At 39.3% G+C, this 60,512-nt stretch overlaps 1 protein-coding gene and 2 long non-coding RNA genes across 6 annotated transcripts; 2 read left to right on the top strand and 1 right to left on the bottom strand.

Moving 5' to 3' along the window:
- The first annotated feature begins 2,484 nt into the window (after positions 1-2,484).
- LOC128700501 (uncharacterized) lies at positions 2,485-14,161 on the top strand. The gene is made up of 3 exons (XR_008408771.2): positions 2,485-2,541; positions 12,731-12,898; positions 13,360-14,161. It is a non-coding gene; the product is annotated as an uncharacterized lncRNA (long non-coding RNA).
- Dpit47 (DNA polymerase interacting tpr containing protein of 47kD) lies at positions 8,632-42,178 on the bottom strand. Of its 4 annotated transcripts, none has more exons than XM_070098937.1 (9): positions 42,158-42,178; positions 31,354-31,552; positions 24,653-24,785; positions 22,360-22,521; positions 17,939-18,141; positions 16,840-17,016; positions 15,218-15,327; positions 14,731-14,904; positions 8,632-12,880 (listed from the first exon to the last, which is right to left on the bottom strand). In XM_070098937.1, exons 2-9 carry the CDS (start codon positions 31,528-31,530, stop codon positions 12,790-12,792), a joined length of 1,227 nt encoding a protein of 408 aa, XP_069955038.1. In that variant the 5' UTR covers positions 31,531-31,552; positions 42,158-42,178; the 3' UTR covers positions 8,632-12,789. The 4 variants fall into 4 exon arrangements, with proteins under 4 accessions (XP_069955038.1, XP_069955039.1, XP_053649717.2 ...); XM_070098938.1 differs by lacking the exon at positions 42,158-42,178 and adding an exon at positions 36,958-37,028; XM_053793742.2 differs by lacking the exon at positions 42,158-42,178 and adding an exon at positions 36,476-36,640.
- On the top strand, positions 36,732-38,756 carry LOC128700500 (uncharacterized). Its single transcript, XR_008408770.2, has 3 exons — positions 36,732-37,037; positions 38,020-38,176; positions 38,482-38,756. It is a non-coding gene; the product is annotated as an uncharacterized lncRNA (long non-coding RNA).
- Positions 42,179-60,512: the final 18,334 nt, after the last annotated feature.

The following is a 60,512-nucleotide window of genomic DNA, read 5'->3' as shown; positions in this document are numbered from 1 at the left end:
AAAAGGTTCTGTGTTACTTTTGTTAAGGTGAAGCAACCAGGTTCCAGATTTTATATTTACTTGACTTAAATATGTACAGCAAAATATCTGGGATACCTGGAATGTACCTGGAGAGGGTTTCGGGGGTCAACGCCCCCGTGGCCCGGTCTGTGGCCAGGCCTCACGGTGAATCAGGGCCTAATTAACTAGGTTGTTACTGCTGGCCACAATATAGCTAGATGTATTTTTGAGACTATATTCATTATTATACAAAAAATCATTATGTTCCATTCCTTTATACTATATAAAAAAAATCCATATTTTAGGACACTGAGATCCGGGGTCAATCCCCAGTACGGGTGGAATCATTAGGACGTGTTTCCTTAAGACACCTGCTGTCTATGTTCACCTAGCAGTAAAATAGGTACCTGAGAGTGGGTCGAATCCTGGGACAAAATTAACCTAATTTCCCGAAATATCAAGTTTATCTGTGCATTGTTGTCTATAGTGAAAAACACGAAGAAATAACATTAAAGCTTTTGTTATTTTTTCTCCCTAATGTTAATAAATTAGTTTATTTCCCTCTTCAAAATGCATTTTATTTGTAACAGCTTTTTTTTTCTATCACTTAGAGAATTCATCTATTACTTTATTTAAAGCAGCTCTGGAAATATGCCTTGTTTTTATTTGGTTCTGCAAGATTGAGGGACTGATTACCTCATCTACTGTTTTCGTTTATCATCTCTGGATTGAACTGAAGAAGTCACTAATTTGTGAAACGTCTTAAAATAAAGATACCCAGGTGTTGCTGGTGTGTGTATAATTCCTCATTTATGCATCAAAACTTTGGAGTCCAGTCCCTGGACCAATTATGTACCTGGAGTTTACCTGGAGAGAGTTCCGGGGGTCAACGCCCCCGCGGCCCGGTCTGTGACCAGGCCTCCTGGTGGATCAGAGCCTGATCAACCAGGCTGTTACTGCTGGCTGCACGCAAACCAACGTACGAGCCACAGCCCGGCTGGTCAGGAACCGACTTTAGGTGCTTGTCCAGTGCCAGCTTGAAGACTGCCAGGGGTCTGTTGGTAATCCCCCTTATGTATGCTGGGAGGCAGTTGAACAGTCTCGGGCCCCTGACACTTATTGTATGGTCTCTTAACGTGCTAGTGACACCCCTGCTTTTCATTGGGGGGATGTTGCATCGTCTGCCAAGTCTTTTGCTTTCGTAGTGAGTGATTTTCGTGTGCAAGTTCGGTACTAGTCCCTCTAGGATTTTCCAGGTGTATATAATCATGTATCTCTCCCGCCTGCATTCCAGGGAATACAGGTTCAGGAACCTCAAGCACTCCCAGTAATTGAGGTGTTTTATCTCCGTTATGCGCGCCGTGAAGGTTCTCTGTACATTTTCTAGGTCAGCAATTTCACCTGCCTTGAAAGGTGCTGTCAGTGTGCAGCAATATTCCAGCCTAGATAGAACAAGTGACCTGAAGAGTGTCATCATGGGCTTGGCATCCCTAGTTTTGAAGGTTCTCATTATCCATCCTGTCATTTTTCTAGCAGATGCGATCAATACAATGTTATGGTCCTTGAAGGTGAGATCCTCAGACATGATCACTCCCAGGTCTTTGACGTTGGTGTTTCGCTCTATTTTGTGGCCAGAATTTGTTTTGTACTCTGATGAAGATTTAATTTCCTCGTGTTTACCATATCGGAGTAATTGAAATTTCTCATCGTTGAACTTCATATTGTTTTCTGCAGCCCACTGAAAGATTTGGTTGATGTCCGCCTGGAGCCTTGCAGTGTCTGCAATGGAAGACACTGTCATGCAGATTCGGGTGTCATCTGCAAAGGAAGACACGGTGCTGTGGCTGACATCCTTGTCTATGTCAGATATGAGGATGAGGAACAAGATGGGAGCGAGTACTGTGCCTTGTGGAACAGAGCTTTTCACCGTGCCTACCTCTGTAATCTTTTGACTACCGCCCACAGGATGGGTATGGGGTGCATAATAATAAACATATTAAACTAACTATGCATTGCTGAGAACAGAAAACAGTTTTCACTCCGGCCGGCAGATAGCAGCAGCTACTGGAGTGAAAATTGAATCTCCTTGGTCTTTAGAGTCATGAAAGAACTGATAAACTGGCCTTCAAAGAGGGAGTAAATTACAGTCTTGGGCTGTCATTTAGCAATTTGAGAACAATAACACTTCAACTGAACTTCACTGACTTGAGAGGGAGAGGGAGAATGACAGCAGTCAGTCCATCTATTATCATTCCATCATGCAGGAGGAGCCACATGTCTATGGTGAAGCCATAGACATGTGGATGTCATTATTGCCAAAGTCCGGCTGGGTTACCAGTATCTTTGGCTGGGTTACAGATTTAAAAGGCACTAATAGAAAAGAACTAGGATGTCTGCGCCATCTATTATTCAGGTTCCTAGTCTCACTGGTGTAACCCGCCTGGTGACGTGGCTAATTTAACTTTCCTTCTGTTGCAGTCATTCTTGTGATTTGGTCGAAGATCGGTCATTACCTCACTCCTCCTCCTAGTTGTCCGAAGCGTGAGTTTCTTGTTTTCTGGGTTATGGCTTTACTGAATTATATCTTGTGGACAAGATTCTATTACACAGAGAGGTATATGTCTCTCAGTGTATATATGCCAAGACGAGAGGTATATGTACACTGTGTACCCTCAGTGTCTCTGTGGCCTGGCTGGCAAAGCTCTCGCTTCACACGCGAAGGGCCCGGGTTCGATTCCTGTTGTCCTGTTCACCTAGCAGCAAATAGGTACCTGGATGTTAGTCGATTGGTATGGGTCGCATCCTGGGGGGCAAGATTGAGGGTCCTAATGGAAATAAAACACAGTCCTTGATGACACACTGCCTTTCTTGGATTATCCTGGGTGGCTAACCCTCCGGGGTTAAAAATCCGAACGAAATCTTATCTTAGACGAGAGGTGTGTGTACACTCTCATTGTATATATACTTAGAAGAAAGGCATATGTACACTCAGAGTATGTCTTTCAGTGTATATATGCTATGACTTTAATCCCCGTTTTAGGGATTAAAATGATGAACAGGTTACGTGCAGATTTAATGACCCTCGTATAGCACTTTGCAAATGTCCACACCTTGTACATTAAAGCTAGCATCTCTCTCTTTGCAGGATTTGAGGCATTACCGATTTGCCATCAGAATTTTATCCACGTCAGTCTCTTATAGGCATACAATAATCAGAGCTTAGTAAATAAAAATTCCCACTTCCATCATTGTAGGACTTGGGAAACCTCACAAGTTTCAGTATCGACAAAAACCCGTATGGATACCATATGGGAAGATGCCGAAGACTTCTCTGTGAGGACTGGTGGGTGCCTTTTTACATTTAATCATATATTAGGAATTGTCCTCTCAGAGAGCAAGTAGAATTAACTTCTAACATCTACAATGCCCTGGCACACATTTTGACCTCTTCGCTGAAGTTTTACCTTTAATGAACAATCGTAATTTGTCTAACGCTAGCCATGGCGCCAACTTTCACATGAGTTATGCACCCACGCTAACTCTCACTAATAATAAATATCTCCACTATCCACCTTAACTATCCCCTCCTTGGATTATTTGGTCTTCAACATTACAGCAAGTTTCGCCCTCCTGAGTGTCACTCACCCATGTGTCATTTTCTGGGATGCCAGTCTCTTAATAATACAATAATATATAATATCTTTATTTTTACAAGTACATGTACAAGGTAAATAGATCTAGCTGACATAAATGATATACTACAATATAGAAGGCCGCTTGTCATGCAGAGCGTTGTGAGCAAATTAAGTCAGTTTTGTCCCAGGATGTGACCCACACCAGTCAACTAACATCCAGGTACCCATTTTACTGATGGGTGAATAAGGACAATGAGTGTAAGGAAACATGTCCAGTGTTTCCATCCCTTCGCTGGGAATCGAATCCAGACCCTTGCCATGCGAAGCGAGAGCTTTACCACCAGGTTATATATTAAAAAAACTTCTCCAGCACATTATTGTTTCTTGATTCCAGTGAGGGACATTCAACACAAGGAATTAAATCTATTTCCTCTTCCTGGGATTGAACCAGATTGTCTATTCTTCCTCCAGTCACTGTATGACCCCAAGGATTTAGTGCTCACAGGTTCAAATTGAGCTCGTCAGAGACAGTAGAAGAATTCTTTTGTGTTCATTGAAATCTGGCATACCTGCTTCAAACTGGCAGACGCTCATTTACTTCTGCATGGTAGTGTATGCAATGGTTCCAGATCATCATGTGATGCAGGCTATGTAGCAGTCTTTCCAGATAGAAATTCAAGAATTTTCAGTTTTATACCATACTCCTTGCTGTCATACAACCATGCCAACCTCTGCATTCCTATTTCAGATTCTCGAAGTACATTGCAGACTGTCCAGAAATAGTTCCCCATTTCTCATCATACTTCATATACAACAATTATGCCGAATTTCCAGCAAGCATAAGTCTTTCTGCTGGTTCCTGGACATTAGTGTTCAGGGTAACAAACACACAGACTTGCTGTTGACAATCTACTAATATAACTCGTGTGCCCAACACCCATCTGCAAGGACTGTCAAGTAGGTTTAACAGTTAATCAAGGTTCCACTGTACATGGGTTTCGTATGATTCAGTTTTTGACGACTTTTTTTTTTTGTTGAAATTTTGTCCCAGTGTTTGTACATCCGCTCAGTTTTTGTACAGTTGAAAATGGTCTGTATTTTTTCTATTTTTTAGCTAAAATACGTGTAAATTTTACCTTATTCCTAGTAATGACCCTCGTATTGTAGATAGTCTTAATGACCCTCGTGTAGTAGATAGTCTTTTTAGTATGATAATAAGATGTTATCTTCATTGTAGAATAATAAGAAAATATTATAACCTTTATATTATAATAATAAGGTAAAAGGACCCCAATGGAAATAAGTCACTCTGTCTGACTTTTTTGGGTTATCCTAGGTTCTCTACACATATGCTGCTATGTATGATAATTCTATGTAACTGTATTTGTGTATACCTGAATAAATTTACTTACTTACCAAACTCTTCCGCCTGCCCGCGTGACTCAGCCACTCATTTCCCAGAATCAAGTACCCAACACAAAGCATCCCATGCATTCGTGATTTTGAAGGGTTTGAGGCTGACCCTGACAACTCTACGCCTGTTGTGGAATCTATTTTGTCTTTGGGGAAGTCCATGGGTTGGATGTGAGTGGCCAGGATGTGGAAGAGTTGGTGGCTGACCACAGGGGAGCTAACCACTGAAGAGCTGCAAGACCTTCAACTGGAACAGTAGCAGACTGCAGCTGAGGAAATTGCTTCAGAGGAGAAGAAAGAGAGAGGAGAGAATGTGCCTTTAGTGATTAAGGACATGCGTGCAAAGTGGAATGAGTTGCAAAGTTTGGTGAAGAAATATCACCCTAACAAAGCTGTTGCAAACCGTGTCTGCAGCATGTTCAGTGACAATGGTTTGCTCCATTTTAGGCAAATCTTAGAGATGCCAGAAACAGACCTCTCTGGACTGATTTTTTGTGCGACAGGGGTCCAGTGACTCTCAAGCTGGCCCTAGTGCCAGTAAAAGAGAGAGAAGGGAAATAGCCCCAGATAGGGCCTTGTTACCTGAATTTCTTATGGATGCGGATTCCCCTTCCAAACAATAACCTCTCCTCCTCCCTTTCCCCTCCTCGCCATCTTCCATACGCCAACACGAGTCTTCAATCAAGGTAAAAGTGATGTTAAATGTTCATTTATCCATTTCTTTAGTCACTTATATTTAATTCTCATTGTTTTCTGTATGTAAAACTATAGTTATTCTCTATAAAATGTATTTTTTGTTAAGAATTTTGGGCGTCTGAAATGAATTAATTGGATTTACATTATTTCTTGTGGGAAATATTGCTTCAGTTTTTGTACAATTCAGTTTTCGTCAGACTTTTTCAAACAGATTTCTCACGAACACCTAGGTTCCACTATTAATAGACTTGTATCTATTTCAGACTCAACATAATTCAATTCCAACATTTCCATTGTACTGTGACGCACTGACCACCTCGCTAAAAGGTCCTTTATGTAGAGTAACTCTTGAGTTTTTAACTAACTACACCTGCTTCGATTTCAATTTTGCACCCTCAGTGGTCCTGTATAACCCACATGAAGTTACATAGTAGTTTGCTAGACTTGTATTTCTAGGTGAAAGTAATGTCACGATTAGTCTGTAAATATGTACCTACATTTGTGGTTACATTGGGACGCATGCTAACATTCCTGTGATGTGTAGAAATATACTTAGTTGGATAAATCTTATTACGCTGGCATGGACTAGTGGTTCAACACACTGGCCTGTGAGTTTGTAGCCGGAAGATAAATTCTTGGATACCTACTCTTTTCTCCTCTAAGGAGATGTAACCTTTGTGGTATTTATTAGACAACTACTCTAATCTTACTAATCTGATCCATTTGATGGTATACAAGGAGAAAGGCATCAGTGGGTAGGAGAGAACTGAAAATAAATGAACTAAAGGATGGTGTCAAAAAGATATAGGCAACTATTTTTGGTTAGGTGGGGGTTAGAGAGATCAGGAAATGAAGTTGAGGGTGTGGAGTTAACTTAATGCAACTCCAGGGTGCACAGCAAACGTTTGTGGGTAAAGGTATGATTAGTGGAATGATCAGGTAAAGAGTGGTAATATATATTTTTTAAAGGGAAGGAGTGTAAGTACTAAACAGTAAATATCATAATAGCCTCTGAGGATATGGGAGACAAACAGATTAGATTCAGCTGAGCTAAGTAAAAGTGCCACGGTTGAAAGATAGTTAAGGGAAGAATAACGTTAGCACATGAGAGGGTTTTAAAATGTGAAAACAATGTACAGAAGGCACAAAATAAGACATTTAACCCTTAAACTGTCCAACCAGATCTACATTCGCATGCGTAGTGCTCCAAAAGTAGATCTACGTTTTTTTACATATTTTCGAATACGTATAACCAAAAAAAAATGTAGATCAAAGTTTTTTCACGTTTTCAAAAGTAAAAAACAAAAGAAGATTACGGTTTTTTACATACTTTCAAATGTTGATAAAACGTAGATCTACGTTTGGACAGTTTAAGGGTTAAGGAATTGTGAGGAAGTGCTACAGAAGAGTAAGTGAGAAAATAAGCAAGTTTTCATCAGCAAATTTTACTGAGAATAGGAAATGGTTTTGGAGAGAGATATCCAAGGTTAGGAAGCCTGAGAAGTAAATAGAAACTGCAGTCAACAATGAAAAAGAAGAGATGTTAGGCAGGGAGGTGGTGGTACTGGAAGGATGGAGAGGAATATTGTGAAGATTTGTTGAATGTTAATGATGAAGGGGAGGCATTAGTCTGGGCAGGGTAGGATAATGTACAGGTGGATGTGGCAAAAGCACACTGAGGAATCACCAATAGTATGAGTCAGAGAGTCGAGGAGGGGTTAAGGTGGTTTGGGTATGCAGACAGGATGGAGATGGATAGGATGAAGAGGGTGTATAAATCTGGGGTGGAAGACAGGAAGGTGGGAGGGGGGAAGAGGTTATATCTGCAATGATTGTAAGGAGGGGACAAAGGAGGCTTTGAGTTTCAGGGACTTTAGCACCTAGCAGACTTTTGTGTGTTAAATAGCAGTGTATGGGAAAAAAGTGATTTTTAATTATCATACTATTGGAGTGTGAGCATTTGTGAGGGATTCAGGGAAACAAGTCCTGAAGCTAGGAAGGGCAGTACCAGTACCCTGAAAGGGCAGAGATCATGCTTTACGAGGGTCATCTGAACTGTGATGTCAGCACAGGTCTGGGAAGACATTGATGAATGACAGTGAACATATTTCATTTTTTGGACAGTTACTCTGCTTTGATGGAAGATGGCCAATGAGGTAAAAAAAAAAAAATATTGCATTAAGTAGACCCTAATTGAAAATTTAGAAGTTTTGAGTGTCAGAACTTTTACCATGCTTAAATTTTCTGTCTTAAAAAAGGAAGTTAATTAATTTTGAAACTGCTTTATTTTTATTATAGTCAAAATAAAAATACTGACCCAGTCACGGTATTATTCATTTTTGTACTTAACTGACTCCTCTACGTTGTTCTGCACTGCATGTCTGAGGTGCTGATGTTAGTACCTCAGAATCTGCAGTAAAGGTGGTATTGTCAGAGGAGGGCAGACAATGTAAGCATGTCTGAGCATAGATAATGTCTGGCATTAATTTTAAGCTCTTCATTTTACATTCATACAGTACAGTACTTATTTTTAAAATTTGTAAAAATTTAGCTTCCTTAGTCTTGTTTTTATTGCTGGTGCATTAGGAGTGCTTCAGTGTAGTGAACACCGACTGTTTTGGTTTAGATATTTCTTGCACAGTAACCCCTTGATTTAATGATCTAATAGGGAAGGGGGTACACAGAAGGTTGGTAATGGCGATTGTATTAAAGATTGTTGTGTCATGATGTAACAGCAGACAATTCTGAAACCAAATGATTGCTTCTGACTCAATTAACCCAGTAGATTTTAACCTGTGTATTAGTGAAATCTGATAAATCAAGGGTTTACTGTATTTGTAAAGAACTTGATGTTATTGTTAACATGCTAAGGTGAATAACACAAGAATGAAATAACATTTTTATTAAGGGTAGAATAATTTATTGCACAAAACTCAAAAATAATATTTTTTATTAAGAGTAAAATAATAATCTTCATGGGAAAGTGGAAAAGAATTATTCCTCTGTAAGTCATGCCTGTCATAAGAGGCGACTAAAATGCCGGGAGCAAGTGGCAAGTAACCTCTTCTCCTGTATACATTATTAAATGTAAAAAGAAAAAATTTCATTTTCTGTTTAAGCCACCCTGCCTTGGTGGGATGAGGCTGGTGTGTTGAAAAACAAGAATACACAGTATTCAACAAAGTAACATACCATTAAAGGTAGAATAATATTACAAAGTATTTAGAAGTGCAGTAGATGTATAGTTTTAAATGCTTCTTAAACGGTTCATTTTCTTTAGTTTGGCAAAAATTCTGACATAAATGTGTAAACTGAACTAATTCTTAAGAGACAAGTAAACTTTTACTGTACAGTCAAACTTCTTGAGCTTGATAACTCATGTGATATGTTCAAACAATGTTTCTACTTACAGTAGGCCTTTTGTATGATAGTTTCAAATAGTTGTTTTTTCGTTGTTGCTTGGTACACACTGCCTAAACTGTAAACTGACAATGAGATTTCATTCAAAATATGCTTTCTTACAAAGTTCAATACTAAACATTTAAGCAGAAACAGAAATGTTAAAAAAAAAAAAAAAAAAAAAAAAAAAAAAACTGAAATTTAGCTACATACATGTACATGTAAATTACATAGTCTAAAAAATTAAATATATTCAACATGCAACATTTCCAATTATTTAGTCTCGGAATTCATGTTACATTCACAAACCAACCTATATGAATCCTAGGGTTCAACTATACTTGCTTAGAAAAATTTAATATACTAATTGCTGCTGAAATGTCCATAGCTAAATGTTAGTTCAGTATCTTTATTATGCGCCCCATACCCATCCTGTGGGTGGTAGTCAAAAAGATTACAGAGGTACATAATGGGTCCAGGAACTGGGCCCCAAAGTTTTGATAGATGAACAAGTATCAATAGCTAAATGTTAATTTAATTAGCTTTATACATCTCAAAAAATGAAAAGGAAAATATAAGCATTGACAAATTTAAAATTTAATGGAATAAACTTTTCCATTTAAATAAGACTGTTTAAAAGACATATGTGCAACAGTTAGGTATCCTTATTCTGAAATGTTTCACCTACACAGTAGTCATCAGTCAAGTACAAAGGAGGCAGAACAGACATAAAGACAATATAATCCGTCCATCACCCTTGAAGACGTTACGAAGTGGCCAATCCCTCAGCCTGGAAAAGAGGTTTGCTCCATAGTCTGGAACAATACAAAGCTGAAACAACATTATGGAGACTGGTGTATGTACTGTCAAAGGTGAGGCGCAGATGATCTTGACAAGAGGCGGAGCCCACTAGTAGAAGTAAAAATGTAATCAATGAGAGGACAGGGATGGATTTAAGAGGGATCTGCCCTCTCAACGATTACATTCTTACTAATACTAGCGGGCTCTGCCTCTCCTGCCATCAAGATTACCCGCGCCTCACCTTTGACAGTACGTCTCCGTACTGTTGCTTCAGCTTCACATTATTCCAGACTATGGAGCAAAACTCTTCTCCAGGTTGAGGGCCTGACCACCTCAAAACTATGTCTTCAAGGGTGATGGATTGATCATATCGTGTGGAAAAAGACACTTATGGACAGTTCAGGACATTTATTATTATAATAAAAAAGAAGCGCTAAGCCACAAGGGCTATACAGCTCAGGATATTTATTAAAGGAAACTTTACGCCACGAGTGGCTTTTTCAGTCTTAATACAGAGAAAACTAAGAAAATAAGTTTATATATACGTATAGTGGCAGGAGTTTGGTGAAGTGTCACATGAGTAGAGGCAGTAGTTGAACTAATGTGGTGAGATGGGTGGGTAGAGAGGGACCTGTTGATATCATGTTACAGCAGGCTTCAGAATGGGTAATATCCTGTTGATTAGCAATTTTGAGATACTGTAACTACTGGACTTTTGATGGATAGTATTGCTGACAGCAATTATGGCAGCTTCTATGCATTTTCTCTGTCATAAATCGTTTTCTTTAATCACTAGTTTAGCCTCACTGAATTTCATGAGGTGTCCAACATCGTCCCTATGTTGAACACACGTGTTTTTACAGTTATCATTTCTGCAAGAATTTTTGTGTTCAGCCAGATCTCTGGTCATTAGGATCACAAACACAAAAATGCTTGCTGAAATGATGACCGTAAAGATGCCGTGTGCAACATAGGGACGATGTTGGACACCACGAAATTCAGTGAGGCTCAACTAGTGACTAAAGAAGATGATTTATGACAGACAAAATACACAGAAGCTGCCCTGATTGCTGTCAGTAATACTGTCTATCAAAAGTCCAGTTGTTACAGTATCTCAAAATTGCTAATCAACAGGATATTACCCATTCTGGAGACTGCTATAACATATCAACAGGTCCCTCTCTACCCTCCCATCTCACTACATTAATTAGTTTCATTAGTACTACTACTACCACTACTACCTCTACCCACACAACACTCCACCTGACTCCTGCCATTATATATACATGTATATATACATATATACTCGTTTTCTTAGATTTCTCTGTATTAGGACAGAAGAAGTCATTCGCAGTAAAAAGTTTCCTTTAATAAATGTCCTGAACTGTACATAAGTGTCTTTTTTCCACATCTTGTCGGTATCGCTATACAGGTCTCCCTCAACATTCGCGGGCTTCACACATTCGCAAATTCCCAACCGCCAAATCATATTTAAGTTTTCCGCCACCCGCGAGTCCCTACTGCCCTCCCTCTTGAACACGGCAAAGAATCAAACATTTCTGCTACTGCTAATAATAATAATACGATAGAATTGAAGGAAATTGTACAAAATTACGAGGGTTGAAGCAGTGGTGGAAGAAGTGGTTGATGCATCGTCATTCAGTGCGCCTTTGTTTATGCTGGAGTGAGCATTAGTCTCCACACTTCAAAACATTTCACAGTAATTCATTGTGTTTGGTGCTTGTAGATTGAGTGCGACTGGAGTGGTTGAGGCAGTGGTTGAGGCAGCAGTTTAGGCAGTGGTATTTAATAAGATATATGTTGTTAATAATAATACATGTTATTATTAATAACATGTATTATTATTATTGTTATTAAAAACCACTGCCTCTACCACTGCCTCAACCACTGTCTCTACCACTGCCTCAACCACTGTCTCTACCACTGCCTCAACCACTGCCTCTACCAATGCCTCTACTACTCCAGTCGCACTCAATCTACAAGCGCCAAACACAATGAATTACTGTGAAATGTTTGGAAGAGTGTGGAGACTAATGCTCACTCCAGCATAAACAAAGCCACACTGACGATACATCAACCACTTCTTCCACCACTGCTTCAACCCTCGTATTTTTGTACTACAGTGGACCCCCGCTTAACGATCACCTCCCAATGCGACCAATTATGTAAGTGTATTTATGTAAGTGTATGTTTGGGGATCTGAAATGGAGTAATCTACTTCACAATATTCCTTATGGGAACAAATTCGGTCAGTACTGGCACTCGAACATACTTCTGGAATGAAAAAATATCGTTAACCGGGGGTCCACTGTATTTCCTTCTTCAATTCTATCGTATTAATAATAATAATACGATAGAATTGAAGAAGGAAATTATACAAAATAATGAATCTTAACTAGTCATAAGTTGGCCTGTGATACTCCAATACTGAAACTATGTATAGTGCCAAAACAAAAGCATTTACATTGCTAAACTCACAAACTAGTATTTAGTCACTTAGCCATAATACCAACTTACCTCATAATTTTGTAATATTTTAAACTTAAGATTTAATTTAAGTCTGCCCGAAATGCCTAGCCATGCTAGGTGTTCTAGTGGTACACTCTGTAGTTATTATTTTACTACATGTAAACCACACAATAACCAAATTCTGTAAACTCAGCATTGTAATCCTTATAGAGAATAAACTTTGAATTTGAATGCTGCTTGTCTCTTTACCAAATCAACCATGTAACAGTATTACAAACAAAATATTTTATTTACAGGGAATTAAATGGTAGCAACTGAGAGGAGCTACAAGATTCATCAAAAAATCCACAGAATTTTAAATGCTATATTTTGACACAAAATCCTTCATGAACCTGCTGCCTTCAACAAGAATGATGAAACCTGGAGTGCCGCCCAAGACGTGATATCTGCAGAAGAAAAACAGAGTAAGATCACAATTTATTAAGTTTTCAGTTTATATCTGTATAACCCAACTGACAACTAAATTTATAGCTTATAAGCTTTATGAGGAAGTGTGAAAGAGGGCAAATGAAAAATAAATAAAATTACTGAAGCTTTTACAGAATACTGATTCTGCTAGCTAGGCACTCAGACTAGTCTCACTGTAGAAATGCTGGTTTAAAAATGTGGAAGCCAATGGTAAATTTCAACACTTGCCTTTCTCTTCACTCATGTGATTTTTATTTATGTAAATTCCTGTAAAAACAATAGGCTAAAATACAATTTTTAAGTATAACTGGATGTCACACTGGTGGCAAGTTAAAAAAAAAAAAAAAAAAAAAAAAAATATATATCCCATCAGGATGGTTATCAAGTCATAAGATGATTTGATAGTGGCCAACAATGTACCAAAATATTGATGATTTGTGTCTTTTTCTTTCCACAGGTCAAAATATGGAGAAATACACAGCATCAATACTATACCACTTGCATCTCTGAAGTAATACAACGTTATCCATAAACCATCCTCAGGACTGAATAACCTCATCTGGTTGCTGCCTTTGGATTCTTGGTTTTTACACAGAATATGCCGATTGTAAAAAAGTTGAACAGTGAATTTAACTGCCTCCCATCATACATAAAGAGGATTACCAATAGACACCTGGCTGTCTTCAAGAAGGTACTGGACAGGCACCTAAAGTCAGTACCTGAGCAGTCGGGCTGTGGTTCGTATGTCAGGTTGTGTGCCTGGTTGATCAGGCGTGAGGCCTGGTCACAGACCAGGCCGCAGGGGCGCTGACCCCTGAAACCCTCTCCAGGTATACTAACCTCCAATATTTTACCACCTTGTAAAATATTGTGTGAAATGACAGCTATAAAACTGCCAGTAAAAAGAGGATGGTTTAATTAAAATAAACCTATAGTATCCCTTGCTTCAGTGAGATGTATTCAAAGCCCATGGGAGCTGCAGTAATCCCAATCAAGTCATCCTAATCCTAAATGTAAATACTGTATAACATATGAAGTCCAGCTAACTGGAAAGCAGTTAGCCAGACTCAAGTCTTGGAAGTGGGACATACAGATCCTGCACTCCAAAGGATTGATGGGGATGCTGCAGTCTGGAGGGCTACTTGAAATGTGATAGCTGCACACTTCTGGCAAGACAGCTATTTGAATAAGTGAAGGTGGGAGACGGCCAACTTGTTGAAAAAAAAAAAAATAAAAATATTACATTTTTTTTTTTTTTTTTTTGGGGGGGGGGGGGGGGGGGGTCATTCACCCTACCTCAGTGGAGACAGCCAGTGTGTTTAAAAAAAAAATCTTACATTTTGTGAACTGCACTGGTGGTGTAAATGACTTCACATCACATAGGGAATTACTGGAAGAAATGAGCCATCAAGTAAAAGCAAATTAGAATGTAGCAAACCCAAATAAAGTGGAGACTTACTGTAGTGTTGTAGCACATATTTATGACTAATAATTACTGTAGTGCTTACCATAAAAACAGTCAGAGGATAAATATTAGACATCTGCACAAGTCAGTTGCTACTTGATAAGTGAGACATTTGTGCAGCACTTGGATAACATTTTGTAACATTTTGCCAGCAGGTGCATATGCTGTACTCTGATCAAGACTGATGGATTGAACACATTGACACAAGACCGAGAGACTGATTACCTCAAACTCTCTACTCATCTTCCACCTCTCATTTCTATACCAGACTGAGGACGCCACTTGTTAGTGAAACGTTTCCACAAGTGTCTCGTTCATCAAGATGTCGGTTCTCTGAACCATATAATTAGAGTTCATACTTACCTGGGGTCCCTCAGCACTTGCTGTAGAGTCTGATTTGGGTCAACTTTACAGAGTTTAGTTTTTTCTTTGTCTTCAAAGAACACATGCAGGTTATTAACTTGATATTTGTGTTCAGTGTCCCATGGTGCTGGTGCTGCTTCCTTTCCAAAAATAACCTCAAGGTGATCTATGATACTGAAAATTATAAAAATGTGTTACAAAAGAAATTTAAAAAAAAAAGTTTAAACTTTGGAAAATATAATGAAATCAATCTAAAACTATAATAATTTAATTTAGATTTCTAAGGTGTACAAAGATCATTTATCAGAATGTATAATACAGTACTTCTACCAAAGGGGTGAGGATGTTGCCTTTCAGAGTACCATCTGAACTGTGATGTCAGCACACTTTTGGTGAAACTGAATGTGTTTCTTCTATTCTGGGTCTCCCTCCCTTGGTAGGAAATGGCCGGTGTGCTTAAAAAAAAAGAAAAAAAAGTTAAACTTACTGATCACTTTCTGGAAACTCTTGAATAATATCGGTCTCATGATGTTCTGGATACAGGAGCATCACTGGCCACACTAACTCTCCACTCTCATTAAAATGGACACGAGAACCCTTAAGAGAAAATGGTATTATTATATTCATATAGCATCTAGAAAATGGGAAGTAATCAAGTTTAATCCAAGGAAGGAAAGAATAGCCCAAAATCCTCAAATCAAATGCCCTTTATCAAGATCAAGGCCCCCAGCTCCTTTGAAGGGAAGAAAATTTTTAGTTTACAATTCATCAAAAACCTGCACTTGGGAAGGAAACTTAATGATGACACATCAGTCCATCCTGCACCATTTTGTCAAGCCCAGTCGTGACTCGACAATGGTCCAGGACTGAACAAAACATCTTCATAAGATTCATCTCTTAAGCAGAATTTTTTGGTGAATTATTCCAGCCATGGTATTGTGACTTTTTATTCTTTTATAGCTTTAGTTACTTACAAGAGTTACTTTCTAGTATGTAATACACAATAAACATTTTATTTAATAGCAAAGATATTACTTTTTTAGCAATTCCTTGGTAACTATACCTAATTACCTTTGGTTCAAGTGTTCAAGAGTAATTTTGTAGATTTTTTACATTGGCAGGAACTCGAGGAATGAATTATTGTTATTTTTCAGGGTGTAGCATTCCCAAAGAAACTGAAGAATGGGAGGCAATTAGGTTTGATTCAAGAGAGGAGAGTATTTCCAATTCTTTGGATCAAGGCACCCCCTTATAGATCCACTATTGTAACATTCTTAAACATAGAAATTTAGCTCAAAAGAGTAGGTTTGGGCCTGAATATTTTTCTTTTGGAACACTTGTTTTTCTCCCACAAGGAGTGAGGATGTTGTAGCTGAAGGTAAACTAAACTGTGAGGTCAGTCCACTTCTAGCAAGAAGTGACAATGAACGAGTTTCCTTTTATTCTGGGTCACCCTCTCTTTGTGGTAGATAGCTGGTGTATTAAAAAACAGGGAATGAAACTTGGTACATATATCACTGCCTCCACGATTTTCTGAAATACTGAAACTCTTCCCAAATAACACAAGGAGATTTATCTCTACTTGTTTTCTTGACAGGAAAGCATGAACTATAATAGTTAATCAAAGATAAAATAATAATGAAAAAATACCGAGCAAGGAATGCGGCAGAGAAACCCTTTTTCACTTTTTTAACACACCAGTCATTTCCCACCAAGGCAGGGTGGCCCAAAAGAGAAGAAACACTTTCACCATCCCTCACTCCATTGCTACCTTTGCCAGAGAGGCACTAATACTACAGTTCAAAACTGCAAATATCCCCACCCCTCATTCAGATATAGACTTGATAAAGCCCTTATATTTAGAGTGAAACATTGTCTAATAAAAACCTTCCCTGGCTATGTGTATTTCCTATTCTTAGGTAAAAAGCTATACAGACAGCAAAGGGAGACCCTTATTAACACAGCCGTACAAATACTAATAAAGGCCTCATTCTGCTACGTGTTTATTTTATCACTTGTTGACTGCACCATAATTCAATTATCGCCCCATTCCTCGTCTATCTACTACTCTTCATTCACTACAAAAATTGAACACTTTGCACTACACACCTGTGCTGCAGGATGACAGGGTTCAAGGTCTGACAGAGAAATGGATGAGGAACCTTTCAAAACTGTGCTGCCAAGCTGAACACCACTATTCTTGATGGCATTTATGAGATTCTGTTCTTCGGTCGCTTTCTTATTTTCATCCCGAGCCATTTTCCGAGCATTTCTCTCCAGTAATTTCTGTTTTGGAAAACAAAAAGCATATTAGACGTATCTTTTATTACTTCACAATGTATTAAAATGAAATGCTCAAATAATAGGAAGCAATTATCCCTAAGTTGAAAAGAATGCAAGTCATTGTTAGGCCATAGGAATAGTATGAATAGAGAGGGAAAGCCTGGGGAAGGATGTAGCAGCAAAAAGCACTGTAGGATTTATGACTAAATAGGTAAGAAAGGCTATATGGCAAAATTACTTTTTTTTCAGTGTTTTTTTCGTTAAACAGTAATGAGAAGCACCACATTATGTGATAATTTTCCAGCCAACATCAGCTACAATTCTCAACTGCTTGCTCAATAAGTTTCTATTAAATATCATACTGGAAATGAAAAGCTGACTGGTGATAAGATTATAAAAAAAAACTACAGGCGTAATTCATGACCCAAAGAATTGTTCGCCTAAAGCCAAATTTCAGAGCTTTAGAGTACTGTATGTGCATGAATAAGGTTCTAACTGAAAGACCTAACTCATGTGAGTAATACTGTACTAGAAAAAATGAATATGCAAAAAAAAAAATTGTGGATTGGCCTTTGGCAATTTTTTGCAATTAGTAGGTGCTGTACCAGCCAGGCTCATTTCATTATATCATAATTATCCACTACTGTATTGCCATACTAAAATAAATGCTCATACCATTAATTCAATTCATTTCTTGTATAATGTTCAGAAAAGTTCAATACTTTGAATATTAACTTGTATGAATTTATATAAAATCTCTACAGTAACTAAACAGTTTACAGAAATACATTGAGTCTTCATTAAATTGGAACCAGTACAAGAGGAATACATTTTCAATCAATTTTTTTACTAGGTTATCAATATATAAATGCACTACATCAAGGCTATGAACATAAATGATAGGATACAAAAAACTGTGTCTCACCTTTTCCTTGAGGGCAGTTAATCGGTCAGTCTTCAACTTCTGATTTGTTGGATCAAGTCTGAGGCCTCGATCACACCAGTGGAAGACTTCATCCCATGAATTTAATTTTGTAGCACAGTCAACAGCCCTGACAACAGCTTTCAGGTAGTCTGTCTTTAATTCAACAGCTTTCTCACAGTCTTTGATTGCTGATCGATAATTACCTGAAATTATGGGGATAAATGGTACAAAATACTGACGTGATGGAGAAATAGACACATGCAGTATAATGTGATCCTTTGTTGACTAAGTTTCACTCACAACGTGGGCTTTAAGTCACAAACAGAACTGTTTGTGACTTGATAAAGCCCACTGTGTGGACAAACATGTGGTCAATAAAGGATCGCATTATACTACATCTGTGACTATTTTTTCACCTAAAATTATATTAAGAAACCAATACAAAGCATTCAATAACTGTTTGTGCAAAAACAATAGGCAGTTTAAGTTCAACAACAGCATGACTGGTCTGGGACTGGGCTACAATCACAAAATTGGACTGTGCATAAAGTTTTTTTCAAGGTGTCCCATTGGAGATACAATGGAACCTCGGTTTTCGTTTGTCCTGGTTTTCGTCGAATTCGGTTTCCGATGACTTTTCTCATCAAAATTTTGTCCCAGTTCTCGTTCATCACCTTGGTTTTCATCAAGTTGACAGTGGTCCACTGTACCAAGCAGTGGACCCCCGGTTCACGAAGTCATTGGTAACCGATAAATCTGGTATCCGAAGCATTATATCGCAAAAAATTTGCCTCGGTTCCCGTTACAAAACCCGGTACGCGATACGATTCGTACGAGACATGTCCATGTGTGGCCTGAACTGCCCCGTGTGCGCCAGTGTTTACAAGCCAGCCAGTGTGCGCGCATCTAAGGATACATTCGGTACATTCCATATTATCCATATTATCACTGTTTTTGGTGCTTGTTTCTGCAAAATAAGTCACCATGGGCCCCAAGAAAGCTTCTAGTGCCAACCCATCGAGACCAAGGGTGCTAATGACTATTGAAATGAAGAAAGAGATAATTGCAAAGTATGAAAGTGGAGTGCGTGTGTCGGACCTGGCCAAGTTGTATAGTAAATCCCAATCAACCATCTCTACTATAGTGAGCAGGAAAACGGCAATCAAGGAAGCTGTTCTTGCAAAAGGTGCAACTGTGATTACAAAACAGCGATCGCAAGTGTTAGAAAATGTTGAGAGACTGTTATTGGTGTGGATAAATGAAAAACAGATAGCTGGAGATAGCATCTCTCAAGCGATCATTTGTGAAAAGGCTAGGCAGTTGCATGAGGATTTAATTAGAAAAATGCCTGCAACTAGTGGTGATGTGAGTGAATTTAAGGCCAGCAAAGGTTGGTTTGAAAGATTTAAGAATCGTAGTGGCATACATAGTGTGATTAGGCATGGTGAGGCTGCCAGTTCAGACCAAAAAGCAGCTGAAAAATATGTGCATGAATTCAAGGAGTACATAGAGGCTGAAGGATTGAAACCTGAACAAGTGTTTAATTGTGACGAAACAGGCCTGTTTTGGAAGAAATTGCCAAGCAGGACTTACATTACTCAGGAGGAAAAGGCACTCCCAGGACATAAGCCTATGAAAGACAGGCTTACTCTGTTGATGTGTGCCAATGCTAGTGGTGATTGCAAAGTGAAGCCTTTATTGGTGTATCACTCAGAAACTCCCAGAGCATTCAGGCAAAAGAATATCCTCAAGGCTAATTTGTGTGTGCTGTGGAGGGCAAACAGTAAGGCATGGGTCACTAGGGACTTTTTCTATGACTGGTTACACCATGCATTTGCCCCCACTGTGAAAAATTACCTAATTGAAAAGAAATTAGACCTTAAGTGCCTCCTGGTGTTAGACAATGCCCCTGGTAATCCTACAGACTTGGCAGAGCGACTTTGTGGGGACATGAGCTTCATTAAGGTCAAGTTTTTGCCTCCTAATACCACTCCTCTCCTGCAGCCCATGGACCAGCAGGTCATTTCCAACTTCAAGAAACTGTACACAAAAGCTATGTTTGAAAGGTGCTTTGAAGTGACCACAGATACTCTATTGACTCTAAAGGAGTTTTGGAAGGATCACTTTAATATCCTCAATTGTGTAAACCTTATAGGTAAGGCTTGGGAGGGAGTGACTAAGAGGACCTTGAACTCTGCTTGGAAGAAACTGTGGCCAGAATGTGTAGACAAAAGGGATTTTGAAGGGTTTGAGGCTAACCCTGGGAATCCTATGCCAGTTGAGGAATCCATTGTGGCATTGGGAAAGTCCTTGGGGTTGGAGGTTAGTGGGGAGGATGTGGAAGAGTTGGTGGAGGAGGACAATGAAGAACTAACCACTGATGAGCTGCTAGATCATCTTCAACAGCAAGAGGCCACACCTGAGGAAACTGCTTCAGAGGAGGGGATAGAGAAATTGACGAAGTTGCCTACTTCAAAGATTAAGGAAATGTGTGCAAAGTGGCTTGAAGTGCAAACCTTTTTTGATGAAAATCACCCTGACACAGCTACTGCAAGCCGTGTTGGCAACCTGTACACTGACAATGTTGTGAACCACTTTAGGAAAGTCATAAAGGAACGAGAGGTACAGGCCTCTATGGACAGATATGTTGTGCGACAGAAGTCCAGTGACTCTCAAGCTGGTCCTAGTGGCATTAAAAGAAGAAGGGAAGTAACCCCGGAAAAGGACTTGCTACCTCAAGTCCTAATGGAGGGGGATTCCCCTTCTAAACATTAAAAACTTCGACACTCTCCCCTCCTCCCATCCCATCAATCATCACCAGATCTTCATTAAGGGTAAGTGTCAATTATTCTATTGTGATTATTCTATTGTTATTATTGTTATTGTAATTATTCTTTTGCATTAAACTTAATATTTCATGTGGTAAAAGTTTTTTTTTCATACTTTTGGGTGTCTTGCACGTATTAATTTGATTTCCATTATTTCTTATGGGGAAAAATTGATTTGCTTTCCGATAATTTTGCTTTACGATGAACTCTCAGGAACGGATTAATAACGTGAACTGGAGGCCCACTGTATTCGGTGGGAGACGGCCGACTTGTTGAAAAAAAAAAAAAAAAAAAAAAAAAAAAAAAAAAAAAAAAAAAAAAAAAAATTATATATACAGTGGACCCCCGCTTAACGATCACCTCCAAATGCGACCAATTATGTAAGTGTATTTATGTAAGTGCGTTTGTACGTGTATGTTTGGGGGTCTGAAATGGACTAATCTACTTCACAATATTCCTTATGGGAAAAAATTCGGTCAGTACTGGCACCTGAACATACTACTGGAATGAAAAAAGTTCGTTAACCGGGGGTCCACTGTATATATATATATATATATATATATATATATAGATATATATATATTATATATAGTATATATATATTTTTTTTTCAACAAGTCGGTCGTCTCCCACCGAGGCAGGGTGACCCAAAAAAGAAAGAAAATCCCCAAAAAGAAAATACTTTCATCATCATTCAACACTTTCACCACACTCACACATTATCACTGTTTTTGCAGAGGTGCTCAGAATACAACAGTTTAGAAGCATATACATATAAAGATACACAACATATACCTCCAAACTGCCAATATCCCAAACCCCTCCTTTAAAGTGCAGGCAGTGTACTTCCCATTTCCAGGACTCAAGTCTGACTATATAAAAATATATATATATTTTTTTTTTTTTTTCAACAAGTCGGCCGTCTCCCACCGAGGCAGGATGACCCAAAAAAGAAAGAAAATCCCCAAAAAGAAAATACTTTCATCATCATTCAACACTTTCACCACACTCACACATTATCACTGTTTTTGCAGAGGTGCTCAGAACACAACAGTTTAGAAGCATACACATATAAAGATACACAACATATTCCTCCAAACTGCTAATATTTCAAACCCCTCCTTTAAAGTGCAGGCATTGTACTTCCCATTTCCAGAACTCAAGTCCGACTATATGAAAATAACCGGTTTCCCTGAATCCCTTCACTAAATATTACCCTGCTCACACTCCAACAGATCGTCAGGTCCCAAGTATCATTCGTCTCCATTCACTCCTATCGAACACGCTCATGCATGCTTGCTATTTTATTTTATTTTATTTTGTTATTTTATTAACACATCGGCCGATTCCCACCAAGGCAAGGTTTTCTATGTGTAAACCTATAATTATTCTCTATAAAATGTATTTTTTGTTAATACTTTTAGGTGTCAGGAACGGATTAATTGGATTTACATTATTTCTTATGGGAAATATTGCTTCAGTTTTCGTTGCATTCGGTTTTCATCAGACTTTCTAGAGCGAATTAATGACAAAATCCGAGGTTCCACTGTATATTACTGCAGAACATAATTTCAATGGTATCTAGAGAATTACCTAAATGGCAGTGTGCAGCTGCCCGATTATTGTGAAGCTGGGCGTTAAGATCATAGTCTGAACACTTCTGTTTCAGACCTTCTGAGAAATTTGCAACAGCGAGTCGATATTTCTTATATTTAAACTGCAGAACACCTTCCTCCTTGTAGTTTTGAGCAACCTCTGGAAAAACAGAGCTGAATATGAGACTCTGAGATGTAAATGGAATACATTATCAAAGAAAGATCCCAAGGCCTTTTACTCTTATTCAAGAGGTTAATTACAGTAGAGCCCCAAATGACAATGTTCTTAGTTAGTACAATGTTCCGCACTTATGACATACACTTTGGAACCAATAAATTACAAACACGTGACTAACACTACTGAAAGTGGGAACTACAGTGGTACCCCAAGTTTCAAACTGCTCCCAACTCGAACAATTATGCAAGTGTATTTGTGTAAGTGCATTTGTAAGTGTATTTTTGGGGGTCTGAAACGGAATAATCTAATTTACATTATTCCTTATGGGAACAAATTCGTTCAGCAATGGCACTCGAACAGCATTGTGGAATGAAGTAAGTTTGAAACTCGGGTTACCACTGTACTTATAAATCCTAAAATAAGCAAGAGAATTAGGTTTGATCCAAGGAAGGGGAGGGCAGCTCCATTATTTTTTTTTATCTAAGGAACTGGAGCGACCCTCCTCTTCCTAACATCAAACCTAAGTGCCTCCCACCTTCTCGTCTCCTATATGACCCCTATGGGTTCAACACTTCTCTTTGAATATAATAATCCAGTTCCTGGGAATAAAAGCTTTTCACCATCATCAAAGCACTCACTGCTGAAGGTCTTTAACCCTTTGAGGGTCGACAGGCCCTCTCCGAAACTCGTTCTCAGGGTCGGCCAAATTTAAAAAAAAAAAAAAATTATTTTCTCTTATGAAAAGATAGAGAATCTTTTCCCGATCATAACGACACCAAAAGTTTGAAATTTGATAGAAAACTTACGGAATTATGCTCTCGCAAAGTTAGCGGTCTCGGCGATGTTTACGGATCGGCGATCTTGCCCACTTTGAGCCCCATTTTCGGCCAATTTCACTGTACTAGTCGACAAAAAACATGAATATTTCGCTAGAACTCCATTTTTTCTATCGAATGGGTGCAAGAAACCACCCATTTATAAATTCAACTATCCAGTACAGTGGTCAGAATTTAGCAATTTTGCCAATTTCACACAAATTTCAAAAGATGCCAATTTCGGAATAGGGTCCAGAATAAACAAGAAAGACATTCCTGGCACTAAAATGACATTTCCTCTAGTCATTAGTCACGTCTCAAGGCCCCTCTTATATTCTTTTGCTTTCCACTTTGAATTTTTATTCTCACAAAAAATATAAGATTTACTGTTATGCAGACTACTGCATTAGTGTAAAAAATGGTATAAATATTATTGGTGCACTTGTGAAAGAATATTAGACTCACCAGTTGACGTGTATTGCACGCTTGGCACGATTTGTTTACTTTTGAAGTTTGGTAAAAATCGAACATTTCTGCTACTTTGAGCTCAATTTCAAGGCACCTTTCATTGTAAAACCAGTCAAAATCATCTCAATTTCAGTAATATGTCTTCCATTCTATAAAATGAGACCAAGAAAACTAGAATACAACAATAAATACTATACGAAAATACACTGCAAAGTCGCTGATTTATTAAAAAAAAATGGAAAAAGTTTTTTTTTTCTCATTATGCACCATGTGCTGCAGGATTTTTTTTAGACTGTGCACACTGACCACATAGACCCATTCTTTCATATGAAGGCCTACCAGCTTTCTCCCACTAGATTTGAGGTCGCTAGAATTTATGAGTACTAGTACGTCAAAAACCCCTACGCGTAAGACGTACTAGTACGACGAAAACCCTCAAAGGGTTAATGAGGGATCAATCTAGTTAGAAAAGTATTTAATCCTGAGGCATTGAGAAACTTAGTAAGGCTTAGTTACAACTTTTAAACAGAAAAATTTATTCCAGCTTCATCAGTGACTAACTGCATATTTTCATCTAACCTAATTGGTCAACAAGAAACCCTAACAGCCACTGATTTGCTTAAAGAAAAATATGGGCTGTTATTGAAAGAAATTACCAATAGCCCAATAAGCCAGAGACTCCACTATGATTAGCAGATGAAGGATCAAGTCTTCACCATTGCATGCGGTGTATAACCCATATGTTTAGCGTTTCATGACGTATGATACTAGGCATCCGATTTATACATCAAGGAGTAACTGCCATGGGAGAAATAATGAACCCATCCTACCTTCTGGAGTGTTGTGGTCTGGGTCAAACTTAAGCTGTGCCAGGCCCTCACTTAGTGGATTAATAGGTGCCTCAGCCTGGGTGGCTCCCTCTTCCTGAATGTATGGAGCAAACAGCGGATGTTCTGCCATTTGCTGTTGACGCCATAAGGCATTTAAAGAAGATACTGTATATAATTTCTAATCTAGATTACTTTTGGTGTAATGAAAGAATAAATCTAGGAAGCTTCTTACATATCTAGAACTTAAAACATATATGGGTGTGAAAATTGATACCTTTAAGGGTGTCAAGAAACTGAGACTAAGAATGTTAAATTTGACAAATTTTAGAAAATTGCTTTTAAAAATAGTGTGCTTTTTGGGCGAGAAAATGATGTGTTTATTATATACACATTCAGCATTTTTAATGTTTTCATTTGAGAAAAAGAGACTATGACCGTAAAATATATACAAGGACCCTTTTCAGGAAGCAGCGTCAAATAAATTTGTTACTATAATTATATAAATTATAGTTATAAGAAGAGCAGAGTATATGGAGAGTAAAAGAAAGGTAAAGAGAGTGCAAAAGGAGAGCAGATGATAGAGTGGGAGAGGCACTGTCAAGAAATTTTAATGAAAATAAGAAAAATTTTGGAGTGAGTTAAACAAGTTAAGAAAGCCTAGGGAAAGTATGGATTTGTCAGTTAAAAACAGAGTAGGGGAGTTAGTAGATGGGGAGATGGAGGTATTAGGTAGATGGCAAGAATATTTTGAGGAACTTTTAAATGTTAAGGAAGAAACAGAGGCAGTAATTTCATACACTGGTCAGGGAGGTATACCATCTTTTAGGAGTGAAGAAGAGCAGAATGTAAGTGTGGGGGAGATACGTGAGGCTTTACGTATAATGAAAGGGGGTAAAGCAGCTGGAACTGATGGCATCATGACAGAAATGTTAAAAGCAGGGGGGGATATAGTGTTGGAGTGGTTGGTACTTTTGTTTAATAAATGTATGAAAGAGGGGAAGGTACCTAGGGATTGGCAGAGAGCATGTATAGTCCCTTTATATAAAGGGAAAGGGGACAAAAGAGACTGTAAAAATTATAGAGGAATAAGTGTGGTAGGTAAGTTTGGGGTGCCAGGTGTAAATGATAATGGGAGCCCTTTGATTGAACTTTGTATAGAAAGGGGTTTAGTTATAGGTAATACATATTTTAAGAAAAAGAGGATAAATAAGTATACACGATATGATGTAGGGCGAAATGACAGTAGTTTGTTGGATTATGTATTGGTAGATAAAAGACTGTTGAGTAGACTTCAGGATGTACATGTTTATAGAGGGGCCACAGATATATCAGATCACTTTCTAGTTGTAGCTACACTGAGAGTAAAAGGTAGATGGGATACAAGGAGAATAGAAGCATCAGGGAAGAGAGAGGTGAAGGTTTATAAACTAAAAGAGGAGGCAGTTAGGGTAAGATATAAACAGCTATTGGAGGATAGATGGGCTAATGAGAGCATAGGCAATGGGGTCGAAGAGGTATGGGGTAGGTTTAAAAATGTAGTGTTAGTGTGTTCAGCAGAAGTTTGTGGTTACAGGAAAGTGGGTGCAGGAGGGAAGAGGAGCGATTGGTGGAATGATGATGTAAAGAGAGTAGTAAGGGAGAAAAAGTTAGCATATGAGAAGTTTTTACAAAGTAGAAGTGATGCAAGGAGGGAAGAGTATATGGAGAAAAAGAGAGAAGTTAAGAGAGTGGTGAAGCAATGTAAAAAGAGAGCAAATGAGAGAGTGGGTGAGATGTTATCAACAAATTTTGTTGAAAATAAGAAAAAGTTTTGGAGTGAGATTAACAAGTTAAGAAAGCCTAGAGAACAAATGGATTTGTCAGTTAAAAATAGGAGAGGAGAGTTATTAAATGGAGAGGTAGAGGTATTGGGAAGATGGAAGGAATATTTTGAGGAATTGTTAAATGTTGATGAAGATAGGGAAGCTGTGATTTCGTGTATAGGGCAAGGAGGAATAACATCTTGTAGGAGTGAGGAAGAGCCAGTTGTGAGTGTGGGGGAAGTTCGTGAGGCAGTAGGTAAAATGAAAGGGGGTAAGGCAGCCGGGATTGATGGGATAAAGATAGAAATGTTAAAAGCAGGTGGGGATATAGTTTTGGAGTGGTTGGTGCAATTATTTAATAAATGTATGGAAGAGGGTAAGGTACCTAGGGATTGGCAGAGAGCATGCATAGTTCCTTTGTATAAAGGCAAAGGGGATAAAAGAGAGTGCAAAAATTATAGGGGGATAAGTCTGTTGAGTGTACCTGGTAAAGTGTATGGTAGAGTTATAATTGAAAGAATTAAGAGTAAGACGGAGAATAGGATAGCAGATGAACAAGGAGGCTTTAGGAAAGGTAGGGGGTGTGTGGACCAGGTGTTTACAGTGAAACATATAAGTGAACAGTATTTAGATAAGGCTAAAGAGGTCTTTGTGGCATTTATGGATTTGGAAAAGGCGTATGACAGGGTGGATAGGGGGGCAATGTGGCAGATGTTGCAAGTGTATGGTGTAGGAGGTAGGTTACTGAAAGCAGTGAAGAGTTTTTACGAGGATAGTGAGGCTCAAGTTAGAGTATGTAGGAAAGAGGGAAATTTTTTCCCAGTAAAAGTAGGCCTTAGACAAGGATGTGTGATGTCACCGTGGTTGTTTAATATATTTATAGATGGGGTTGTAAGAGAAGTAAATGCAAGGGTCTTGGCAAGAGGCGTGGAGTTAAAAGATAAAGAATCACACACAAAGTGGGAGTTGTCACAGCTGCTCTTTGCCGATGACACTGTGCTCTTGGGAGATTCTGAAGAGAAGTTGCAGAGATTGGTGGATGAATTTGGTAGGGTGTGCAAAAGAAGAAAATTAAAGGTGAATACAGGAAAGAGTAAGGTTATGAGGATAACAAAAAGATTAGGTGATGAAAGATTGAATATCAGATTGGAGGGAGAGAGTATGGAGGAGGTGAACGTATTCAGATATTTGGGAGTGGACGTGTCAGCGGATGGGTCTATGAAAGATGAGGTGAATCATAGAATTGATGAGGGAAAAAGAGTGAGTGGTGCACTTAGGAGTCTGTGGAGACAAAGAACTTTGTCCTTGGAGGCAAAGAGGGGAATGTATGAGAGTATAGTTTTACCAACGCTCTTATATGGGTGTGAAGCGTGGGTGATGAATGTTGCAGCGAGGAGAAGGCTGGAGGCAGTGGAGATGTCATGTCTGAGGGCAATGTGTGGTGTGAATATAATGCAGAGAATTCGTAGTTTGGAAGTTAGGAGGAGGTGCGGGATTACCAAAACTGTTGTCCAGAGGGCTGAGGAAGGGTTGTTGAGGTGGTTCGGACATGTAGAGAGAATGGAGCGAAACAGAATGACTTCAAGAGTGTATCAGTCTGTAGTGGAAGGAAGGCGGGGTAGGGGTCGGCCTAGGAAGGGTTGGAGGGAGGGGGTAAAGGAGGTTTTGTGTGCGAGGGGCTTGGACTTCCAGCAGGCATGCGTGAGCGTGTTTGATAGGAGTGAATGGAGACAAATGGTTTTTAATACTTGACGTGCTGTTGGAGTGTGAGCAAAGTAACATTTATGAAGGGATTCAGGGAAACCGGCAGGCCGGACTTGAGTCCTGGAGATGGGAAGTACAGTGCCTGCACTCTGAAGGAGGGGTGTTAATGTTGCAGTTTAAAAACTGTAGTGTAAAGCACCCTTCTGGCAAGACAGTGATGGAGTGAATGATGGTGAAAGTTTTTCTTTTTCGGGCCACCCTGCCTTGGTGGGAATCGGCCGGTGTGATAATAAAAAAAAAAAAAAATAAGTTTACTGAGTATACCAGGAAAAGTGTACGGTAGGGTTATAATTGAAAGAATTAGAGGTAAGACAGAATGTAGGATTGCGGATGAGCAAGGAGGTTTCAGAGTGGGTAGGGGATGTGTAGATCAAGTGTTTACATTGAAGCATATATGTGAACAGTATTTAGATAAAGGTAGGGAAGTTTTTATTGCATTTATGGATTTAGAAAAGGCATATGATAGAGTGGATAGAGGAGCAATGTGGCAGATGTTGCAAGTATATGGAATAGGTGGTAAGTTATTAAATGCTGTAAAGAGTTTTTATGAGGATAGTGAGGCTCAGGTTAGGGTGTGTAGAAGAGAGGGAGACCACTTCCCGGTAAAAGTAGGTCTTAGACAGGGATGTGTAATGTCACCATGGTTGTTTAATATATTTATAGATGGGGTTGTAAAGGAAGTAAATGCTAGGGTGTTCGGGAGAGGGGTGGGATTAAATTTTGGGGAATCAAATTCAAAATGGGAATTGACACAGTTACTTTTTGCTGATGATACTGTGCTTATGGGAGGTTCTAAAGAAAAATTGCAAAGGTTAGTGGATGAGTTTGGGAATGTGTGTAAAGGTAGAAAGTTGAAAGTGAACATAGAAAAGAGTAAGGTGATGAGGGTGTCAAATGATTTAGATAAAGAAAAATTGGATATCAAATTGGGGAGGAGGAGTATGGAAGAAGTGAATGTTTTCAGATACTTGGGAGTTGACGTGTCGGCGGATGGATTTATGAAGGATGAGGTTAATCATAGAATTGATGAGGGAAAAAAGGTGAGTGGTGCATTGAGGTATATGTGGAGTCAAAAAACGTTATCTATGGAGGCAAAGAAGGGAATGTATGAAAGTATAGTAGTACCAACACTCTTATATGGGTGTGAAGCTTGGGTGGTAAATGCAGCAGCGAGGAGACGGTTGGAGGCAGTGGAGATGTCCTGTTTAAGGGCAATGTGTGGTGTAAATATTATGCAGAAAATTCGGTGTGGAGGTGTGGAGTTAATAAAAGTATTAGTCAGAGGGCAGAAGAGGGGTTGTTGATGTGGTTTGGTCATTTAGAGAGAATGGATCAAAGTAGAATGACATGGAAAGCATATAAATCAATAGGGAAAGAAAGGCGGGGTAGGGGTCGTCCTCGAAAGGGTTGGAGAGAGGGGGTAAAGGAGGTTTTGTGGGCAAGGGGCTTGGACTTCCAGCAAGCGTGCATGAGCGTGTTAGATAGGAGTGAATGGAGACGAATGGTACTTGGGACCTGACGATCTGTTGGAGTGTGAGCAGGGTAATATTTAGTGAAGGGATTCAGGGAAACCAGTTATTTTCATATAGTCGGACTTGAGTCCTGGAAATGGGAAGTACAATGCCTGCACTTTAAAGGAGGGGTTTGGGATATTGGCAGTTTGGAGGGATATGTTGTGTATCTTTATATGTGTATGCTTCTAAACTGTTGTATTCTGAGCACCTCTGCAAAAACAGTGATAATGTGCGAGTGTGGTGAAAGTGTTGAATGATGATGAAAGTATTTTCTTTTTGGGGATTTTCTTTCTTTTTTGGGTCACCCTGCCTCGGTGGGAGACGGCCGACTTGTTGAAAAAAAAAAAAAAAAAATTATATAAATACATTATCTTATCTTTTCTTTCCTCTTTATGCAACAGTTAATTTGATTATCTAACTTTGTAACCACTAGTGAGGATGAGACAAGAAAAATCACCATACATCAATGATGGATCTACTAGACAAGGAAAGGTAAATGAATTCTCGAGGCTCTGCTTTGGTGACAAATTTTAAGCTAATCTTCAAATATTTTTTTATTATTATAAACACATCGGCCATTTCCCGCCAAGGCAGGGTGGCCCGTAAAAGAAAAATTTTCATCATCATTCACTCCATCACTGTCTTGCCAAAGACATGCTTAAACCACAGTTATAAAACTGCAACATTAACACCCCTCCCTCAGAGTGCCGGCACTGTACTACCCATCTCCAGGAATCAAGTCTGGCCTGCTGGTTTCCCTGAATCCCTTCATAAATGTTACCTTGCTTACACTCCAACAGCACGTTGAACATTATACATACAGCATAAAAATAGTATAGACAAATATTTCTGTAAGAAGTTGAAGCAGGAGGAGGATCGCGCCTCCTCCTGCTTCAACTCGCCTTCTACAGTATATAGGTCACTTCTCTGGCCATATGCCGTACTTTCTACAAGAGTGATGGACTGAACACATCAATTCCAGGCTGAGGGACTGATTACCTCAAACTCCTCCTCTCCTTACCCCTCTCTGCTTTGTATTGGACTGCAGAAGCCACCATGTGGCAAAACATTTCCTTAGCAAAGATTCCCATATGTTGCATAAGTGTCTAAATCTTCATTAATGTAAGTACCAAATATTACAGTTTTTGTTCTACAATGTTTATGTTATTGCTTGTTATTATTATTACTATTAAATCAAGGAATGGGTAGGGCTTGAAACCATGGCAAGTGATTTGTTTGCAATCATGTTATTACAATTTTGTGAGTAATAATTATTATTACTATTATTAATTATGATTATTATTATTATTGATATAAGAAAAAAAATAAACCTGAATAGGTCATACAGCACACAACGGATATGAGTAACACCTTCACTTTTCCCATTTTTGGAAGTGTTATAATTATTAATTTATGGGGAAACAATAAATTCACAGGAATCATACACCACCTGGGGAATGAAAAGTAAACAGGATTAAACCATGGAAGGGGAGGGTAGCTCCAGTTCTCTGGATCAAGAACTCTTCACTGCCATCAAGGCACCCACCCTGAAGGGATTTTGAAGGGTGTTATGATGAAATAAGAACATTATGAAATGATAGTAAAATAATACTATACTAACTTCCTTCCAGTTTTCCTCAGTCCATCCTCCTTTATACCTAGTCTTGCCCATAGCATCGATGTGACTTTCGAGCTCTTCATCAAGCTGTCTGCAGAGTTCAGCACGTTCTTCGTCAGTCCAGTCTTTCTTCCCACCCAGCTTCTCTTGGATGACTTTGTCTTTCCATTCCTCTGCCATTGAAGTCTCTCTAGTTTTCACACTGAAAAAATAGCAAGCTTGCATTATCTTACATTCATGAGAAAGAGCTAAACTCATAAGGGTCCCATTGCACCTGGAAAAATTAGAACTAGTTAGGCAGCTGTGGATATTTTAGTTATATAAAACTGGGTTGCTTGAATGTGCGTGGATGTAGTGCGGATGAAAAGAAACAGATGATTGCTGATGTTATGAATGAAAAGAAGTTGGATGTCCTGGCCCTAAGCGAAACAAAGCTGAAGGGGGTAGGGGAGTTTCGGTGGGGGGAAATAAATGGGATTAAATATGGAGTATCTGAGAGAGTTAGAGCAAAGGAAGGGGTAGCAGTAATGTTGAATGATCAGTTATGGAAGGAGAAAAGAGAATATGAATGTGTAAATGCAAGAATTATGTGGATTAAAGTAAAGGTTGGATGCAAGAAGTGGGTCATAATAAGCATGTATGCACCTGGAGAAGAGAGGAATGCAGAGGAGAGAGAGAGATTTTGGGAGATGTTAAGTGAATGTATAGGAGCCTTTGAACCAAGTGAGAGAGTAATTGTGGTAGGGGACCTGAATGCTAAAGTGGGAGAAACTTTTAGAGAGGGTGTGGTAGGTAAGTTTGGGGTGCCAGGTGTAAATGATAATGGGAGCCCTTTGATTGAACTTTGTATAGAAAGGGGTTTAGTTATAGGTAATACATATTTTAAGAAAAAGAGGATAAATAAGTATACAAGATATGATGTAGGGCAAAATGACAGTAGTTTGTTGGATTATGTATTGGTAGATAAAAGACTGTTGAGTAGACTTCAGGATGTACATGTTTATAGAGGGGCCACAGATATATCAGATCACTTTCTAGTTGTAGCTACACTGAGAGTAAAAGGTAGATGGGATACAAGGAGAATAGAAGCATCAGGGAAGAGAGAGGTGAAGGTTTATAAACTAAAAGAGGAGGCAGTTAGGGAAAGATATAAACAGCTATTGGAGGATAGATGGGCTAATGAGAGCATAGGCAATGGGGTCGAAGAGGTATGGGGTAGGTTTAAAAATGTAGTGTTAGAGTGTTCAGCAGAAGTTTGTGGTTACAGGAAAGTGGGTGCGGGAGGGAAGAGGAGCGATTGGTGGAATGATGATGTAAAGAGAGTAGTAAGGGAGAAAAAGTTAGCATATGAGAAGTTTTTACAAAGTAGAAGTGATGCAAGGAGGGAAGAGTATATGGAGAAAAAGAGAGAGGTTAAGAGAGTGGTGAAGCAATGTAAAAAGAGAGCAAATGAGAGAGTGGGTGAGATGTTATCAACAAATTTTGTTGAAAATAAGAAAAAGTTTTGGAGTGAAATTAACAAGTTAAGGAAGCCTAGAGAACAAATGGATTTGTCAGTTAAAAATAGGAGAGGAGAGTTATTAAATGGAGAGTTAGAGGTATTGGGAAGATGGAGGGAATATTTTGAGGAATTGTTAAATGTTGATGAAGATAGGGAAGCTGTGATTTCGTGTATAGGGCAAGGAGGAATAACATCTTGTAGGAGTGAGGAAGAGCCAGTTGTGAGTGTGGGGGAAGTTCGTGAGGCAGTAGGTAAAATTAAAGGGGGTAAGGCAGCCGGGATTGATGGGATAAAGATAGAAATGTTAAAAGCAGGTGGGGATATAGTTTTGGAGTGGTTGGTGCAATTATTTAATAAATGTATGGAAGAGGGTAAGGTACCTAGGGATTGGCAGAGAGCATGCATAGTTCCTTTGTATAAAGGCAAAGGGGACAAAAGAGAGTGCAAAAATTATAGGGGGATAAGTCTGTTGAGTATACCTGGTAAAGTGTATGGTAGAGTTATTGAAAGAATTAAGAGTAAGACAGAGAATAGGATAGCAGATGAACAAGGAGGCTTTAGGAAAGGTAGGGGGTGTGTGGACCAGGTGTTTACAGTGAAACATATAAGTGAACAGTATTTAGATAAGGCTAAAGAGGTCTTTGTGGCATTTATGGATTTGGAAAAGGCGTATGACAGGGTGGATAGGGGGGCAATGTGGCAGATGTTGCAGGTGTATGGTGTAGGAGGTAGGTTACTGAAAGCAGTGAAGAGTTTTTACGAGGATAGTGAGGCTCAAGTTAGAGTATGTAGGAAAGAGGGAAATTATTTCCCAGTAAAAGTAGGCCTTAGACAGGGATGTGTGATGTCACCATGGTTGTTTAATATATTTATGGATGGGGTTGTAAGAGAAGTAAATGCAAGGGTCTTGGCAAGAGGCGTGGAGTTAAGAGATAAAGAATCACACATAAAGTGGGAGTTGTCACAGTTGCTCTTTGCTGATGACACTGTGCTCTTGGGAGATTCTGAAGAGAAGTTGCAGAGATTGGTGGATGAATTTGGTACAAAAGAAGAAAATTAAAAGTGAATACAGGAAAGAGTAAGGTTAAGAGGATAACAAAAATATTAGGTGATGAAAGATTGGATATCAGATTGGAGGGAGAGAGTATGGAGGAGGTGAATGTATTCAGATATTTGGGAGTGGACGTGTCAGCGGATGGGTCTATGAAGGATGAGGTGAATCATAGAATTGATGAGGGGAAAAGGGTGAGTGGTGCACTTAGGAGTCTGTGGAGACAAAGAACTTTGTCCTTGGAGGCAAAGAGGGGAATGTATGAGAGTATAGTTTTACCAACGCTCTTATATGGGTGTGAAGCATGGGTGATGAATGTTGCAGCGAGGAGAAGGCTGGAGGCAGTGGAGATGTCATGTCTGAGGGCAATGTGTGGTGTGAATATAATGCAGAGAATTTGTAGTTTGGAAGTTAGGAGGAGGTGCGGGATTACCAAAACTGTTGTCCAGAGGGCTGAGGAAGGGTTGTTGAGGTGGTTCGGACATGTAGAGAGAATGGAGTGAGACAGAATAACTTCAAGAGTGTATCAGTCTGTAGTGGAAGGAAGGCGGGGTAGGGGTTGGCCTAGGAAAGGTTGGAGGGAGGGGGTAAAGGAGGTTTTGTGTGCGAGGGGCTTGGACTTCCAGCAGGCGTGCGTGAGCGTGTTTGATAGGAGTGAATGGAGACGAATGGTTTTTAATACTTGACGTGCTGTTGGAGTGTGAGCAAAGTAACATTTATGAAGGGGTTCAGGGAAACCGGCAGGCCGGACTTGAGTCCTGGAGATGGGAAGTACAGTGCCTGCACTCTGAAGGAGGGGTGTTAATGTTGCGGTTTAAAAACTGTAGTGTAGAGCACCCTTCTGGTAAGACAGTGATGGAGTGAATGATGGTGAAAGTTTTTCTTTTTCGGGCCACCCTGCCTTGGTGGGAATCGGCCAGTGTGTTAATAATTAATATTAGGGTAAGCAAGTAAGTTTATTTAGGTACAGTTAGACATATGCACAGATACACAAAATTAGGTGAAAAAACTATCATAAATAGTAACATGTATAAACTACCTTGGATAACCCCCAAAAAGGTCAGATAAAATGATTTATTTCCACTGGGATATTTGTAATATCTTATTATTAAAAACTTCTTCTTTCTTTCTTTCAACGTACCAGCCGTATCCCACTGAGGTGAGGTGGCCCAAAAAGAAAAACGAAAGCTTCTCCTTTTAAATTTAGTAATACATGTATATAGGGAAGAAGGGGTTACTAGCCCCTTGCTCCCGGCATTTTAGTCGCCTCTTATGACACGCATGGCTTACGGAGGAAGAATTCTGTTCTACTTCCCCATGGAATTATTAAAAACCTATCTGTAAAAAACAGTAAAAATCAGTCTCTGTTTCTGACTCAAAATGTAAGGAAAGTTTTATTTAGGTTCAATGCACAAGTTTTAGCTGTCTACAGATACATTATAAATAACTAATGCAGAAATTGTGTAATAAAGTTACATTATATACATTATTCTATGTTGCTATCCCATGGGCTCGAAGTATACCTGCATCCATTGCACAACACACTAAATAAGGGAAAACTTATATAATTAAGAATAAAAAAGCACAATTCCGTGACTGGAACAATACACAAATAACCTACACAGAGAAGAAAGAAACTTGATGTCTTTTTGGGTGTCTAGTTAATGTTCCAAGTCAAACCGAAATGTCAACATAAGTTTCATTCTCCTATATGTGGGTTATTTGTGTATTACATAATACTTCTTCAATTAAAAAAATATAAAAGGCTCTGAACTCAACATTTACCCCCAAAATTTTAAACACTGCTGGTACTTAACATTTATCAAAGCTCTGCGTACATACAGTATAAATATTCCTTTACGATGGTAAGCTTATTTAGCTACAATTTTACAAAATTTTTGAATGATTATAATTGTCTTACATTGTAATATGTGTAAATTACCTAGGATAACCCAGAAAGTCAAAGTGACTTATTTACTAATAATTATTATTATTATTATTATAATTATCAAAACTAAGTGCTAAACCCACAAGGGTCATACAATGTTGGCTTATTTACCTCCATAGAATACAGATATTATTTTTACAATGATCTTGGAGACACATAGGCATTATGGACATACGAAAAAACACAATAGGTGTCCTGTAACTCGATCAGTAGAACATTCAGCTCCCACACTGAGGTCCGGGGGTCGATTCCCGGTACTGGTGGAAACATTAGGATGTGTTTCCTTAAGACACCTGCTGTCCATATTCACCTAGCAATAAAATAGGTACCTGGGTGTTAGTTGGCTGGTGTGGGTCGCATCCTGGGACAAAACTGACTTAATTTGCCCGAAATGCTCAGCATAACAAGTGGCTTTCTATATAGTAGTATGTCACTGATGTCAGGTAGGACTGTATACCTTGTACTTGTAGAAAAAAAGATTATTATTATTATAATCAATACAAAGCGCTAAATCTACTAGGGTCATACATAGCTGCATATTAATTATTAATATTATTATTAAAGGCAAGACAGTGTGACTCATTTCCATAGGTATCCCTGTGCTCTTCTTCAGAATACTACTTACACTTTACTGCAATATTTCTCCTCCTCCAGATGAGTGTAACAGTTGTAGTGTATTGTCACTCTTGTTGTGTTGGGCCACTGATTTTTCTCCTCTATTTTTGATTCATGAAATAAAAGCTCGCAACGTGGAAAAATATATAATGCTGAATGTTGTGTTGTTGGTTGTAAGGGCTGATACTGCTCCTCGAGCTGTCTCAACCCTTATAACATTATGATTATGGTACTGAACATCTTATCTATGACTCACGAAATCGTAATGACACGATTGCAAACAAACCATACCACGGTCTGGAGTTTTGAGACTCTCTGACCCCGGGTTCAATCCCGCCCGTGGTATGGTTTGTTTGCAATCGTGTCATTACGATTTCGTGAGTCATGTTGACGGCATTGAGGGGACTTGAGCTAGAGTTCGTCACTGCCACGCTAGCTGGAGATTCGTCTGTAAAAACTTGCATTTGTGGTCACAGTGGTGCCTATGCTAACCTGAAGCTAGCTGGTCCAGTGGCTAACGCGACGGGCTGGAGTTTTGAGACTCTCTGACCGCGGGTTCAATCCCGCCCGTGGTATGGCTTATCTTATCTATGTTTTGTTGTTGGTTGTAAGAGCTGATACTGCTCCTCCAGCAGTCTCAACCCTTATAGCATTATGATTATGGTACTGAACATCTTACCTATGTTTTGTTGTTAGTTGTAAGGGTCGATACTGCTCCTCCAGCTGTCTCAACCCTTATAACATCAAGATTTGATACTGAATATCTTATCTAAGTAAAATAACTAAGTAGGTAAGTAAGTTTATTTAGGTACAGATACACATAAGTATACTTATTTCAGTCACAGTGACCTATTTCACAGTTACAGTGACCTATTTCAGTTACAGTGACCTGTTTCAAAGTCACAGTGATCTATTTCAAAGTCACAGTGATCTATTTCAAAGTCACAGTGGCATATTTCAAAGTCACAGTGGCCTATTTCAAAGTCACAGTGACCTATTTCAAAGTCACAGTGACTTATTTCAAAAAGTCAGACAAAGTGACAGTTCATCTGTGTGTAGTTATATGCGAGGCAGAGAAACTGATTACCTCATCTACTACTGTCTTTGTTTATCATTTCTATTCTAAAAAAAAAAGTCTGTGGTTTGTGAAGAGTTTTCAAATAAAGGTAATGCAGGTGGAAATAAGCCACTTCGACTGACATTTTTGGGTAATCCTAGGTAGTTTATACACGTTACTATGTATGATAATTGTAATGATCTAAATTTGTGTAATTGTACATATATGTATAATTATGTACTGGACTGAGGAAGCCACTGGGTGACGAAACATTTCCACAGTAAAGATACCCAAAATGTTGCATCATCCTGTCGGTTCTCTCAACCATTTACCCACATAAATTATTATAAAAAAAGCGCTATATCCACCTAATTAAACTTACTTCCGACTCCTCGTCGAGCTGTATGAAGTCTTCCTTCAACACACCAATCCCGGGTCAACCCAACCCTTATTTATTTTTTTGTTTAAATTTACGCTGCCTTATTATATGTTCACAGGCAAACGCTGAACCAGTAGGTACCATTGCTGACTGGAGAATGGGAGGTAATCAGGATCACTCCAAGGAAGAGAAAATATCCATTTTCATAGACCAGGAGTCCATCACCTCCATCAAAGAATCTCCCTCCTGGGGTTTCGATATTTGTTATTTCATAGGTAATATTATTTGATCATAATTATGTTTAGAAGAGAATTATTATTATTATCAAAACTAAGCACTAGATCACTAGGGACATACAGCACTGCATTTTTGAGAGAAGCAGTAAATTAATAATGGCCATAGAGCTCTATCATGGAAATAGAAAACAATCATGTCTGTACATATGTACCTACCTACCTACATACATATATACAAACAAAAACAAATATATGTATAAATAATACATACATATAAATACACATAAACATGTAATTATATTCATAAGAATGCACTAATTAAATTTTTATTATTGCATTCACAGGGAAGCTTAACCCATATGAGTCATACAGCACCTGCATGAATGGGAAATTTTAAGGTTTGATCTATGGAAAAGGAGAATAGCTTCAGTTTTTTTTGCATCAGGAGTCCATCACCAGTTTCAAGACACTTGGCTTTCAACTTTTTTTAAAGTTGTGTACTGAAGATTGGTACAATGTTGAATTTTGTGTTGTTTCCAGTATATTTTCTGAAGTTCAAATATATATAATTAGTATTTTGCATCATTAAAGGCATCCCTTTTTTTGTGGCTTTGTTTAATCCTACCATACCTTCCATTATTGCTGTTATATTTTTGGGGACGTGCTAAAATCATTAGCCATACAGCACTTGACGAATAAGAGGCAGTCAGGTTTAATCCAAGGAGGTAAAGAGTAGCTCCAATTTTCTGAATCAAGAGCCCTTCACCAGCATCAAGGCACCCCCTTAACAGGTATAACCATCCTGAATTTATCAGTGCAGTATTGTATTAATAAATCATTTTCATCTTTGCTTTCTGCACCTCAGTCATAAATATTTTGTAGATGAAATAATATTTTACATAGCTGCAGCCTATAATCACATCACATTCTGTATTTAAAAGAAAATATTCTTTGGTGTGGTAAATTATAAAAAACAGTAGCTTTAAAAAGTTTATATAGTACACATCTTAAAAAAGACAGATCCTTCAGTACCATTGCAAAAGCAAGTTACCCATGTATATGTACTTTCAACTCCAAATTTCAGCTTTTTAAAATAATGTCTATTGCTTAAAGTATCTCTAACAACTGCACTCTCACCCTCTATCTTAACAACAACTTCAAAATAGATATCCTGGCAGTTAATATCTTCAATGTTCCAAGGATCCTCCCATTCCATGAACAGCTTTGTATAGGAGCTACCTTTTATTAGGTAACAATGTACTTCTTGTACTTTGGAAGGATGCAATAAACAATCTATTTTATTGTTTACAGCTTCATTTATTAAATAATCTTTAGACTTGCTGAAGCCCTCTCTCAAAATACTTGAAAATGGATCACTTAGGTATTTAGTATCATTTTCATTGGTATGAACTCGTGTGTCTTGATACATTCTAAAAAGCCAGGTGGTATTATCACAGCATTCCACAGCATTAAGTTTGTTTTCATGAAGCCCTTTAATTATATCCTGTTGTTTATCAAATGACAAATGACTCAGCCCTCCATAGAAACTTGGGTATTCAGGGTGATATACGGTATTCTCCAGGTCCTCATTCATCCATGGAACATATGTGATGCCAAAGTTTGGCAGTTCACATAGTGTTTTATAAACTGTGGCAGCATTAGGATTTATCCCATAGGGCCATATCTCTACCAAAATAGAACCAGGTGGTAGGAACATGCCAAGAATTAGAGCTGCACCATGCACTCCAACAGCTACACGAGCTCGAGTTAATTCACTTATTATTGTAAAAAATTCTTTGTCTTCGAGAGACAAAATTGTAACTTCTGAATCTTTCTGATTACCTTGCAGTGTAAGCTGGTCTTTGATAACAGCAGATAAGTCCTCTTCATTTAGTATTTTACGATTGTATTTCCTTGATATTAAAACACCCAACTGTATGCCAGTTACATGATACTCTATCTTTAGTTTTCCTTTTATAAAGTCAGTAAATTGTCTTAAATGATAACCAGAGAAAGTGTTACTGACCTGAGGACCCTGTGGTTTTCCAAAGCCATATTGGTACCATACACTTAGTTTATTCAGTCCAATGTGTGCATTTGCAAAACAATACCAAACATACTTGCTAACTGAATTACTTTCTGACATCAATAAAACATTTTTGGACATTAACTGATAGAGATCCCAGTACATGCCTCGATCATTTTCATCAGTAAAAATAAGTGTCATGTTATCTGAGCAGGTCACATCATTCATACAAATTTCCTTAACTGTAAAATATGTAGGTAAAAGATCATCATGAAAGACATGGAGAAGGTTGTCTGACTTGAAACGAGCCATTATGAGGCTCTTTCCAGGAATTGTCTTGCATTTATATTTTGTGGTAAATGAAGCAAATGGTACAGTTGTTATTAATATTTGAAAAGCATTATGGCCTACCACAGAAGACATGAACAATTGATCCTGTAAAGTTTTGATGCTATTTATGCCATAGAGAACAGAATTAAAATGATATACAAAAACAAACTCTCTCTTTTCAAGATTATAATAAAGATTCTGAAAGCGGCATCTGAGACCCGATTCTGGTGATGAATGACACCACACCGAAGAATAAGAACACATAGAGGATAACCTTGAAGAATGCAAATGGTTATGTATCTTATCTCTGTTAAATGCCTTATTACTTGTGGTTACAATGTTAATGTTCTCCTGAGTTTCATTGCATAGGGGAAATGTATGGGAATGTAATGTACATATCTTAGCAAATTGCACTTTTTTAGTAGCATTCCAGAATGCAAATGTGTAGAGATTATGAGTCCAAGCCTCTCTACACGAACTTGAACAAAAAGTTTCTTTGTGTGATGATCTGTCGCTTCTCCTGCTGAGTGGTTCAATTAAAGCTTTCTCCCTTCTTACATTTGAAGTAGAAGGCTCTAGTTCATGAGGTTTGCGAAATGAACTTAATGTTTCATCGATGTGCTTGCTGGGGGCTTCACATGTTGAACTAACTACTGTGACGATCAGTATGATTATGTCAATCAAAGTCTTGAACATTCCTACCATAGCAGTATCCCTGGAAATAAGAAAATTCAATATTTTTATACCACTGTTGATATAATAATAATAATATTATTATTATTATTATTATTATTTTTTTTTATTATCACACTGGCCGATTCCCACCAAGACTGGCCTCTCCTGTGTACCAGGAAAAAATATCCCATGTCCTCTCGGCTCACACCCGAGAGGTCATGAGGTTGAACCCCACTATGAGGTGGGGTCCCCTCAAGGAAGGTTCCTTGATACTGGTGAGAGGCTCTTGATCTAGGGAATTGGATCTGTGCTCAGTTCCCTAAATTAAGCCTGAATACCTTCCACATCCACGGGTTTAGCGTGCCACTCTTGATTATAATAATAATATGAGGTGGGATGTACAGGCAAGTCTCCTAGCACCTGCTTACTCTGTTACCTAGCAACAGAGATCTGAGTTAGTGGACTCAGGTAACCTTCAGGTGATTGGTGGGTTGCATCCTGTGGGAGGACTTAAAGGCATCAATAAAAATAAGCCACAATGACTAGCTTTACTGGGTTATTCTGGGTTACTAACCCTATGGGGTACAAACTGCCAAACAGAGCCAATGGGGGACGAGAGTAATGCTGTATGACCCTTGTGGGTTTAGCACTTAGTTTTGATTATAATAATAGGGGGCGAGAACTTTGAGTAATTTCGAATATAGGTTGACCAAGGTACATGAATGGGTTTGGTTAGGTGCGAGTGGGACCTGCCTAGCATGGGCCAGTAGGCCTACTGTGGGGTTCTTTCATTCTTATGTTAATAATATTTTCTTCAATAAAAGTTACTAACCTCCCACCGGGTTAATAGTCCTATTACTCACTTTGAAAGTACGTAACACTTGAAACATTATTATTTTACTTTATTATTATTATTATTTTATTCAAAAAGCAGGTGCTAAATCCACATGGTCATACAATATTAAGCTTCAGAGAAAAAGGTTACAAACCTAAATAGAAACGTAATGTCAGCCGTGTTGTTATTATTGTTATTGTTGGTTTTATAGGTTGAAAAAATGGTCAAGGAGCCGTATAAACCCTACCGTTAAAACACCGGAGTCGGTTAGTTAGTTTATTCAGGTGTACACAAATAGCTATATAGCTTATCATACATACCAACATGTGTGTAGAGAACCTAGGATAACCCAAATAAGTCGTTGTTTAATGGAGTTTTAAAGTCTATTCACTACATTACACCCCCGTGGCCTGGTGGCTAAAGCTGGGTTCGATTCCCAGCGAGGGTAGAAACATGGGGCTTTTTTTTTTTTTACATTGGTTGTCTATGTTAACCCATCAGTAAAATGAGTACCTGGGTGTTAGTGACTGGTGTGGGTCGCATCCTGGGACAAAACTGACCTAATTTACCCGAAATGCTCTGCATAACAAGGAGCTTTCTATACAGTAGTATGTTATTGATGTCAGCTAGGACTGTATACCTTGTACATGTACTTGTAGAAATAATAATAATAATAATAATAATAATAATAATAATAATAATAATAATAATGATTATTATTATTATTATTATTATTATTATTATTATTATTATTGTTGCTGTTGTTGTTGTGCTACGATTAGTTTATTGCAAGGTTCTCAACGTTGACTTATTAACGCTTATTGAAAACTTAAAATATCTTTATTTTTGCTTACATTAGGTTAGGTTAAGCTAGGTTAGGTTAGGTTATGCTAGGTTACGTTAGGTTATGCTGGGTTACGTTAGGTTAGGTTATGCTAGGTTAAGTTATACTAGGTTACATTAGGTTAAGTTATGCTAGGTTACGTTAGGTTAGGTTATGCTGGGTTACATTAGGTTAGGTTATACTAGGTTACATTAGGTTAGGTTATGCTAGGTTACGTTATGTTTGGTTACAGTAAGAGTCCCACAAGGAAGTGTCCTTGGACCACTCCTCTTTCTCATCTACATCAATGATCTACCGAATGCATCACAACTACTCAAACCCATATTATTTGCAGATGACACAACATACGTCTTCTCCCACCCAAACCCAGTCATACTAGCAAACACTGTCAGTGCCGAATTGCAGAAAATATCTGCCTGGATGATGACTAATAAACTTACCATGAATACAGATAAAACATATTTCATTCAGTTTGGAAACGAAGCTGCAAATCATCCAGTTAACATAACGCTAAACGGATCATCAGTCACAAGACTTACAGAGGGAATATTCCTATGTATCCACCTTTAATTCCAGACACACATACAACAAATCACCAAGAAAATCTCTAAGACTGTAGGTATACTATCAAAGATAAGGTACTACGTTCCACAATCAGCTCTCCTGAAACTATACCATTCACTCATATACCCTTACCTCACCTACGGAATTTGTGCATGGGGATCAACAACATTCAATCACCTAAGACCTCTAATAACCCAGCAAAAGGCAGCAGTAAGAATGATAAATTCCCACTCCCGCCAGCATACTCCACCAATTTTCAACAGTTTGATTCTGCTTACCATTAAGAACATTCATACTTATTCATGTGCCTACTACATAGACAGAACAATACACGCAAATATAAACCCTCCACTCAAACTTCTCACCAACCTTAGCAGGACACATGGCCATAACACAATACACAGATCTCTTTTTGATATACCTCGTGTCCAAATCACACTGTGTAAAAATTCTATACACATTGGATAATGAGAACCTTCAAAACTAGGGAGGCCAAGCCCATGATGACACTCTTCAGGTCACTTGTTCTATCTAGGCTGGAATATTGCTGCACTCTAACAGCACCTTTCAAGGCAGGTGAAATTGCCGACCTAGAAAATGTACAGAGAACTTTCACGGCGCGCATAACGGAGATAAAACACCTCAATTACTGGGAGTGCTTGAGGTTTCTAAACCTGTATTCCCTGGAACGCAGGAGGGAGAGATACATGATTATATACACCTGGAAAATCCTAGAGGGACTAGTACCGAACTTGCACACGAAAATCACTCACTACGAAAGCAAAAGACTTGGCAGACGATGCACCATCCCCCCAATGAAAAGCAACGGGCCCCAAAATTTGGAATTCATTACCAGAAGATACTAACGTAACCCAGTCTGAAAATCAATTTAAGACTTCTCAAAAGCCACTTAATCACCCTAGACTAAATGCTAAATACTCAGTACACACATAGTCACTTATGTTATTCCCACATCAAAATTTCAACAATTACTTTGAACCTTTTATCCATTGTTGACAGGAATATAATTGAATCATTGTTTTCACAAAAGCATTTCTTGAATATATGAATATATCTTTTGTCATATAAATTAGATTCACGTATAATTAATAATCTACTGTACAACTATGATATAATTAATATTCTACTGTACAGCTATGACATACTCCTTAGTGTTAAGTAGTCTGTAAGTCAATAATGTTAAGTTGGCCCAAAATGCCTAGGCATAATAGAGGTTCTCTTTGCATTGCAACCCACTATTGTAAATACAAAATCTCAATGTACTATTTGCAAAGACATAAATAAATAAATTAATAAAATAAATACAGACCGATAAAAAGACGTTTAAGGACAAACACTGTAGACATACACTACGAGGTTTATGTCTCTTAGTTTATATAGACTGAGAGTTTATTTTAATGATTATTTCAGTTATTAATGTATTCTTGACTGGTGGTGTACAGGTGACATGCAGCCTTAATGACTCCTCGTGTAGTAGATAGGCTTTCAACCCCAATTCACCTAATGAAACAAGTAAATGACCCAGTGGAAATAAGTCACTTTGCCTTTTTTGGGGGCTATCCTAGGTAATTTACACTTTGATAATTGTACGTATGTGTACATGTGCCTAAATAAACTTACTAACTATGAGGTAGCGGAACAATAACCAGGAAAACGTTTAGATATGAATATTTTCCTGGTTCACCAATCCAAAGGTGCAGCTGGTAGTGTTGCTGTTGCCTTACAGAGTGATGGTTTCCTAAAGAAATTGGAGCACGCATCAGTAACTGGGCCTCTACCCATCACACAGAACTGTTTGTCATCTCCTTACACTCAAATGCGTCCATGTAACTGATTCTCTATCATCCATAAATGCTCTCAATTCATTAAATATAAATTGTGGCATGCTTGTGTCAGAAGCCAGACAAATGTATGGTAGGACTGTGAACAGTGGAGTCCGAGTAAACATGTGGATTCCATTTCACACTGGCCTTTAGATGCATGATAGAGCTGATTAATTGGCTAAGTTATATGCCTTCAAAGGGAAGTAGATTACAATCTTGGCTTGTCAGTTAACAGTTTGAGAACAATAATACGAAAAGAACGTCAAGTGAACTTTATTGACTTAAGACTGAGAATGGATGGATCCTGCATCTACTACGTCACTTTTATGATTATTCCTGACAACTCCGTGACTGAAGAAATGCTTCCTAACACCCTTGTGACTCATCCGAGTCTTCAACTTCCAAATTGTGACCCCTTGTTGCTGTGTCCCATCTCTGGAATATCCTGTCTTTGTTCACCTTGTCAGTTTCTCGCAGCATGTCGTTGTCATGTCCCCCCTATTCCCCCCGGTCCTCCAGTTTCGTCGGGTTGATTTTCCTTAACCTTTCTTTGCAGGACATTTCCCTTAGCTCCGGGACTAGTCCTATTGCAAACTTTTGCACTTTCTCTAATTTCTTGACTGTTTGACCAGGTGTGGGTTCCAAACTGGTGCTGCATAATCCAGTATGGGCCTGACGTACACGGTGTACAGAGTCTTGAACAATTCCTTACTAAGGTATTACTGAACACTATTCTTAGGTTTGCCAGGCGCCCATATGCTGCAGCATTTATTAGGTTGATGTGCGCCTCAGATGTGCTCGGTACTATACTCACCCCAAGATCCTTTTCCTTAAGTGAGGTTTACAGTCTTTGGCCCCCTAGCCTGTACTCTGTCTGTGGTCTTCTTTGCCTGTCACCAATCTTCATGACTTTGCATTTGGTGTGGTTAAATTTCTGGAGCCACTTGTTAGACCAGACTTGCAGCTATATATATGTGTGTGCATGTGTGTGTGTGTGTGTGTGTGTGTGTGTGTGTGTGTGTGTGTGTGTGTGTGTGTGTGTGTGTGTGTGTGTGTGTGTGTGTGTACTCACGTATTTATGGTTGCAGGGGTTTAGTCATAGTTCCTGGCCCCGCCTCTTCACTGATTGCTACTAGGTCCTCTCTCTCCCTGCTCCATGAGCTTTATCTAACCCCGTCTTAAAACCATGTATGGTTCCTGCCTCCAGTACGTCACTTTCTAGGCTATTCCACTGCCTGACAAATTTGTGACTGAAGAAATACTTCCTAACATCCCTTTGACTCATCTGAGATATCAACTTACAATTGTGTCCCCTTGTTTCTGTGTCCCATCTCTGGAACATCCTGTCCTTGTCCACCTTGTCTATTCCGCCCAGTATTTTATATGTCGTTATCATGTCTCCCCTGACCCTCCTGTCCTCCAGTGTCGTCAGGCCAATATCCTTTAACCTTTCTTCGTAGGATAATCCCCGTAGCTCTGGGACTAGTCTTGTTGCAAACCTTTGCACTTTCTCTAATTTCTTGACGTGCTTGACCAGGTGTGGATTCCAAACTGGTGCTGCATACTCCAGTATGGGCCTGATGTATATGGTATACAGAGTCTTGAACGATTCCTTACTGAGGTATTACTGAACGCTATCCTAAAAGAAGCGCTAAGCCACAAGGACTATACAGCACGCTATCCTTAGGTCTGCCAGACGCCCGTATGCTGCAGCACTTATCTGATTGATGTGCACCTCAGGAGATGTGCTCCGTATTACACTCACCCCAAGATCTTTTTCCTTGAGTGAGGTTTGCAGTCTTTGGCCACCTGGACTATACTCAGTCTGCGGTCTTCTTTGCCCTTCCCTGATCTTCATGACTTCGCATTTGGCAGGGTTAAATTCAAGGAGCCAGTTGCTGGACATGGCTTGTAGCCTGTCCAGGCCTCTTTGTAGTCCTGCCTGATCCTCGACCGATTTTATCCTCCTCATTAACTTCATATCATCTGCAAACAAGGACATTTCTGAGTATCCCTTCCGTTATGTCATTTACATAAACCAAAAACAGCACCGGTTCTAGGACTGACCCCTGTGGAACCCCGCTCCTCACAGGCGCCCACTCTGACACATCGTCGCTTACCATGATTCGTTGTTGCCTCCCTGTCAGATGTTCTCTGACCCATTGCAGTGCCTTTCCTGTTATGTGTGCCTGATCCTCTAGCTTTTGCATTAACCTCGTGTGAGGAACTGTGTCGAAGGCAGACATGTTCATATCTGTGACCAGATATGAACATGTAAACAGTTCATTACCACGGTAACTTGTTCAGTTATCAAAACTTTGCGTTCCAGTCCCTAAGCCCATTATGTACGTCTGTAATCTTTTGGCTACCTCCAGCAGGATGGGTATGGAGGTGCATAATAAAGATGATTAAACTATTAGGCTCTGAGGAGGGAGGGAGCAGTATCGCTTTCTGGCAGACCTACTCTATCTCTCCCCCTCCAGCCCGGTTTCCCTTGACCTCTCGCTCACTCAGGTCACAGTTTTCGTGGGGGCTGCAGGAATCTGGAGACTTAATAACACCCCCAAGTCTGAGTTATTACACTATTAACTATACGCAAGGACCCGTTCATATACAGTAAGACTGAAATGCTATGCACATTCTTCAATGGAAGCTGGTCTTTCCTTGCTTAGGTTAAGTTTGATTATTTCCCATTCTTCAGGAGATGTATGAACAACAACAACAACAAAACAACAACAACAACAACAGCAACAACAACAACAACAACAACAACAACAACAACAACAACAACAACAACAACAACAACAACAACAATAATAATAATAATAATAATAATAATAATTGAGTAATCACTCGGACTGTTTATCTGTATCTTCAAAATTGTTTATAATGTACTAAGTTATTTTTTTATGTTCGTGAATCCTAGATTAGGGCAAGATGGTTGCTAGACTTCAGAGGAGCTTATCACTGGCTGGAAGAAGTGAATGTATCAGGATATAGTGTTGCTAATACTTTTGTATTGTGAGGCATAATCTTTGAAAGCTGCAGCGAGGAGGAGGAGGAGGCTGTTTCGGAACAATGTGTGCTGTGAATGTTATGTATGAGGGGAGACAATGTAATGGTGGGGGGTGTGCAGGGTATAATTCAGAGAGCAAATGTAGAGGATATTTAGATGGTTTGATCATTTAGAAAGGGTGAAAGAAGATAGGTACATCTGGGGTGGATGGTGGGAAGGGACTTTAGAAGTAAGTTTATTTAGGTACAGGTATAAATAAGTACAATTATAATATGTGTAAATATTACCTAGGATAACTCCCCTAAGAAAGCCAAAGTGACTTATTTCCATTGGGATCCTTGTGATATCTTATTATATAAAACCTAGCAGTAACTTACATTAGGGTTGAAAGGATTCGAGAAAGAGGTTTTAAATAGTAGGGGCTTGAGCATTCAGCAAGACTGTGCGAGTGTTCGATCAAAGTAGAAACAAATAATGTTCAGTATTTATGTACTCTTCAAGTGTGAAGAACGTAACATACATGGGCCTAGAAACTCAAAGATACTGATAAGCCGGTCTTTAGTTCAGGAGGTGGGGAGGGCAGTACTTGTATTCTGGAGAAGTGCTGGATATCATTTTCGTTCTTTACGGTACGTGTAGTTTCATGCGCGAGGAGGGCAGGTGAAGCAGCTGAATGCTGCTCACCTTGATAAGCTGCCAGCAAGTCACCGACGGGCCAGAGGTCAACTTACTGGTGGTGTTCCCTCGCCCCTCTCCCAGCAACACTGAAAACGGGAAATGACTGAGACTCTCACCGAGGCCAGACTAAATTACTCACACAAAGTCTCTATTACTAAAGCCAAGATATAAAAAGCTATCAAGAAGGAAGTCTTCATCATATCTCACGTTTTGATGAAGAAACACACACACACACGGGAGAGATACATGATTATATATACCTGGAAAATCCTAGAGGGACTAGTACCGAACTTGCACACGAAAATCACTCACTACGAAAGCAAAAGACTTGGCAGACGATGCAACATCCCCCCAATGAAAAGCAGGGGTGTCACTAGCACGTTAAGAGACCATACAATAAGTGTCAGGGGCCCGAGACTGTTCAACTGCCTCCTAGCATACATAAGGGGGATTACCAACAGACCCCTGGCAGTCTTCAAGCTGGCACTGGACAAGCACCTAAAGTCGGTTCCTGACCAGCCGGGCTGTGGCTCGTACGTTGGTTTGCGTGCAGCCAGCAGCAACAGCCTGGTTGATCAGGCTCTGATCCACCAGTAGGCCTGGTCACAGACCGGGCCGCGGGGGCGTTGACCCCCGGAACTCTCTCCATGTAAACTCCAGGTAAACACACACACACACACAAGACACTGTACACTGTGTATGTTAGGCCCATACTGGAGTATACAGCACCAGTCTGGAACCCACACCTGGTCAAGCACGTCAAGAAGTTAGAGAAAGTACAAAGGTTTGCAACAAGGCTAGTCCCAGAGCTCAAGGGAATGTCGTACGAGGAAAGGTTAAGGGAAATCGGACTGACGACACTGGAGGACAGAAGGGTCAGGGGAGACATGATAACGACATACAAGATACTGCGGGGAATAGACAAGGTGGACAGAGATAGGATGTTCCAGAGAGGGGACACAGGGACAAGGGGTCACAACTGGAAGCTGAAGACTCAGACGAGTCACAGGGACGTTAGGAAGTATTTCTTCAGTCATAGAGTTGTCAGGAAGTGGAATAGCCTAGCAAGTGAACTAGTGGAGGCAGGAACCATACATAGTTTTAAGAAGAGGTATGACAAAGCTCAGGAAGCAGAGAGAGAGAGGATCCAGTAGCGATCAGTGAAGAGGCGGGGCCAGGAGCTGAGTCTCGACCCCTGCAACCACAATTAGGTGAGTACAATTAGGTGAGTACAGGAATTGACAAGGTGGACAAAGACAGGATATTCCAGAGATGGGACACTGCAACAAGGGGTCACAATTGGAAATTGAAGACTCAGATGAGTCAGAGGGATGCTAGGAAGTATTTCTTCAGTCATAGAGTTGTCAGGAAGTGGAATAATCCGAAAAGTGATGTAGTAAAGGCAGGATCCATGCAATATTTTAAGAAGAGGTACGATAAAGCTCATGGAGCAGGGAGAGAGAAGACCTAGTAGAGACCAGTGAAGAGGCGGGGCTCACGAGCTATGAATCGACCCCTGCAACCACAATTAGGTGAGTACACACACACACACACACACACACACACACACACACACACACACACACACACACACACACATACACACACACACATACACACACACACACACACCTCACACAACTAAGACATTATGTTACCCACAGATAGGAAGGGATGAGAGAATGTCAAGAACACAGGAAAACTGAGCAGGATGCCCCACAGGGCATGATTAACTACTTAACCCAGAGGTGCTGGGAATCATCCGTTATTAATTTCTGACAACAAAGAAGAAATAAGAAGCGTTAAAGAAAGCTCAAGGTTCAACCTAAAAGTGAGGAACCCACACACGAATGATAGGATATAGGAAAACCAGAGTAAAATCAATAAAACGCCATAAAAACAGAGCTCTAGATAAGTAAAACAGCCAAGCAAAAACTTATGGGTTAATTTCAGACAACAATGTACAATATATAGGCTGAAAAGAACAAGAAGTCACAATACCGTGACTGGAAGAAAACACAAATAACCCACACATAGAAGTGACTGACAGTGGTCCAAGACCAAGTGACTTTGTAAATAGTCCACGACGGACCGAAACGTCCTCGCAAGCTTCTCTCTTCTATGTGCGGGTTGTCTGTGTTATATAGCCTGAGTTCCCCCCCCCAAGGAATGAGATACATGATGGTAAACAGCAGATAAAACAACAAAAAAATGTGCGTAATAAGAATTACAATATTGTTTAGAAGGAAGAGCTATAAAATGGTTATAATAACCATAATCCTTAAAGGGGTGGAGAGGTAAGCCAGTGGAAGGACTCGGTCAGATGACTAAAAGCTCCAGCTGCGGGTCATCACCTAAGGCCCGCGTCAGGAAAGACTAGTCCTGTTTCCAGACAAACCTTACCTAACCATTTACAACGATAGACCGTTGTGTTCTATCTCAGAAGAAGGTGATGTTGGGATCAGCAACCCCAGGAGGATTGATAACTCAGGATCTCTTAAGACAGCCAAGCAGTGAAGCTCATTTCCTTTGAGGTTATTATGTTCCTTCACCCACGAGGAGACGCACCTTCGTCAACAAATACACGAGCATCTATTCACTACCAGGTAAACAGCGGGAGGAGATGTAAGGAAATTTGCCTAAATGTGCCTACGTCCTCTTCGAAGACTGATGGAAACGGAAAATTATTATGTAAAGTAGCTTCCAGTCCCTTCAAGAGGACGTCTTGAAGTCCCTTCAAGAGGACATCTTACAGTCCCTTTAAGAGGACGTCTTACAGTCCCTTCAAGAGGATGTCTTGCAGTCCCTTCAAGAGGACGTCTTACAGTCCCTTCAAGAGGATGTCTTGCAGTCCCTTCAAGAGGACGTCTTACAGTCACTTTAAGAGGACATCTTACAGGCCCTTCAAGAGGACGTCTTACAGTCCCTTCAAGAGGACGTCTTACAGTCACCTCAAGAGGACATCTTACAGTCCCTTTAAGAGGACATCTTACAGTCCCTTCAAGAGGACGTCTTACAGTCCCTTCAGGAGGACGTCTTACAGTCCCTTCAAGAGGACATCTTACAGTCCCTTTAAGAGGACATCTTACAGTCCCTTCAAGAGGACGTCTTACAGTCCCTTCAAGAGGACGTCTTACAGTCCCTTCAAGAGGACGTCTTGCAGTCCCTTCAAGAGGACATCTTACAGTCCTTTTAAGAGGACGTCTTACAGTTTCTTCAGTAGGACGTCTTGCAGTCCCTTCAAGAGGACGTCTTACAGTCCCTTTAAGAGGACATCTTACAGTCCCTTCAAGAGGACGTCTTGCAATCCCTTCAAGAGAACGTCTTACAGTCCCTTCAAGAGGACATCTTGAGGTCCCTTTAATTAAGAGGACATCTTACAGTCCCTTTAAGAGGGCATCTTACAGTCCCTTTAAGAGGACGTCTTACAGTCCCTTCAAGAGGACGTCTTGCAGTTCCTTCAAGAGGACGTCTTACAGTCCCTTCAAGAGGACGTCTTACAGTCCCTTCTAGAGGACGTCTTACAGTCCCTTCAAGAGGACGTCTTACAATCCCTTCAAGAGGACGTCTTACAGTCCCTTCAAGAGGACGTCTTACAGTCCCTTCAAGAGGACGTCTTACAGTCCCTTCAAGAGGACGTCTTACAGTCCCTTCAAGAGGACGTCTTAGTGTGAATAAATAGTTTACAGAACCGACAACTTGATAAATGGGACGCTTGTGTAACATTCGGGTATCTTTATTCTGGAAGCGTTTCGCTAAGCAGTGGCTTCTTCAGTCTGAGATGAGGAGGAATGTGAGGTAATCGGTCCCTCAGCCTGAACACATCGACTCCAGGCTGAGGGACTGATTACCTCAAACTCCTCGTCATCTTTCACTTTTCTCTGCATTGGACTGAGAAGCCATTGACTGGCGAAACGTTTCCGGAATAAAGATACCCAAATGCTGCACAAGACGACTTGATGTTAATTAAGTTCTCGTGATGCAAGGATTCGAACCTGAATACTGAACCTCTCATTCTCCGGGCTTAGTGCTTTCCCAATGATTATAATAATAATAATAATAATAATAATAATAATAATAATAATAATAATAATATTATTATTATTATTATTATTGTTATTATTATTATTATTATTATTATATTATTAATAACAATAATAATAATAATAATAATAATAATAATAATAATAATAATAATAATAATAATAATAATAATAATAATAATAATAATAGCAATAATAATAATAATAATAATAATAATAATAATAATAATAATAATAATAATAATAATAATAATAATAATAATAATAACAATAGCAATAATAATAATAATAATTCGATATAAGTTATCTGAGTTAAAATGTGTGGCAAGATATAAATTTAGGGAGAGAGGAAAAAACAATCGTTTAGATTGCAATAAAGGAAATTATATTATTATTATTATTATTATTATTATTATTATAATCATGGGGGAGCGCTAAACCCACAGGGATTATACAGCACCTGTGGGGGGAGGGATGGGAAGGTATTCAGGCTCCATTCATGGAACTGGAGCATAGATCCAATTCCCTTGATCAAGAGCCCCTCACCAGCGTTAAGGAGCCTCCCTTGAGGGGAGAGGAAAGCATAAACATCTGTGAAAGTAACTTGGATACATGAAACATGATAAATATATATATACACCGAGAGATGTATATCCATTTGTATTGACTGGTGATGTACAGGTGGCATGCGGTTGTTAAATGACCCTCGTGTAGTTGACTGGGTTATATTATCCTATTATGTTAACCTATTATATTAATCTATTGTACTAACATATTATATTAACATGTTAACCTATTATATTAACTTATTATATTAACTTATATATTAACCTATTACATTAACCTAATATATTAACCTATGTATTAACCTATTATATTAACCTATATACTAACCTACTATATTAACCTATTATATTAACCTACTATATTAACCTATATATTAACCTATTATATTAACCTATATACTAACCTACTATATTAACCTATTATATTAACCTACTATATTAACCTATTATATTAACCTACTATATTAACCTATGTATTAACCTATTATATTAACCTAATATATTAACCTATATATTAACCTATTATATTAACCTATATACTAACCTACTATATTAACCTATTATATTAACCTACTATATTAACCTATTATATTAACTTACTATATTAACCTATTACATTAACCTATTATATTAACCTATTATATTAACCACATGACCACAACACAAGACACAAATCTCTTTTTGATATACCTCGTGTCTATATCACACTGTAAAAACTCTACGCACATAAAGGGCCCCAAAATTTGGAATTCATTACCAGAAGATACTAAAGTAACCCGGTCTGAAAATCAATTTAAGACTTCTCAAAAGCCACTTAATCACCCTAGACTAAATGCTAAATACTCAGTACACACATACTCACCTATGTTATTCCCACATCATAACTTCAACAATCACATTGAACCTTTTATCCATTGTTGACAGGAATATAATTGAATCATTGTTTTCACAAAAAGCATTTCTGAATAGATGAATATATCTTTTGTCTTATACAAATTTTGATTCACTTAAAATTAATAATCTACTGTACAACTATGACATAATTCTTAGTGTTAAGTAGTCTGTAAGCCAATAATGTTAAGTTGGCCCATAAAGCCTAGGCATAATAGAGGCTGTCTTTGCATTGCAACCCACTATTGTAAATACAAAATCTCAATGTACTGTTTGCAAAGACATAAAATAAATAAATAAATAAACGTATTAGGTTATCCTAGGTTCTCTACACATATGCTGCTATGTATGATAATCTATGTAACTGTATTTGTGTGTACCTGAATAAAATTACTAACACGACACCCTACATACAAGATTATGAATTGATACGGATGAAAAGACGCAAGTATGCATAAGTATCCACATATGTATTCCTCCTGATGTATATCCACTGAGGAGCCGCGTATATACACACAGGGATATGCATATCAGTAAATAAACACAGAGGATTTGTTTTGTTTGTGCGGTTAATTGATTTTAAACCTGGCAATCCATCCCGCTGCTAACAAAGAATACTATAAATTTGTCTTCAGAAATATTTAGTAGTAAAACGCACAAGGGGAGGCAGTACCGTATTTCGCGTCTAATTAGACGCATTTTTTTCCCCATAAAATGTCTCCAAAAACCACCCTGCGTCCTATAAGCTGAAGGTCAGTGATGGGAGCTCTATGTTTGGGGTATGGGGTGGGCTGTAGCTCTCCTAGTTACGTCCGATGCCGAGCCATTGAGACTAAAACAAGAATATAAGCTGCGTCTTATAAGCCGCGAAATACGGTAGTTACTACAAGCGCTGAAAAAAAGAGTTGTGGCAAATTGATGAATGAAAACAGGACACTACGAGCCTAGTTCTGCTTCTTTAACTACAAGGAAAGGTAATTGAAAATAAGTAATCACATAAACACAAATACACACACACACACACACACACACACACACACACACACACACACACACACACACACACACACAGTAGCGACCAATGAAGAGGCGGGGCCTGGAGCTGTGACTCGACCCTTGCAACAACAACTATGGGAGTGCACACACACACACACACACACACACACACACACACATACACACACACACACACACACATATATTGACTCCTGCAACCACAATTAGGTGAGTACACACAAATAACACAACTCCAACACCGACGCAACAGAATGGATTAACCATTGTGAAACCTGATCCCATTTCTTCTATCACTTACCAAGTTGCTCTGACGCAACGCTGGCAACATTACTGCAACAGAGGAACTCCTCAGCATCCCCTTCAACACGTGGGAGATATGAGCATACGTTGGGGCACTGCAAGTAGTAACTCATTAAGGTTAATATTCCCTCATAATGTGCGGTAATAATACATAGACGCCCTCGTGATCTGTTCCCTCTTCGAAAAAAAGAAATTTCTGAGGGAGACATGACCTTTTGTGTTCCCTGACGTTCTTGGTGGAGTGAAGGATGCATTGATGGTGATGACGGATTCTTGATGCACGGAACTGATTTTACTCTTCCCTTCGATGGATCGAATCTGATTACCTCCCTTCTCCAGACGCTACATGACCCCTGCGGGTTAGAACTTCCTCTTAATGTAATAACAATAATACTAGTTGGTTGGAGGAGTTTCCGTGCTGTACACTAGCTGTACACTTGCGTTGTTCCAGTTAAACAACACATGTGTACAGCACAGGTACTTCCTCAGCCATTTAATGAAATTCAATGACACCCGCCGCCTAGCGATCAAAGAAGCGAATTTCCGAAGACGCATAGGTGAGTATAAATAGGAAACGCATGTCTCGCGTCCAGCAGACGGAGGGTCAAGCCTCCAGTACGTCTTGCGTTGAATGACCCACATGGGCTCAGCGCTTAACGTAAGTTATTTTATTATATCCGCAGATGTAAATGTCTTGGATCATTAATTGCAATTTCAGACACCATTAAACAAAATAAACTTTGTCATTTCTGATGTATTAGTAAGAATTATATTCCAAACAATGAACACTGTCATCATTTAGCAATCATTACTTCTACTACTGCTTCTACTACTGCTTTTACTACTGCTTCTACTAGTGTTTCTACTACTGCTTCTACTACTGCTTCTACTACTGCTTCTACTACTGCTTCTACTACTGCTTCTACTACTGCTTCTACTACTGCTTCTACTACTGCTTCTACTACTGCTTCTACTACTGCTTCTACTACTGCTTCTACTACTGCTTCTACTACTGCTTCTACTACTGCTTCTACTACTGCTTCTACTACTGCTTCTACTACTGCTTCTACTACTGCTTCTACTACTGCTTCTACTACTGCTTCTACTACTACTACTGCTACTTCTACTTCTACTACTACAGTGTCTTTTTTACTTCACGTGGTAGAGTTGGGGAAACAATACTTCCTCTCTCCTGGGTATTATTTCTGCCCAGGAGAGAGTAGAGGAATTTTTTTCCGCAACGGTACCATTGTATACCCTCTGTGTCCTTGTATTATTGATAACGGCTGGACAAAGATCCTGGAGAGCGAGAAGTTGCCACAATAAAATGTCGCATTAGTTGGACCCGTGTCCTTGTACATAACATATTGTCGATAATTCTACCATTATTACTAAGAGAAGGTTAAAAGAGCTGCGCTCAGAGGGAAACTTCGATAAACAAAGCTGCCCACACTTTACCTCTGGGCGCGGTAGACATCACGATGTCCGATTTTCAGTGTTTAACCCGTAGACGGTCCAAACGTATATATACGTTTTTTCAACATTTGAAAGTAAGTAAAACAAATAGATCTTCTTTTTGTTTTTTTACATTTGAAAATGTGTAAAAAACTTTGATCTACTTTTTTTTGTTGTTATATTTGAAAATATGTAAAAAAAAGAAGGTAGATCTACTTTTGTAGCGCTACACATGTGATCGTAGATCTGCTTGGACCGTTTACGGGTTAAGTAGCTTCATCAGTCACCCATTTAATTGTCTTGACAAGAATGAAATGAAATCTGTGATTAAGAAGACTGGCTGTGTGAAATAACGTCTGTGATTAATATCAAGAAGATAGGCTGGATCTGCGCACTTTATCTCCTCAGCACATGAAAAATATCTACCTGGCGCATGTGCCAAGGAGTTGATGCTGGAACCAGTTACCTTCCCATCCTCCTAGACATGTCGTGGAGAAGGATCCGCCTGATTATATTTAAAACCGGTTATTACCTGCATTCCCCTTCCGATTTATCGCATGCATTTCATACATCTCCTTTTTTTTTTACTCAAAAGAAGATCTTGGAGAAGCGACCTATCGACTGGTGTTCCCACGTAAGAACTTTCTAAAGAGAATGACGGAGCAAATTTCTCATATAATTATCGTAGTCGGTAAATTTCCACTTTTTTTTCTTTTACTTCGAAGTTATTTAGTAATATTTTTAAGTAATACGTTTACCTTGGAGCGACAGCCTCGTTCTTGGTAATGGGATTTCCATTGTCTCCTTATCGTGATTCTCTCGCAATATTCCCTACCTTCGTGCTGCATGGGAGTGAAAACAGTGGGAGGAGGGAGTACACACTGGCTGGGATGGGGAACAGTGGGTGGGGGCAGTACACTGTCTGGGAGGGGCAATAGAGGGAGCGGCAGTACACACTGCCTGGGAGGCGTAATAGAGGCAGGGGGCAACACACACTGCCTGGGAGGGGCAACAGAGAGAGGGGCAGTACACACTTAGGAAGAACAGGTGAGAAGGGGAGTACATACTGCCTAGAAGGATGGCAGAGAGTGGAGAGTGTACACTGCCTAGGAGGATGGCAGAGAGTGGAGAGTGTACACTGCCTAGGAGGATGGCAGAGAGTGGAGAGTGTACACTGCCTAGGAGGATGGCAGAGAGTGGAGAGTGTACACTGCCTAGGAGGATGGCAGAGTGGAGAGTGTACACTGCCTTGGAGGATGGCAGAGAGTGGAGAGTGTACACTGCCTTGGAGGATGACAGAGAGAGGAGAGTGTACACTGCCTAGGAGGATGGCAGAGAGAGGAGAGTGTACACTGCCTAGGAGGATGGCAGAGAGAGGAGAGTGTACACTGCCTAGGAGGATGGCAGAGAGAGGAGAGAGAGGGTGCACACTCCTATCTGTTTTTCTACCCTTATCCTTAGTGTTGTTGATGCCAGTGATTTGGAAGGATGAGAGCGGTTAACGGCGGTGAGATGGGTGGCTGATGGGTAGGAGATGGGTGGTTGATGGGTAGTTGATGGGTGGGAGATGGGCGGCACCATTCCAGACAGAACACGATGCCACAGACAAACGGACAGGCACAAGAAAACAAGGATGTCCCAAACAATAGACTTTTATGTGTCAGCACTCACGGTTTGGTTATTTTTACAACAATGGAGGAGTGGTGGTGATGTGAAGAAGGACGGCTAGGGGCTGGGAAGGACAGGGGATGAGGTGGACTGAGGGAGGGACGGATAGGGAGGTGGAATGGGGTGTGGGACCGTCTGAGAAGCAAGTCACAGAGAAAGAGGTCAGAACAGCAACACCCAAAACAAAAGCAGTTTCAATAACTATTAATGCGGAATCTGGCGATTTTATGCTGCATTCGTTTACCTTAGAGATTACGACACAGTTGCGGGTTGCCGGGTATTCTCTCCTGGGTAACGGGAGATGCAATTGCAGCAAATTCCCCGCGACAGTCTTTTTCAACATCCGGTCGTAACATAGCGGCGTTTTCTTGCATTTGTGAACCTTTATGTGTTTACTTCCCAAGGTGGAGCACAAGAATGGCTATTGCTTCGCAAACTTTTGCAATCTGACGGTGATTCTTGTTTTGCAGGTTTTATTTACGCACATCACGATGCGATATATGGAAGCAGGTAGCGTTGAGCTCGCTGGTAGCACACTCGGATCACAAGTGAAGGCCACGGGGTCAAAATCAGTGAGTCGAGACGGCTGGGTAAGTCACCTTATACATGTTACCCCTGTTCACCTAGCAGTCAAAGGGCCCTGATGCACATGTGTCTTACTCGTCTACAGGTTCCTGTGGGTTTTATATTACTGTTGGTGTACAATACCGACATGTCGACAAATAAGACACATGTGTATCTTTATTGCAGAAACGTTTCGCCTGCAAAACCGGCTTCTTCAGTCGACAGTAACACTGAAGATGGTAGAAGAATTGGTTTTGGCCTGATCATTCCGTAAGCCTTGGTAAGAGGTGGTGGGTCCCTCATCCTCCAGTATGTTACTCAATTATATGGGTAGCATTTTGAGGTGAGCTACAATGGCTTCCCGAGGAGTGAATATTGAAACGAACTAAGATGCAATAACAGCTCATAACCTATAAACCGAACGATGTAATTAAAAAAAATTGATTTCTAGAGACAGCTCGGAGAGTCAAACTGAAAAAATATTTTTTATTTTGCAACTATGGAATACATATAGGAGGTTGGTAGAGGAAGAAAATACTCAAAAACCTCCAGAAAGAAACGATCATAGTTTACCCTGAAATATTATATGTGTATTCTCTTCTCTGAGGCTGTGGATCCCCATTCAGTACTAGAGATGGTTCATTCATATATAGTATATATATATATATATATATATATATATATATATATATATATATATATATATATATATATATATATATATATATATATATATATATATACATACATATATATATATATATATATATATATATATATATATATATATATATATATATATATATATATATATATATATATATATATATATATATATATATATATACATATATATATCATCGACACCATGCCTAACCCTTCTAGGGTAGGGTAGGTGCCTGAGCCCGAGCCTTTAGCTCATAAGACTGTCATTCCCATTAGCCCCCTTGGGGCGGGGATGACAGACCAGAGAGGCCTAGCTTGTGGCTAGGCCTGGGGACAGTTGGTCCCAAAGATGAGGAGGTACTTGTGCCTCCTCCCATGGGAGACTTAGGTCTC

Source organism: Cherax quadricarinatus, chromosome 65, assembly GCF_038502225.1.
Source record: "Cherax quadricarinatus isolate ZL_2023a chromosome 65, ASM3850222v1, whole genome shotgun sequence".
NCBI lineage: Eukaryota > Metazoa > Arthropoda > Malacostraca > Decapoda > Parastacidae > Cherax > Cherax quadricarinatus.
The sequence above is the reverse complement of the archived record's forward strand: the minus strand, read 5'-3'. Positions and strand labels throughout refer to the sequence as shown.

Coding starts and splice junctions, on each gene's coding strand:
- Dpit47 (XM_070098937.1), bottom strand. CDS start 31,530: ATGGCAGAGGAATGGAAAGACAAAGTCATCCAAGAGAAGCTGGGTGGG. Junction 18,142..22,359: donor AGCTGCACACTGCCATTTAG/GTAATTCTCTAG, acceptor CCATAATTTCAG/GTAATTATCGATCAGCAATC. Junction 14,905..15,217: donor GAGTTTCCAGAAAGTGATCA/GTAAGTTTAACT, acceptor TATAATTTTCAG/TATCATAGATCACCTTGAGG.